The sequence below is a fragment of the Ruditapes philippinarum genome, unplaced genomic scaffold (assembly GCF_026571515.1).
Source record: "Ruditapes philippinarum isolate M1 unplaced genomic scaffold, ASM2657151v2 ctg9863_1_1_1_1, whole genome shotgun sequence".
In the NCBI taxonomy this organism is placed as follows: Eukaryota; Metazoa; Mollusca; class Bivalvia; order Venerida; family Veneridae; genus Ruditapes; species Ruditapes philippinarum.
In genome coordinates, this window is record NW_026856580.1 from 1 (window position 1) to 68,417 (window position 68,417).

Here is a 68,417-nt window from a genome sequence, read left to right on the forward strand (position 1 = left end):
CTGGTTTCTATGCATTAGTTACACTGACCGTTATAGCGCATTAGGGTAAACTATGGGTATATAATTTCTAAATGTCCTACGTGTTGTAAGACCGAGACAGCGTATGTCCGGGCATTTTTTCTTATCCATAACTATTTTCAACATTTTTGAAGTTAAGGTTGTTCTTTCTGTTTTAATAGGTTTTGCACTTTTTTGTTAATACTATACTTTTGAATATAACATTCTTAAAGAATTAATATTCAAAATTCATTCGGATTAAGATCAATAAGTGTCATTTTAGTGCCGTAAAATACAATACAAAATGTGACAATTCAGTGTTTCTTAGTTGTTTCATATCTGTGTAGAAAATTCTGAAAGCGCTTGACCATTTACATTATAATATACATAAAAATAAAGAAAAAATAAGTCTTAAAATAAGTGACGTTTAAAAAATGTCAAAAGAAGGGATCGAACCTCGGACCTCTCATACATTAGGTAATCACTTAACCGACTTTGCTATTGCGGATGTTGCGAGAATCTACATTAAGCTAGTGGGAGTTTTCCAAACGTTAGCTATATACTCCATATTAATTCTCGTAAAATAAACGGACAAAACCGAAGTAGGATCGAATATTTAAATGAGGGCTATAATGTATTTATAATTGACAGGTCAATAAAATCAGACTATAACTATAACTTATTTATGTAAACAGATAAGGAATGGGTTATTTTTTTCTGTATAGCATGTAAATCGACTGGGCAGTTTGATATTTCATTATATTAATCTATTTCCTATATCAAATTTAACACGCGATTTTTTTTATCCGATTTGTAAGTAGTGCGAGATATTTTGTTTTAAAACACTTGACTGTGCTTTTATTTTGGTTAAATTTGGTTACCGGTCTGACACCTTTAATGTCTTAGCAAGCGGCTATTAAAGTGGTCAGCCAGACAGAAGCGTTATCCCAATCATGTAAAAAGAAAGAAAAAATACAGTACTGTAGAATCTCTATGTAAGACCACCCAGAGTTAAGACCACCTAACTCTTTAAACATTTTTTTAAAGACCGGAATTTTTAGTTCTTTTTGTCAATGGTTACATGATCCACTCACTTATCCACTTTCAAGACCACCAGATTCAGTCCCTATTCTTTGTTTTATACTTTATTTGACCCCACTATTGAGACCACTGAGATTAAAGGTAACACCTGCCCAAATCTTAAATCTGCTATTATCTGCTTGAATGCTCATCTACTACAAAACTCCTTATTTAATTAATCTCTTCAAAAAGAATTTGTGTTCTAGTTTCTTAAGGTGATAGTTGATATATGATTCAGATATGTTATGACAATGGAATGCAACAGCTCTTTAGATGAAGATAAGGATTTATTTCTCAGGATTTAATTTTAGCATTGTTCCAAGGTAAACTACCCACATGACACGAAATCAGACATCAATACATTGGTAGAGTCTATTATTTCTATACGGAGAACAGAAAAATATCTTCTTGCATGTCAGAAGCGTGTTTCCGTTAGTTTTAATTGTTTTTATTAAGATAAAGAATTTAAAATATGATGGGATATGGTCCCCTTGAGATGGATATTCCGATTCTGAAACCGCAACATATAAGTCTTTCCATTTGACGAAATAAATCTTGTCATTCAGCTGCAGCTGCAGTAAATCATGCTTCGCAGCCGATTAATACCATGCGTTATAAAACAATTACCAGTCAATTTAAAAAGAAAAAACAATATCACACTCGCACTTAACGTCAGATCAATATAAATTATTTTACGATATATTCAAATCTTTAATCGTTAAACGGCGTGTTCTAACTTAATTGTCTACAAACCTCCCGGGATATATAACAGATAAACAAGGCCTTCGTGTTGTTTATTTATAGATAAAACAAGAAAATTTGCGAAAAGAACGAAAAGAACAACTCAAGCATTGTGGTTCATAGATGTATCAACTATATTCTTGAAAACAAGCAGTCAAATGTCTCCTCCTGCTCTGTAAACGTGAAATTTATCAAAATATAATAATGTTTATATACTTTGCAAATCCCCGAAATTGTCTCTGGGTTTTCTTTTATATTTCTACGATATTTGTTTTTTTTAAATCGTTGACTTCAAATAGTATTTCCATTCGTATATATTTGTATATCTATTTTATAGACATCCGGGTATTGTTGACTATTAACGTGTGGAAAATATTCCTCATAACTTTTGTTTTCTTACTTTATATGCTTTATTAATAGATTTATTGCTTTGAATATCATGCATCTTGACTTATCCTGAATTCTCAAATTATAAAAATAATAAAAGTATTGTAGTAAGTGAATAAATCCTTAGCACCAATCATTCATGACATCTTCACCAAGACGACCTCGTTTATTCTATTTCAATTCTTCTTTAATCATTTTTTCTTTATTATTTGCTCATATTTACTCATTTTGCTTGCTTTTTTCCCATTATGCTTGCTCATATTTACTCATTGTGCTTGTTTTTATTTAATTATTGTGTTTGCTCAATTTCCCCCCTCATCTTTTTTGCTGATATTTACTCACTGTGCTTGCTCATTTTTCCCTCATTTTGCTTGCTCATGTTTACTCATTGTGCTTGCTCAATTTCCCCCTCATTTTGCTTGCTCATATTTACTCATTTTGCTTGCTCAATTTTTCCCTCATTTTGCTTGCTCATATTTACACATTGTGCTTGCATATATTCACACGTTGTGCTTGCTCATTTCCCCCTCATTTTGCTTGCTCAATTTTCCCCTCATTTTGCTTGCTTATATTTATTCCTTGCACTTGCCCATATTTTACTGTTTGTGCTTGCTGATTTTCCCCCTCCTTTTGCTTGCTTATAGTTATTCAGTGTGTTTGCTCATATTCAATCATTGTGCTTGCTCATTTGAAATAAAAGTTAAAGACCAAATTAAATACTTCTTGTCAACAAAATTGTCAGTGCTGTGGTTTTGTAAAAGCTGTTAAGTGTTTCTTTATCATAGATTTAACACGTAAATATAAGTGTAAAGAAATCTTTTGTTTCACTGAAACAAATATGTTCCAGTAGAAACAGTTGTGAATCTCCTTACTCACTCACAAAGATACAAAAAATAATTAAAACACATTTGTTTATGTCAAATAATCGTCATTGTGGCACATGTGTTTCACATGTGTGTCACATGTGTCCCTTTTTTATTCTTTTGTCATTACACCTGTGTAACTCTTTCTATTGTACACAACTATTACGTCATCTTTAAAATAAATTGTCTGTGGATCCCCTACATTCAATAGCCGTCCGTTAGCTCAATAGGGAGCGTTAGACTGTGTATCAGGCGACTAGGTTTCGATTTCCGGACTGCGCAGGTAACTTTGTTGTTATTGATCATGGATCCTTTCTGCGATCTTTCGCACGGTACCTCTGCTTTTGCATGGACAGAAGTTATCAGTTCCTTGCGAAAGTGAAGACAACTAGTACCGGTAAACCCCTTTACATCATGCGCAGGATGGCAATGAAACAGCTAATATTCGTTTACAGTGTTAGTATTGCATCAGTTTTCTCGATTTAATAAATATGTATAGACAAGAAAGGGCTTAATGTAAATAAAACCAAAATCTAATATTTTGTAGAATTGTTATCATAAGATTTTAACATGCCTCCACTCTGTCATGATTAATGTGGTGTTGAATTGTCTGAACACTTCTTAATTTGGCAAACACTGGTGTCATCTTGTCTGAATCTGAGCCCGGGTTGTTGAAACATTATTGTATTATGTAATACTGTCATTTGCCGTGTTCAAATGTGGTATTCACTTGTCTAAACACTTTCAAATTTTGTCAGACTGCCACATCATTGTGTTCTAATTCGGCTTTATCTTGCCATAAGACTGTCTTTTTTGTCAAAATAGCATGCTGTCTTGTCCAAATGTGGTGTTACATTGTCTTGAAATTGTCTTAATATGTGAAACAATAGTGTTATCTTGTCTGAACTCGGTGCCAACGCATGTCTTATTATTTCAACATGTAGTCATACATGTATTTGTTCATGTCTTATATTGACATTTTTATATATATTGTCTTGTTTTGTCAAACTGTTATGTGACTTTTTATGATTGTTATTCTGTCTTATTGTGCCAAAAACATCATGCTATCTTGTTGTTATCGTGTTGACATGGTAATAATTTTGCGAGCGTGCGTATGTGTGTGTGCGTGAATATGTGTGTGTGCGCGTGTGTAGGGGTGTATTTACATGTCTAAACACTGCCTTAATTTCTCAGTTCGCCATGCTATATTGTCCGAATCTTATGTTAACCTGTCTAAACGCTGTCTTATTGTGTTAAATATTGGTGGTATCTTTAAAAATTATGGTAATGAAATATTAAAACGAAGATTTCACATGTCTAGATTCGACCTATCATGTCAAACAATAATTTATAATGTCGAAACGTGGTGCTGACTTGTCTAAATTTACTGAAAGTGTCATTTTATTTTGTCAAGGTTCGGAATTAATAAGACTAAACATTTTCGATAAAATATCACGGTTATTTCATATAATAAGAAAGTCAACACAAAAAGTTTACACAAAATAACACGGAAGTTTTACATAATAAAACATGAGTTGCCCAATTTAAGACCGCTTTTAAGGAAGATAACGGGAGAGTTTAACAAAATCAGACAGCGCTTTCTCAAGTTTGAAAATAAGACAATTATTAGACAGGCAAACACCAAATGTTGAGAAGATAGCACTTCTCTTTTACATTATAAAAATAGTTTAGACAGGTCATTACCACATTTCGAAAATATTCTGCGATTATTTGACATCATAAAATATGATTAACAAGATCAACAAGGAAAGGCGGCGTTCAATGAACGCAACCCCCATATGACCCAGCAACAAGAACCAACGGCAAGGAGCCCAGGCGGACCCCGAACAAAAACAGGACAGGCCAAAGACAGAGCACGGACAGGTTAATCATTAAATGATAAATAATTATAAGACTGAGTTTTAACAGGTCAAAAAACCGCATTTTTACACTATAGCATACAGTTTATCATTAAAAGACATGGTTTAGTCCAGTCAACCACCAATATCGGCAAGCTAATGCCCTCTTTCAAATGACGATAATTCCCGATTAAAGGTCAGTGAATGTTCAAACGGCTCAGGTTTAAATTTAAAAAAAAAGAAGTTGGTTGTATGAGCAAAGGAATTGCAAGATGGATTGAACGAAGAAAAGTGACCCAACGAGTCAATTGACCCGAGTCAATATTCTATAGAAAAAGTGACCCCTTTTCTATAATATACTGACCTCCTCTGAAGAAAAATGACCTCATTCCCTGAAACCTGTAGATCAACCTGAAGATCAATAAATGAGCCGCGTCACGACAAAACCAACATAAACCGCGCAGTCTGATCAGGATCCTTGCTGTTCGCTGACAAACCCTATAGCAGGTAGAGAAACTGATAGCGAACAGCATGGATCCTGATCAAACTGCGCGGATGCGCAGACTGGTCTGAATCCATGCTGGTCGCAAACGCATTACGTTGGTTGTGTCGTGACGCGGCTCAACTAGGTCCCTCTCGCCTTTATAATATCAAATCCTAATTATATCAGTTTTATTATACAAAAAGTATACTAGTAACTTGTACTTGCTTTTGTTGCTATTGTTCTATTGTTTCTAATGTTAAAAACATTAACAACACAGAATAAATTTATTTTAATGTTTTTCTAGTCAAATCAACAAACACGTTCCAAACCAAATGAGAGAAAAATGTCATCAGAAAATATCATTCTATTTACAGCTGTTGCATTATGAAATACAAAGTAATCAGACTTTGACATTAAGTCATGATTAAACTTGAAAAGGAAACACGTTTTTATGTTGCTATTTTCTTAATTTCCTTTTAGCAACTCTTATTTAACTTCCCGTGTATTATAAAAAAGAGGTTATTCTAAATGACAATAACTGACATAGGATCAAACAATTAATTTGAAATGTCACAAACGTTTTTCAGACAGTTAATCAAATTTTAAAGCTGATAAAGATAGATTTCGAAAAAGAAGTTATGATAAGAACATATGTCTTAGCGTAAAGCTAATGACAGAAATCGAAACAAATGAACACTCCCTCAGCAACAAAAAAATCACGAAGAACAAATACGAATAGCAAAACCATATAAGAATTAACAAACGGGATCGTTTCATTCGAATAAATATGACATAGTCCTTAATATCCCCAAAATATTTTTGTATTGTTACAAAGGCGACATTCATTCACACTACTTTCGAGTTATTGGTCTTGGACAGTGACATTTGATGATTGTAATAATGAGAACTTTAATAACTGTGTTAGGAGAATACCGTCAAACGTATTTTGAAACGTAAATGCTACACTAGAAAGCCAAATATTTTACGGTCAACAACCATGCCAAACTATTTTACCCGTGATTAGATCAATGATGGGTGTGAAGTTGCAATCAAAAGTTGATGAGATTTGATTTCATTTTGTACACGAAGTTGCATGTATAACTTTAACCAAAAAGCAAGACTGACGCTGACACAGACGCCGACGCTTAGGTGATAGTAGTGCAGGCAAGTTGTTCTTTTAACTATCGAGCTAAAATATTATCAAATCAACTTAAAACACTCTAATGTGATAGACATTTGATTATCCAGAACATAGGTTCAATTCCGTGCATTATGTCAGGCGCAGACTACCACCTGAGTCACTGACGTTCTTTAAACTAGCTGGATAGCTTCTTAACATAAAAATATTTAAAGTCACTGGCGAAAGTTGTACCCAAAGCGTTGAGGGGCAGGCGATTTCGTGTTAACGACTTTAACCACTTGGCTACGGACGAAACTATCAATAGTTTGTGAAATTGATGAACTTCAATTAGGGAACATATTAGAAAAAATAACTTTTATTTTACTTTCACTTTTATGAGCAAAACACGATTTGAAACTACAGCAGATCTTTAGCATATAAAAGAAAAGTGTTATAAGAAAGTTGTAGAAAATATAAATATTGTTAAATTATAACAAACAAGGGAATATTTTGTGAATTATTTAACATCAAATATATAAAATGAAAGTTTTTTGTTTGACTGTATGGATTATAAGTCATATAGTGACTTTTCAGCATTACTTGTGAAGAAAGACTTTCTGTACATTATTTCATGCACAAACGGGCACCTGACAAGAACCACCGAATGGATTAGATACAATGTTATGTTTATATTCTAAAATCGGCTTAATTATGAATAAATGTTAATGTCAATATTCATTTAAACCTGCATTTAGGTTCTGACTGACAATTGGTCTTTTTTATCTACTTGGTCACAAATGGACTTTTTGAGCTAATGACTCACTAATGGCTAACTGGTGGTTGTCACATTGTACGTCTAGTGCTGCAAGATTGTAAGTGTTTTTCACTCAAAATGTTTAATTAGGTCTTATGTGTCATGGAATAATTTAACCCTGTGACAAAATTAAAGCAAAACGAACACTTTGTATAAGATATAAGAATAAGATTGTTCAAAATTTTATTAACCTTAAGGAAATCTGACTTCTTAGTGTTATGTTTAATATACATGTACATACAAATTTATTATATTACTGCAATACATGGAAGACATTTAAATATACCGCCCAATTTCTGATCAGTTTTCATTTAGTTGAATATGACTTGCTAAAATCTTGCAAAGGTAATGATAATGTAAAGTAAATGAATATCTGATTTAGTATGTTAATGTAGCACTCACAACTGTCCTTTTTTAATAGTAAATTATGTTTTTATTTTGAAATTGTTGATTATCAATTGTTATGGTAAGGCAAAGGTAATTGTCATTAAAATGTAAAAATAATCGTCATTTCAGTGCACAAGTAACCGTATTTATACGTGCTAGTAAGCATCACCGTTTAATGTCAAGTCTGAACAACAAAACGACCCACAATATAATTCCAACGATCACACTAATAATCATTAACTTCTTGGCCTTGTCAGACATTCTCTTTGCACTGGCATAGAAACCAGCTCTTGCCAAATTGTTTGCCTATAAAATACAATAAAAGAACTCCTTTAACAGATTTGTAACGCTAGCATTGCATTTTATGACATCTGGAATTTATGGTCTTTACGCTTCACGTACTGACGAGCTCTAATACACCTAAAGTTACACTTGAGAAATGCTCACATCTTATACATATAGACATAAAATGAAAACTTAAAGAAAGATGTATGTAAAACCTTTTCACTTCACCTAAAGGCAGTAGCAGACCAAATGCCGTAACAACTGATCTAATGCTTACCCTTTATAGATTAACACCAAAAGCTAATGTACACTTAAAAATTTTGTTAACGATCTATGAAGAAAAGGCACACATAAATCTAAAGAATATGTATATAATTTACCTTTCAGGTAGTAAGCATTCAATAATGCTATTTATATTAAACTTACCTCGCTTGCGTAGTAGATGGCCAATGTTCCAGTAGGACAAAAACAACAGAGGCAAGCAAACATAGATGAAACCATATAATCCGTGGGTCTATGCTGGACAATTAATTCGCTAGTTTGTGGCTGATTTATAACCTAGGGAAAAAACAACTACACAACTTTTTGTTTCTTTTTTGTAAAATATTAAATACTTTTCTGTTATATAACTGTATAGGTTAATTAACATTTGTTTCTAAAATTGCTACATTTAAACCTTGAACAACAGCACTGCATATGGTGTCAACTTTCGTCTGTATAGGGCAATCACTATCAAGTTGATAGTTTTGATATCAAATCATACTGCAAATGATTTGTAATTTTGACAAACAGTTAGTTTAAAAGTTGAAAAGTGGCTAAACTACAGAAGTATAGTCTTCAGAATCATGCCCCTCCTCTAACGAGTACGTCCTGCAATGACAAAATGACGAAATATTCCAAGATGCATGTTGATATCTTTATTTTGAAATAATTCTACTAAATAGGCAAATTTGATAACACGGGGCATAACTCTGATGCCAGTTGAGTGCCCCTTGCTTTACAACTGACATTTGCCATGATCGCCAGGTGTTCCAATTCCATAATGACATTTTTCATAATTTTGAAATCATTCAACTTAATAAATAATCTTGACAAGTTTGTAATGATTAAAAGATGTATAACTCCACATATATATCTGTCAGAATAATGCCCCTTGTCTTGCAACTGTGCTTTGTCAAAAATTCCGATTGTCATGTTGGTATCGTTCATTATTGTCTTAGTAAGCAATTTCGACAAATAATTTTAACTTAAAAACAAAACTCTTAAAGAACAAAGCTACAGTTATGATAAACATGCATCCTAAAAATCTAGAAACAACGTGATTCCTCGTAAGCATTAATCACAACAAAATTACACGAGAATTGCAGACTCGGTTTGATTGAGTCTGTACATGAGGGATAATGAATATGTGCAACATCCCTCACGTCCCCTACCACCGGATTGAGTGGTACTCAATTATCAACATTCAATAGCACTGGCATCAATGATCCCGATGTACCAGAAAAATATAACGACACTGAAGTGAAGTACGGGGTAACTTTTTACAGCTTTCACATAGCAATTGACACCTGCTTTTGTGAAGTATAAAAATCTAGAAACAAAGTGATCCCTCAGAAACATTAATTACAACAATATTACTAGAGAATTGCAAACTCGGTTTGATTGAGTCTGTACATACATGCAACATCCCTCAGTTATTATATCCTAAGTTATTTATAATTGAAACCTTTCAAATTTTCACCTATCATACCCATCTCAATTTAATTCAGTATATTTTTTCAATACAATGTCTTGTCGATTAAAAGCGGCCTTGGACATTTCTTTTTTATATTAAAGGTATGTTTCGCTCATATACTTGTACAAATTTGGATTTTTTTTAAATTTCACAGCTGGTATGAAATATCATTTAAAAAACGTTTTCTTCCCCTAGAGGTAGCATTGCTGCAATTTCAAAAACATTACCACTGTTGTAGTATATTTGTCGTGTCCATCGGGTGGTTGCATACGAGTAATTCCTGGCTGATCAGGGTGTTGAGCCTCCACTCCATACTTAGCATGATCATCAGTGTAACCGTCTGCGGATCAAGAAAATCACAAACAAATAAACTACACAACGCAAATATAAAAGACCAATGCAAGACAAAAGTATAATATTTATTGTATACTTGTTCATACTTTTCCTAGATTAAATGCATTATATCTCATGTAAAGTTACGAAAACACAGAGAGAAATTGTAGTACATACACTAAAGACAGCCTTCAGCTTTTCTAACGGTTAAATTTTTAGATAAATCGTTTCAAATAATTGTCATATCACAAAAGTTAAGGTAGTAAACTAAATTTGCCAATGGCTAAATAATAAACAACAAAGAGACCCCTCGATATCTCTATATTCTACGGGTCTATACTAAACGATGTATAATGTAATCTAGTAAAGCGGTAGATTCGTTTCCCGATCTTTTATTGTTAGAAACTAACGCCACAGATGCGTTATAAATTGTTCTTTGGAAGCTCGTTGAAGAATGCTTGAAAATGATATGATGTACCTTTACGAGATAAAATTACTGAAACACTAAGATTTTGTTTTTCCAACAGGAAATTAAGTGCGATGCGGAATAACGTTGCTGACGTTATGTCAATTACTTATGCTTGAATATGTAGCTTCAATTTTATATTGCACATGGTTAAAGGATTATTTAAGAGCAATATTGATCCTTACTTGCATTTGACAACCTGTCAGTATAAGAATTATATTATCTTATGTTTGAACTGTTTTTCAAAGATATAGTAAAATATTAAACATTAAAGGAAAATAAAAAAAGAAAGCTTTTCTAAATATACCAGTGCTATATAATGATGTGTGTAATTATATGACGTATGTTTGCAAAAATACAGTTTATCCCTCATTTAATAAAGGTTAATTGTTAATAATATTTTATTTGTTGAAAAACTTTAATCAGAAATATTTAATCAGAAATCTTTAATCAGAAATCTTGGTGGGAGCTAAAGCAGACGCCGTGTTCTCTATTCACGTAAAGTGCAGCTAAAATGATTAAATCATAAAAACCAAAATATGATAAACAAGATCAACAAGGAAAGGCGGCGTTCAATGAACGCAAGTCGGCCAAACCGTTAATATTCGACGAAACAATGTTTAATTACTCCATGTGACCTTTCTATATTGATGACAAAAAATTGAGTGCATTTCCCGACTAGCAGTTGATCACCAACAAACACACTTTTTCCCCTCTTCCGCTCCTGATCGGCTTCATTATATATTTGTTTACGTGCATCACGCCATTCCTTTGAAATTTGAACCTTAACCCCAACGCTGGTTTGCTTTTAGCTCGTCTCTTTTTTAATTAAATGCAGCAGTACAAACATATTCACGCTCCGCGTAGCTATTTGATTTAACCATATTTTCGGCCAGTACGGATTTCCAAGACATTGAGCTCTATCGAAAACATTTTACTGGAATGAACAGATCAATTGTCCTGTATGAACGTTTTCACATCCAGCTTACAGTTCTCTACTTTCGGTTCCGGTTGTGCAATGTCCATGCTATAAACATACAAACATTTGTGGATACACAATTCGAAAGTCCTTCTAGGATACCATATAAAATGAGATTTTTTGCATACTCTTACTATCAGCATCACAAATTTTATACTTCATCCTCTTCAGTTTTTCATCAAATACTTTGATATCAGTCTCTAATTCTCGCAAATTTCTTTAAATTGCCAATTTGACCTTGAACATTTTTATATAGCTTCGCTTTGTTCATCATAATGGTTGCTTACGAACATAATTATGTGATATTTCAACATCCACCATCCTTTCATCAATATTTTTCACTTTAATTTCCAAATCAGTTTGATACTAATTGAATTCACTGTGTTTTCGACATTATCAATTTCAGCCACAGATACATTAAGCAGGTTATTCATGCTTTTGATGTCCTCCATCATGATGTCCTCCATCATAGTGGTTGCCAACGTGGAATATGTTTTTTCTATTGGTTCCGACAGTAAAAATTGTGTCGATGGTGGCGATGAATAAGGTGACTACAAAGCCTAAATGAAAGAACAAGGTCCTGGGGTCTGCTAGTATCAATGACCATAATTCATCATTGCAGGCTTACATAATAAACTGTGTGCGAACTTTCAAATATAAAGTATTCAGACCAGTAGGTCTCATCTATCCGTCAGACCGGTTTGCAGTGTACCTATCAACGTGGCTACTAGTAACAGTTGTATTTACACATTGGTGTGTACATGTATTCGATAAGGGCGAAATATACTTGCGTTTCTTATTTCAACTAGTTGTTTTTGTTTCTTTTTTGCTTTGTTCTTTCGGTGGTATGAGATTAACTATAAGTAAGTCCAAATATCCAAAGAATAGAATTTAAATTCCTTTTATTTTACACTTAATGACGAAAAATAATGGTAGCTGAAAATCCATGCCTCTAACCGGCAAGGGCAGTAAATAGTAATAATATTTATTTCAATATTCAACGTATTGCATTATGAGTGGCCAAGTATCGGTATGTTTCGAAAGAACGACATCAGTTGATATGATGTGTTTGGTGTTATACTAAATAAACTCATGCCCTTATCTAGTTAACATTTATTAAAAACGACAAAACACAGAAGTTGTTTTCTAGACATAATTATTAATCTCTTATCGAAAGTGTCAATTTTCAATTTATGAAAGGCATGGACTTTTGCAGTAGCGTAAAAGTTCAATAAATGACTTATTTTTTAAAAATATTTACCCTACATAAATCAGACAGATTTCGTCGCTTTAAACAGATCTGATGTTTACTCACGTTAAGCATACACAATAATATAACGACATTGGTCATTTTAATGCTACTGATAACAACAGTTGAGTCATTCATTTCCGTTCATACTCATTGTGTAAATACGAGTCAGAAAAGAGCGATTGCCATAGTATTTTTATCCAAAGGTGAACGTCGCGTGGCCATGACTTACACTATTCCCCCGTTCCCCCTCTACAACCCAAAACCCTTAAAACATCACACAAACATCATAAGTATTGACAAAAATAAATTTTATGAAAAAAAAAATTATGACTCTAAAAAATTATAAAGACATTTACTCTACTTTCATTTTGCATAGAAATATCACTTGCATCTCAATTATCAACGCATATATTCATCAATTTTTCACCAATCTTAACAATCCTGGTGTCAAATCTTAGATAAATAAATACTCTTTAAGAAAACAACACCTGCACATTCGCTGATTATACGTAGCAAGAAATATTCAAGCCCAAACTGTCAACAAATGAAACTCGAAAATTCTCAATCCAAAAATGAAAGTAAATTGGCACAGCAGAGTTGTACATGTTTCCCTTTGGTCCGAGGTTTTCATGTGAACTATAAAATACTCCATTTGAAAACAATCTGCTGCGCCATTTTACTTTCATTTTTGGATTGAGAATTTGACATATAGGAAAAAAGGTACGTTATAGTTTCATATGATGCCTTGATTGAACAATAATTAAAAATAATAATTTAATTTTATCATATTTAAATACGCAATACAAAGAAACATTCATTCACTGTAAATTTAGCGTGTTTTACTCGTGAGAGTTTTACCGAAACAGTGCAATCAGATCTCTTCCGAGTTTCATTTGTTGCCAGTTTGGGCTTAAATATTACTTGCTACGTATAATCAGCGAAGGTGTCAGTGTTGTTTTCTTAATAAGTATTCATTTATCTAAGATTTGACACCAGGATTGTTAAGATCGGTGAAAAATTGATGAATATATGCGCTGATAATTGAGATGCAAGTGATATTTCTATGCAAAATGAAAGTAGAGTAAAATACCTTTATAATATTTTAGAGTCATAAAAAAAAAAATTCAGAAAATTTATTTTTGTCAATACATATGATGTTTGGATGATGTTTAAGGGTTTTGGGTTGTAGAGGGGGAACGGGGGTATAGTGTAAGTCATGGCCACGCGACGTTTACCTGTGGTTTTATCAGCCTGAGGTAAATATGGTAAATAGATAAAGTCCGCCTAAATAGTTCGTCTAATTCAACGAACTCAGATGTTATATATTTTATATAGAGATGGGGTTTTTGACAGGAAATAAAAGATTTTTGAAAATTATAGATAACATTTCAAGTTTCTGCTACCACAAAGGAAAAGGAACTGTTTTAAGTTAAGTAAACACCATATCGTCGGACATGAAGATGAAAAAAAAAAAAGTTTGGGTGATAAAGTGAACTATGTGAACCGATAAATATAATAGTAAATAGCCTTATGATTGATTATAAAACAAATATGATGACCAGCATGAATCTAACCAGCCTGCGCATCCGCGCAGTCTGATCAGGATCCTTGGTGTTCGCTTACAAACCCTATACCAAGTAGAGAAACTGATAGCGAACAGCATGGATCCTGCGGAAGCGCAGGCTGGTCTGGATCCGTGCTGGTCGTTGGTTTTGTCATGACGCGCTCATATAAATTGATAAAGATAAACTGTCACGAAAATCACGTTTGTATAGTGATCAGGTAAATGGACAGGTAAAGCAGTATATGATATACAAATATTTATGAATAAAATAAATAATATTTACATAGATTTTATCAAAATTTACGTGTACATTTTACAACATCAAGGTGTATAATGGATATCTAATTAATGTAATTTGATAAAATTCCTAAACTACTTTAAAATAACATCTTAAAGCAATTAAATAATTTTGCCGTGCATTTGTAGCAATTGTACGTTTAAAACAAGCTTGAGTTCTTAACTGATTTCTTTTATGTTTTATAATGTACATAATAGTTTGATAACACATTATTGTCAGGAATGAAATCTTTAAATGGCTGTAGAAAATAGAACAAAATCATGAAATTCACAGCACCTGCTTTCTCCGCCATTTTGGTTCACGCTTTTATCTTTTTATAGATCAACTGAAATCGCCTTAAAAACGCTGCGCACGTGTTTATAAAATACTGAATGCAAGTTTGTAGAAAAATAAAGATAAAAAGTATAAATTTGCTAAAGTTTTATTGGAGGCATACAAATATCTGGGTTGTGTTTCTCATGATCCGCTGAATTACATGGAAATAAACCAGTGCTTTGTTATATCTTTATATTATTTTTTTTCTTTAATCCATTTAAAAACACGATTTATTTATTAGTGATGTAAAGCGAGGTCACACATGTGCCTCCTCTCATTACAAGATACTGATAAATATACAACCGAAGTTTGGTTAGTTGTAATGACTGCTTCCTTACATGTAATAATCAAAGATTATTGTGGTAATAATCAAAGATTATTGGACGCCACAACGGGTATGAAAACGTCAACGACATTAAAACAACTCGACCACAGACACCCCTATAAATACTTGGAGAAAAAGATTGCAGTAGGAAAGAAAATAAATAACTCAAACAATTTTTTTAAAGACGATATAATTTTCACTTTTATTAGACATATTCATTCTAAAACTATAGCAGATTTTTAGCGTATGGAGGAAAGTTACAGTAATGCAGAAAATATGAACATTGCACAATTTTAACAATTTAAAAAACAATGAGTTTTCATGCATATTCAATATCAAAGATCAAGAATGAATTAAATAATGTTTACTATTGTTAAGGAACAGCTTAAATATAAATAATTGTATTTGTTAATATTCATTATAAGACGTAATTATGTTCTAGCTGACAAATAGTCTATTTTTTTGCTACATGCTCACAAATGGAAAAAACTCGCATATACCTTAGCTAACAAATGGCTAACTCTTTGTAAATGGTTCGGAAATGAAATGTGTCTCACAAAAAGTTAAAAAAAGCCCTTTGTGTCATCCAGTAGTATTATTTGTTATAGTTCCCTTATAAACCAGACGCTCATTATTGAGAAAAAGAAACGTTTTGTCTGAAAATTATAAACCTTAAATATCATAATTAGATGTGTTTAATATGCATATTATTATGCTGCAATACATGGATATTAATGATTGGAAGTCATTTAAATATAAAGCGTCATTTCTGATTAAGTATTTCATTTATTTGAATATAAAAAGGCAATGATATTGTTAAATAAATAATGAACTGATCTGATAAATTAACGTACCGATCGCCACCTGACCTTCTCTGACGAACCCAGCTTTCTTGAAATTTGATGTTATTTGAAACAAATTCGACATGCAAAATCTGTAAGAATATGTGTTTACATCCATATATGTGCAAATGTATTATTATCCAATGATAGTTTATGGAAGGTGGTATATTTAGTCATTTTTGGTACATTTACTGAATCTATATGAACATATGATGGAAAAACAGTCAATTATAAGTTTAATGTGTATTTCCATTGAAATGTTTGATTTCGTATTTATATTTATAAGGGCTAAAGTTATTGCTATTTTTATGTACAAGTTTTTTGTCATTTCATTGCGCAAGTTACCGTTATTACAAGTTCACTAGTAACTGTTGCTGCTTCTGTAAGATTCGTTAATCACTACCACTTGCAAGGCAACATAAACGGCCAGCCCAATAATTCCAATAACCACACTGGTTATGATCAGCTTCTTGGCGTTGTTAGACATCCTTCTTGCCCCGGCATAGTCGCCAGCACTTGCCAAATTGTTTGCCTTTAAATAATATATATAGTTCATATAATACTTTAAGGGTTTTATAAAAACTTGCATTACAATTCCATAACATTTGGCATTCTAGGAACAAACACGTCACCTATTGAGCTTACTTAAAGGGCACATTTTTACATGAAAGGTGCTCATATATCTAATGCTACACATAGTTACTTTAATTATAATCCTCTAGAAAACATCTTAGTTGACATGAAGACACTAGAAGGCAAAAAAGCCGTACCAAATGATGTTAGCCAACAATAAAAATGCACCTCTAGACCAAAGGTTGAACATTAAAAACTTAACATTAAAATTTTTAGTAGCCCTAAAATATTATTAACGCACTATTAACGCACTAACATGAGCGGCACAAGCCGTTCTTACAATATACCTAGTGAATTGGCGTCTTAGTCAGTAAGCATTCTTATAGAGCTGATATAACGCAGCAGCCGAGTCTTAAATAATTTTGAATAAGACGCATGCTTTACTGCGGAATAACACAACTATTTTGCGAGTCGTAAAATTACAAGTAAATAAAAACATACTTCAGTTTTTCACTTATGGACCCATTTTATAGTTCTTGATTTTTAAAATGGAAAGACAATGTTTTCTTATGGCAGTATACAAGTATTTCACTGTACAACTGTATGATCTTATAGAATTAGGCTAATTTACCGAGACAATATGGCTAGAATTAAATTATTCGTGAACACATTATCTTTCCTAAAGTGAAACTGTTTTGCATGAGAGTGCAAAGGCTGTTGCATTTCATTGCCACAAAACATCTGAATTGTTCAATATATCCATTTGATGGTCTTTATACATCTTTTAAAGTTTTGCATGTCTCTCTTGATATGATCGGTATCGCTGATCTTTTGTTTATAAACAGTTAACATATCGTTAAATTCGGATATAATTAATTTATTAATTTCCAGGACATTACGATAAACGTTTACGAGCGTGTATATAATTGTGATGTCCTGTTCCTTGTTCAATTATTTGTTAGCTTTCTCTGGTATTGACATAAGCGTACCAGTCCTGTCACAGAAGTAAACTAGTTCTATAATTGTTATAAACGTAATGTAATTTCCGAGTCGTAAACTTTTACCCTTTAATGCGCAGATCTAAAGATAGCATTTTATTCGGCTTTTCACTGCCACACAGTGCACAGCTGACTATTCACAGCGACTTTACTCGTACGTGAAACCACGCGTGTAAACTTATTGTTATTCATAATAATAGATTGTTAAAATTACCTCGTTTGCATAGTAAATGGCGCATATACCAGTAGGCCAGAAGCAACACAGACAAGCTAAAACAGATACAAGCATATAATCTGGGGGTCTCTGCTGGTAAATGACGGTGCCAGTTTGTGGCTGAGTAACAACCTAGAAAAAAACATGCATTGGCCAATTTATGACAGACCTATCGTTTGCGATTTTAATAAGTAATTGACATTTTTTTTCCATTCATTATTGAACCATGAACATGTATTTCTTCAAAATTAATAATGATATAAAGGCCTCGAAAAGATGCATGGAGCTTTAATATGAAAGGTTGTAAAGTATAAACACTGGCACAGATCAAGAAAAGATTCTTTTTATAATAAAATATCCTGCTATATGATTTACTTGACAACGACAAAGATTGATTGAACACATTGAATAAAATAAAACATTTAAAGTTTTTTGTAAAATAAATGATTCATGTCAAATTCAGCATTTTTTAATATTTCCCAGCTGGTAAATCTTTTAAAAATATAAAAATGGTATGATACACAAATTTGTACCACTGTAGTATTTGTGTCGTCTCGATATAATTGTTGAAATGGGTTTGGCTGCAGGCCATATCCCTGTTGCAGTGGGGGAATTCCTGGCTGGTAAGGGGATGAAACATCCACCCCGAATTTCGCATGCTTATTTGTGTATTCGTCTCCGGGTTGGTCGTATCCTACAAAGAGAGAAAAAAACAATTTAATACACAGCACAATGGCAAACTACCTATCAGAACAGTGCAAGTCCTTATAACAGTCAGTCTCAACAGTACATAACAGGTTCCATCCAGTCAACTTGTACCAAACTGCACCTTTGAAACATCGTTTTTATTTGGAATACATAGACATAGACGGCTGATGGCAATGTATGATATTTATAATAATTTCTATTTGTCTCAAATAAAGACAAAAATAAACTGTATTTCAAATTCGTTTTGAAAATTCTTGACAATTTAACAATTTAAACAGCATTTATTCAAAAAGACTGAACTTACTGTGAACTGTATTGAAACTAAGGGCGTGGGTTCAAACCTCTGAAGTGTCAACTTTCTTTTTTTCTTTTAATATTATTTAGCTATGTATCCAATCCCTCTCGGAGAAAGTGTTTGTTTTAGTTATATAACTGTTATAGGTATTAATTGGTGAATAACAAACAATGAACATGCTTTTCAAAAGTCTAATGAAGTCAAAATAACACTGTAAAAGTATTTAATATTTGACAAGATCAACCAATATACTTTTAAAAAATTCAAGCAAACTTTGAAAACAGTCGATCATTTTCTTAATATACGACATGTAAGATATATTTTGAATAAGGCTCCCTAAGTAAGAAAAATGGTCAAACAATCGTTCAAAATAGGTTGGGATAAATTGGGAAGGGTAACATTTTTAAACAATTTCAAACATTTTGAGTAGAAGAAATCATTTTCCTTACATGTATTTATTATCTGAATGTTTCTTAACAATGATTAATAAATCATTGTTTTTCATGATTATGAGGTTGCTCTTTTCTGAAAAGGGGCTCTTCTTATACTCAAACTAAGGGCTCTTGTATTATCCAAAGGTCGGAAAAAATGTCCGTAGCTCGTAAACCGTACGGTAAATTTGGTTTCATTTGAAATAGAAGTGTCTTCTAAAGCATATAAGTAACATATGTTGTATTCGTCCAGTTCTTTATTGTGCTCATTATGGAGGTCATCTCTTCAGAATTGATGTTTAATTGTTTTCTTATAAACGTCTTACTTTGTTTTTGACTAAAATTTCGTTGGCACGTGACTTGCTTATCCAGAAAGACGTGACGTTTAAATGAACGGTAAAGAAAACGGTACTGGTGACGGTTTGTGCCGAAAAAACAGTCCGAAAGTTTCAAATTAGAAAAAAAGAGTAGTAGAAAAAAAATGTTCCTGTCATAATTCGTTTTTTCTATCAAGAAGACATGATAAAATATGCCTATAGTTTGACCCTTTCACTCACAAAGGAGCTGTCAAATAAATTTTGAAATATAGATGCCAGAATTGCGTGGAAATGTTTATCGAATATTATCGATAATTTTATTTACATAAGAAGCCATACATATACTAAAAATAAGTTTCTTAAAGTTGTATGCCTCCAGATTCATGTTAATTTTCATGTAATTTTGAAAACAAATTCAAAAGTAAAATATTGGCAATTGGACAAAGAAAATAATTTACACATTTTAAATATCACTTTCATTCCGCAAAAAAAATACCAGATAAAGGTAAAAAAGCAAAAATACCCTGTGTATTATTCGTTACTTGAACTGTCATTATTTTTGCTTTTCTCAAAATCTTATTCCACTGACATGATTACCTCCACTTATTTTTACTCATCTGGTTGAAACCGGATATTGGCGAAGTTTACCGAGTCCGTGTCATTCACATAATTATTTACATACAGGAAAACATATGCAGCTGTCATGATCGACCGTCTTAAATCGTTACTTTACATCATCTGCGCACGCAATAACGTATAAATGTTAAGAAGTAAACACACATTTTTGTTTCCGTTTACAAGTTGACACATAGTAAATATTCATGTATACAATTTTATTTTAAAAGCCAAACCTTAATAAATTATGTTTTGAATTTTTTTCATTTAATAACCTTAAAGATAACATGCCTCGAGAAAGTGTCGGGATCTTTTTTATAATTATATAATGAGCCATACCATGACAAAACCAACATAGTGCGTTTGTGACCAGCATGAATCCAGATCAGCCTGCGCATCCACGCAGTCAGATCACGATCCATGCTGTTCACTTACAAACCATATTGCAAGTAGAGAAACTGATAGCAAACATGATGGATCCTGACCAGTATGCACAAATGCGCAGTCTGGTCTGGATCCATGATAATCGAAAACGCACTTTGTTGGCTTTGTCATGACACGGCTCATATGTAATCGTTAGACGATTTATCCATATCAACTCTGTTATTTTATATTGACTTTTTAAGATCAATAACTTCACAATATATGTAACATAAGATATATATGATTTTTTTACTAAACACTTTTGTAAATAAATGTACATGAAATTCGAACCGAGAGAAGGGGTAAACGGTGCGGACCTTCCGTAACCGTTCCTAGGTGTCTGCACCGTTGTTGAGACGAAACAGAAAATAGACCAATTTCGACATTACAAATTGACAGAATAAATGTTGAAATTACACAGATGATTTTATACATTTATATATATATAAGTTTTAAAACTTCCTTGTATTCTGGGTGTTTCTTATGCAAAGCGCATTCATGTATGACCAATAATCAAGGCCGCAATCTTGTTATTATATTAACCGAATGTTATATTAACCGAAGCTTAACACAAAATATGCGAACATAACTATCCAACAATTGCAACGTTTAACTGAGTGTACTTATTACACAATTTACCAAGAAAAAAATCACAAAATTGTCTCATTAGTTCTATGAAACGGGATTCAAGAAATTGATCTATATGTGTATATATAATTTAAAAGAAGATTTACTTAAATAGCATCGGCCTACTTTGTTAATGAATATGTATGAACGTGTACGAACGGATATTTTAATTGCAATTGACAATTATGGCATACAAATGCGATAATGCCTCTACAAACTGAATAAGATGAGGGTGCTACTTAAATACAGACTTCCATGCCAGCATACTTTCAAAGCTTATTTGAGCAGCGTCACGACAAAACCAACATAATGCGTTTGCGACCAGCATGGATCCAGACCAGCCTGCGCATCCGTGCAGTCTGATCAGGATCCATGCTGTTTGCTTACCAACCCTATTACAAGTAGCAAAACTGATAGCGAACAGCAAGGATCCTGATCAAACTGCGCGGATGCTCAGTCTGGTCTGGATCCATGCTTGTCGCAAACGCACTATGTTGGTTATGTAGTGACGCGGCTCATTTCAATTTAATAACATGTAGGACTGAAAACCTGATACAATTTTATTGAAAATGTGATATTGGCCTTTGAGATAAACACATGGAACTTCCATCAAATTGTTGACTTTGCCATTTTTTATCATTCCGTAAGGTTTGGCCAATCTTATAAGTAATAGATTGAGTTCATTTGATAATGAATTTTTTTAGGCCTGAAAATACGTAAATATATTTAGATGCAGATGTACAGGATCGAAAATACCCGCCGCAATACGCGGTCCCGTACGCGAGTGATTATGGTGCCAAAGTGAATGTATAAGTATAAGTTAGAACAGTGACGATGGCATTCAAAATGATCGTCTTCAGACGCTGTACACAGAGGTGCGTAAAATGAATAACAATGTTATCATGAAAACTTTCTATACATTAATTATTCCAGTTAGGTCACAAATGTTGGTGCTAATTCATTGTGTGCTTCCTTTATACGCGATATTAAAAACATATTTAAGATAAGACTTTCACGAGACACGTCGAATTCACGTACTAAACATTTTCTCCAAGTTGTTTAAAAATAACTTATTTTATATTATACATGTATACCTATAAATGTTCTCCCTAAAATACACGCAAATCTTGAAGCGCAAACACACTTCAAAGGATAGAAATTTCCGTATTATGTTAGTGATAAATACGGTACCATATATGGCAGTGTCGGACTATTTTGAAGTCGGTTTCGATCTAGATTTGTATAACGTTGCATTTGAAAACGGGAACCAAAATTAAACAAGAGGGCCATGATGGCCCTGAGGTCGCTCACCTGTATATAGGCCGCCCCAACCCCCCCCCCCCAAACATTGCAGGGCCAATTTAACCAAAGGGCTTTTATTTGCACAAACTTGGTAGACACCCATAAGAAAATGTTTCATGCTAAACATCTAAGCTCTAGCTCATTGGGCTATTTAAAAGAAGATTTTTTTAAAGTTTTTACTATACACATATAGTTAAAAACAATGACACGCCTGGGGCCGGGCCAGTTATGACCCCAGGGTTTTTATTTGAACAAACTTTGTAGACACTTACTAGAATATGTTTCATGCTTAATATCTAAACTCTAGCTATTTGGGTTTTTTCAAAAGAAGATTTTAAGTTTTTGCTATACACATATAAGGAAAATCAATGACCCCGGGGCAGGGCCAATTTTGACCCCAGGTCTTTTATTTGAACAAACTTTGTAGACACTCACTAAAAGATGTTTCATGCTTAATATCTTAACTCTAGCTATTTGGGTTTTTTCAAAAAAAGATTTTTTAAGTTTTTGCTATACACATATAAGGAAAATCAATGACCCCCGGGGCGGGGCCAATTTTGACCCCAGGGCTTTTATTTGAACAAACTTGGTAGACACCTATGAGAACATGTTTGTTGCTAAATATCTTAACCATAGCTCTTTGAGTTCTTTAAAAGAAGATTTTTAAGTTTTTACTATATGCATATATAGGGAAAAATCAATGACCCCCCCGGGCGGGGTCAATTTTGACCCCAGGGCTTTTATTTGAACAAACTTGGTAGACACTTATTAGAACATGTTTCATGCTAAATATCTTAGCTCTAACTCTTTTGGTTCTTTAAAAGAAGATTTTTTAAGTTTTTACTATATGCATATAGGGAAAATCAATGACCCCCTGGGGCGGGGCCAATTTTGACCCCAGGGCTTTTCTTTGAACAAACTTGATAGACACCTATTAGAACATGTTTGATGCTCAATATCTTAGCCATAGCTCTTTGAGTTCTTTAAAAGAAGATTTTTTAAGTTTTCACTATATGCATATAGGGAAAATCAATGACCCCCCGGGGCGGGGCCAATTTTGACCCCAGGGCTTTTATTTGAACAAACTTGGTAGACACTTACTAGAAGATGTTTCATGCCAAATATCTAAGCTCTAGCTCTTATGGTTTTTTAAAAGAAGATATTTAAAGTTTTTTCTTTCGGTTGCCATGGCAACCAGAGTTCTGCATGGAATTAAATTCTTTGAACAATTTTTAAAGGTGACCACCAAAGGAACATTCCTGTGAAGTTTGGATGAAATTGGCCTTGTGGTTTATGAGGAGATGTCATTTAAAGTAAAAGTTTACGGACGACGGACGACGGACGACGGACGGACGACGGACGGACGCCGGACGCCGGACGAAAAGCGATCACAAAAGCTCACCCTGTCACTTTGTGACAGGTGAGCTAAAAAGGCGTGACCGGTTTTGCAAGAATTACGTATTCATCCGTCAGTCATGAATTTATTTCTTGACAACTGCATTTCATTTTCTGAATAAAACGAAGAGGTATATTTTAAAAGGAAAATATGTTGTATAAGCTATCTGAGACTATGTATTTTTCTACTCGCAACGTTGGTAAATTGATATTTCGTTCGATCGTCGGTCTCGCGAGATATCAATTTCCACCCTGCTCGTAGAAAAATACAAAGCCTCAGAAAACTGCTACAACATAATATTCCGTATGTATCAAGATCTTTAGAATCTTGATATTCAAACACACCGTTTATCAATTGTATACATTTCGTTAATTTTACGATGAGTTAATAAAACAACACACCGTTTATCAATTGTATACATTTCGTTAATTTCACGATAAGTTAATAAAACAACACATCGTTTATCAATCATTCAGGACATAATTTTACATAACTATATTGCACAATTTTCAGAAGAATAAAACATGTAGTAGCAATCGATTTCTATGAACTGGTTAACGTAATATTGCCCTCTCTCACCAACACCAAACTATTTATAATAATTTCTAGTTTGAGTCGCCGTTAGAGAATATGCTTTCGTAAACATTGTGATTATCATAAAATGCAGCTTAACAGTATTCAGATGAGTGTTTTCTATTGAAATGTATTGATTTACAGTCATGATATCCAAAATAAGCTTTGCCTATTATTTAACAGTAAATCAAGGAAGAGACAACTGCGATATCATTTTGGCGCTATGCCAACCCCGCAGTTTACCCTTTTGCGCTACAACGCTCAGTATGATTAATACAAAAAACACATTAAAATTAAATCATATCTTACTGCGTACATCTCACGGAACTTACCGAAAATTTATCGAAGATTTATATATTGTGTGCACGTAACGTATAATCAGTATGCAATCGACAGGTTAATAAAATCAAACTATATCTTCAACAAACCAACATAAAAAACGAAAATCATTTTATGCACTATATAACCACCGGCATTTGAATCAAGTTATTTACGTTTACATTGCAAAACAAATGTTCAAATTATTAGTTTATACTAATTTATTTTAGTTCGGTTGTTTTGGAAGCTAGAAGCTTATTGAAACAATCTCGAATCCGTTCCTGGAACTAACTAGTACTAAGCATCGAATGTAAAGTTTCTTGCTTTAGGAAACAACGGCTTGCCTTTGACAGGGTTTGAACCCACGCGGTCAGCAGTCCTTAGATTAATAGTGTGACGCGTTAACCACTCTGTCACGCCGCCACTTATTATGAAAGGCACAGACTGCTGAAATAATATAATTACAAAAAAAAAACGAGCTCTGGCTCTCTTAAAAATCATATTCCCATGAATGCATTCCGCTACGATTCATAGACAACTAAATTAATTTCTTTTATACCCAAACTCAAAGAGACACTCGACACCTAAACAGATATGTCGTATTGTAATACATGTTAAGTGAATCACCTATAAGATGGCAGCCATGTCCAGATTTCGGTAACTCTTTTATACTGCACTGTAACGACCACTGGTAACAAATGTAAAACGGAAATTAAAAAATATAACTTGTTTCCTGCAAAATCATTTTAGCCTTTATGTAAAGACTATAGAACGACTGTCGATAAATCATATACTTTTCAAGCAGGAACTGAATGAATCGTTCTTATGGTGCAGTAAAAATAAAACAAATATAAATCTATACACATGAAAAACAAAACCAGTCACGAAAAGTATGTGTTTGGAAAGTTATTGGACATATAAATCGTTGCCAGTATGTATAGATTCTATACACATTAATTCTTAAATACGAATTTAAATTTCAAATAATTCTCACCTTTTTTTTATCAAAATCTAGATTTTTTTCTTCGATTGTTTTTCGTTCAAGCCCAGCCACAAAGAACTACATGTACTAAATTACACCATGTTACAATCAGAAAATCAATTATGTCGTGCATAGAAGAACTACATTAACATTTAATAACTCATTTAATGAGCATGTATTACAATTTTATGGCAAATTCTTGAGAGCTCTGAAATCTAATCTTTCAACCACTTTAAAAAATAATAGAAATTGATATAATTAACAGTACCTGCCCTCTCCGCCATTTTTTGTATCCCAATGTTTCTTTTTCTATGTAGATCAGTAAAATTGTTTACATCGGTATACATGCGTTTGTAAATAACCGGATGTCTATTTTTAGAACAATTTGTTAACGTTTGTAATTCGGGTTGATCGAATCTGCTGTATGGTTAAACTGCTGCATTGCACAAAAGGCAGGAATAAAGGTGACATTTTGGATATTTCTTACCTCGTGGCCACAACTTATTATATTGAGTCCTCAAAATATATTCTCGAAGCCACGACTTGTTATATTGTGGCTACAACTTATAATCTTGAGGCCTCAATATATAATCTCGTAGCTACGACGTATTATTTTGTGGCTACAACTTAATATCTTGAGGCCTCAGTATATAATCTCGTTGTCACGACATATTATCTTGTGGCCACGACTTATTCTCTTTAGGCCTCAAGATATTATCTCGTGGTCAGGACTTATTTTATATAACATCGTAATATATCTTCAATACTAATTATCTAGAAACAAGTCTCTTACGGGAATCGAGTTAACGGGGGTAGGTTGAAAGGGTGAGAAGATGAAATGGAAGCAATATCTGTCCACAGCTTCTGTGGCGAATACACCACTGCCCCACTGCCGAAGTGTTTGACCCCTCATTGCCCAGTGTGTTTAAACCTTCGTTTAAGATGGCACGACTATTTGCATTCACTGTTAAGGTTAAAGTAAAGTTGGTTCTTTTTTAAAAAGGAATTCTGAAGGACAGCTAAATCTCCTTCTGCAATGAACATGAATGTGTACTTCATGACATTTTGCCAACCATGACCTTGATGTTGTGCCACGCATATCATAAGCACATAGTCTCACGATGGTGTTTATTTGGTGTTTATTTGTCAAAAAAAAAAAATATGGATAATATATATCATTGACCTTGGGGTAGCACCCTGGATGTTGAGCTCTGCAGATTGTGTCATGGTGGGATCATTTTTGCCAAGTGCTTTTAAATCCTTTGAATTGTCAATAAGTTATAAAGCGGACATGAAAAATAGGTGTTTTTACATTGGACCTTGGAGTGTGACCCTGACCTTCAGGGTTTGACTTGATTATTATTCTCTGCCAAAAGTGTCATAATGGTGATTATTTCTGCAAAGAAAACATTGCAGCGGTTTTAATGTTATAAACACACACGAAATGTATACGTTCTAACATTTGACCTATAAGAATCACCTTTGCCTTTGGGGTAGCAATTTAATTATTGCCCTCTGCAATGGTTAAAATGTTATGGAGAAGACACGAAATGTAGACTTTTAACACTTGACCTTTAAGTGTGACCATGACCTTGAGCTAGTAACCCAAATTATTTTGCTATGGTGATCAATTCTGCCAAGTTATTTTTTAAATAGGTCAGCAATTAAAACTTACGGAGCGACACGAAATGTAGACTTTTTAACATTTGACCTTAAAGTGAGACCTTGACCTTTCGGGTAACACCCAAAGTATAGCGCTCTGCACGTCATCTGATAATGGTTATTAGTTGTGCAAAGTAATTTCAAAATATGTCAAGCAGTTAAAAAGTAATGAAGCGGACACGAAATGTAGATATTTTATTATGCAATGAAAACCTTTGGTGACCTAAGTGACCTTGAAATGGGGTAAATTAATCAATATTTAGCTGTTAGAAATTTTACCCCCTCATTGTGGTAATCACTTGTGCGATGTTATTAAAAAAATGTTTAGTGGTTTAAAAGTTTTGGATTGGACACGAAATGTACACTTTTTATAATTATAAAATGAAGACTTTTAACATATGACCTTTAGATGTGACCTTTACCTTGGGGTAAGCAACCCAATTATTGCGCTCTGCACATCGTCTCATTATGGTTATCACTTGTGCCAAGTTATTTTAAAAAAGTGTTCAGTTGTTTAAAAAGCTAAGGATCGGACACGAAATGAAGACTTTTTATTATGAAATGAAGACTTTTTAATATTTGACCTTTAAGTGTGACCTTATCCAATGACTCAAAATACTGAACTATTTAGCTAATGCCTTACAGATTATCTGTTTTAAGCTTAACTGCAGTGCAATGCAGTGTACAGATGGGTTAGCGTTTTGTTAACTAATGTTTCCTTCGGCATATAATGCAACGTAAAGATGTTTTTTAACAGTCTGATAGTCATAGACAATTATACAATTTTCACTTGTTTTTTGTCCATAAACGTATTTTTATATCGAAAATACATTGTTACTTGCCATCAAAAGCAAACTGTTTCGTCGTTATTTTCCTTCGGCTCGTACTTTGATACGGACAATTGGTAATGATCTCTAACGGTTATTATGTAAGGTGACACCCGAAACAAGAGCATGTGGGACGTTATACCAACTTGCACATTCATTGGCATATAACTGTACTCGTTCATCACAATATCTTTGGGTTACATTTTCGTATTTCACGTTATTCATCTACCATAGATATGTGTAGATGCTGCAAGATAAAAAGGAATGTGGGTAGATACAGAGTGAACATAAAATAATGCTTGACAAATTGTTTTGTTAAAGCAAAAATGTTGCAATACATTAAATCTTAACAAATAAAAAATAGAGTAATTGTTAGGCTAAGGGGTAAGTTTGGAACATGAACAATATAATAAACCTTTAAGTTAATGAAATATGATCAAGAAACAATTACACTTTATTTAGTTCTTATTCATATGAATATGAATGGCTGGAATACCTTTGCAGATTTGGCACCATGACGGATCAGGCTTGTCATTTAGTTGTATATAACTAGGTTAAAAGGTAAAAGGTAATGCTTTGTAAATTAAAGTATCAATCCCAAATGCTATGTCAATAATCCAACTTCTTTTTAATTAGATTTTTTATGAAATTAGATATTTTAATTAATAACCATGTAAGTAAGATTGCATGTTCACATTCCATGATTGTATGTGTAAGTATATTTCGTATCCAATAATAGCTTGATACGTGGTAAATTTCATCATGTTTAGAACAGTTTCCGAATTGAACCATATGATGAAACAAATAGTCAACTATGTTTAACAAACTTGATTGGTCACTGTTATTGCATGGGCAAAAGTAATTGTCATTAAACGTAAATTTGTTATCGTTATTCCTGTACACAAGTTATTACATGGGCATTATTATCTGTAGTTAAAGTCGAGATATTGCAGCTCCAGGAGCACCATAACGAGCAACAGACTAATTCCAATTGTCACGCTGAGCATAGTCAGCATTCTTGCGTATTCAGACATCCTTTTTGTCCCGGCATAGTCACCAGAGTTCGCCAGATCGTTTGCCTTAGAAAAAATATATCAGATAAACGTAACTGATTAAAAAGGTTTTTAACACCTTATAATACATGTTTATGACACCTAGCATTAGGACACATAATGTTCAAGTACTGAGCTAACTTAAAGGGCACCTGCAAGTCGATTATATACCTTACTCTCTATATAAAGACCGAAACTAAAATCATATAGTAGATATAAAGTTAGATCTTTTCACTTGACCGTAAGACCCTATCAGATCAAAGGCCACATCAACCACCCTAAAGTAACACATTCTTGTAGTAAACTACTTATCCCTTATAATAGCTAAACCTTAAAGTTATTTAAGACCTTAAGCTATTATTAACGAGTAATCCTGAAAGGCAGTTGTAGATCTTAAGATATACTTATGATTTAATCGACTTGGGAGGAAGTAATTATTTTATAACATAAAACTATATATTAAACCTACCTTGCATGCAAAGAAGATGGCGAATATTCCAGTAGGGCAAAAACAAAACAGGCAAGCTAAAACTGATTCCATCAAACAATCTGGAGGTAGCTGCTGGATTATTATGTTGGCTGTTTGTGGCTGATTAACATCCTAAAACAAAACGACCAAAAATATGCATTTGCCTATTTTTAACCGTTATTTTTATAATAAATGATATTTATTTGATTTTAATTTTCCCATTGAGAAACACGTTGATAACAAATTTTCTAAAATTTAAGACTTTAGCATGTTTTTAAAAGTATATAACAAGCTTAATTCAGAAATAGAAAATAGAAATTGTAAATAGCTGGTATTCAAAATGCATGCCTATTAAGTTAGAAATCTGAAAAAAATCTAATGCTATGGTGAATAAAATAAAATAAAATAAATTTTCTTTGTTTGTTTGTTTTTTTTTTTTTTTTGGCGGGAGTGGGGGGGGGGGGTACGTCACATCGACACAGTATAGGTCATATCGCGACGTTCCAGCTTTACTGGTGGAGGAAGTCCTCAGGTGCCTTTTCGTGCATTAGTTCAGGCACGAACGGGCACCTGAGTAGAACCACCGACGTTCCGTAAGCTAGCTGGATAGCTTCCTAACATGAAAGAATCCAAAGTCCCTGTCGGGATTCGAAACTACAGCGGTGAGGGGCAAAATAGAATAAATTAAACAAACTAAATCAATAAATTACAAAAAAACACTAAAACAATAACAACAACCATATCGTCCATAATATTATGATGAACAATTCCAGTCATTCATAACGCTGTCTGTTTACGATGTTAAATCTCTTCTGTTTTTGCCATTTGGTAAAAAATGCTTCTGAAAAAGGCTGAACGACCAAAATCTAGTTAAAAATTAGTATTATTAATACCACCACTGAAAGATGTGACATACTGTGATGGCGTGGGTCTCTAGGTACGATAACTTTTCCATGTCCCATCATTAACTTAAGAAGGAATAAGCTTAGGTTAATGTTACTTGTTAGGTACATTACCGATTGGCAGAAGATGTCCCCTAAAGATTTTGGGTAAGTAGGATTAACTCCCGTGGCCCTGACGACACAATGGACAGTATAATTAAGCAATCAATACACCAGAGCTTGCAGTGTTTTGAATTATTGGTTATTAAAGATTTCGAAATAAAATGTTTCCATGCAGTATAGCAAGATGTGTCGTTTAGGGGGATATGAATTTGTCACGTAAAATGGCACAATACAGTTTTAAAGAAGAATCCAAGATGACTTGTTAACAACAAGTTTGAATTACTCAAATAAGAGTAAAGAGCATATTTGCTCTAGAAAGGATAAAGATTCACACAACGCGCCCGAAAAATTGTAATGCTTTGTAAATCGAAACTATTCGCGCGAAAGACGAAATAGAATAATAGCATTCATATGATGCATTTTCAAATGAAACTGGCCGGTATCTTTCATCTATAAAACATACAATCTTTTACTTAAGACAATTATTTTTTAAAGGACTGTATGATAAACCCACTATTGTTTCTGTGTTATGTCCGTAGGCTGGCTGCACCGGGCATGTCTGCTGGCCATAACCTCGTTGCGACAGAGGGATAACTGGCTGATAAAGGGGTACATCATTCGCCTCAAATGTAACATGTTTATCTGTGTAGTAGTCTTCGGGTAGGTCGCTTCCTATAAAGATAAACACCTCAAAATAGATTTACTACGCAATGAATAATAACAAGTAAATCCCTATAACAATAGGTCACTACACACTTTCAACCAGACAATGCAACATATGCCTACAGTATGTCCCGTTTGTTCATACAGGAGCTCTAATTCTGTATGTTACAATGAAGTGTCTCTTGTAAAAAGGAACCAAAATCTGTTATAAAACGGGTTGTCCGTGCCAGAGAAGAAAATGCCGTTGACTTCAATCCACTTTTCCCTGATAGCAAGAGTTCGAATCTCGACAGGGACTTTAAATTATTTTATGTGAAGAAACTGTCCAGTTAACTTACGGAACCTTCGTGCCTGAAGTAATGCAGGGAAGTGCACACGAGATCTCCCTTCACCAGTAAATCATAAAAAACGCATATGATTTGTTTCGTTCCGATGATTACATTAATAATTGCCCGTAAGCATATTGTAATTGTTGGGCATATACAATTGGAAACGATGGCATACGAATGCGATAACAACTTTCAAAAACTAAACAAGAGCTGTCACTTAAATACCTTCTGAAATGTGTCAATTCATTGTCATGAAAAGTGAATATGTACTTATTAATATGTGGTTTAGGCCTTTGAGATAAGCAGAACTAGTTTACTTTCACTACTGACAAGTTTTATGCGAGTAAAAAGCACTCCGGACATCTATGAACCTTGTGCAAACGTTTACGACTAGGTATTAACAAACCTAAATTCTATTGAGATGTGGTTTACAAACTGCCGTCTTCACTAAAATTATCAAACGGTTTATTAAAAGCCAAGTTATCTAAGAATCATTTGAATACCGATGAATGTATGTATTAGATAACAAATGTTTGTTCTAATACATCGCAGCTATTCCCTGTAAACACGGAATTCTACCTTTGAAATAAGACAGCATTCGCAACATCTTCTTTATGATGGTATATGCACGCTGATTGATAAATGGCATTACTCTGTATAACGGTAACTAAGAGGTATGGGACCTGAGTCATTCATGTTTGTTTGTTTGTTTGTTTGGATTTTTACGGCACGTCAACACATAACTGGCCATATCGTGCCGAATGCTATAATAGGCTTAAAATGTTATGTAAAACTTTGTAAATGACAATAGAAATGAACCAATTAGATCCTAGAACACAAGTTTATCTCTTTCAAATAATCAATTATGTTTTTTGATGGAATTGTATTAAAAAGTTCTTTGAGTGAATTTACAGAATAAAATCTATTACGGGCCTGTGAATAATCATGACATTCAAGAAGAAAATGCTTGACAGTAAAATTTTCATTACAACCTACACAGAAAGGGGCATTGTCATTTGTAAGGAGATAAGAATGGGTAATTTTAGTGTGTCCAATTCGGCATCGAAGAAGAACTGTTTGATCACGGCGGTTTGACAGAGATAGAGATGGTGACACATCAAGAGATGGGTCATTCATGTAAGAGACACCACAGCGAACAAGTTTGTGACGGTTCAACCTTTTAATTTCAGCAGATTTTAAGATACTACCTTTTATGCAAAAACATAACTAGTGTGTGACGACGACAATGGAGCCGGCGCTAGTGGAAACAATAGATTTTCCTATTCGCTGAATGCAGTTGATACATCAATATATAATTATTTCAATATTCAACACATTGTATTACGAGTGGCAAAATATGTGAAATTATTCTCGTATCGGAAAAAGTTTGAATGTGCTTTTACGGGCTCTGGAGTGACACAAGTTTTTACATTGTCAATGTTACAAACATTTTTATCCGTCAGCGTTGGTGAGATGTACAGGACTTGTATAGTTGTTTGCTTAACAGCCATGAGCTTTTCTCAAAGGTGAAAAACGATGTTATGTCTGGCAAAATAAAATAAAGAAAAAATAAACAATTTCAATATTCATTTCCACCCGCCTCATCTGCAACTGTAAGAACGTATTCAGTGTCTTTAAACTGTTTGAGAATGAGTTTGTGGAAATGCAGCGTTTGTGCGAGTAACTGTTGTCATGAGTTAGTATCTTTAGAAAATCCATGTAAAACAATGGGTTAATGTTGGAAGTCTGGAAGTACGGAAGTTTGTGTTAGGACTGTGTCTTAATTAAACGATTATCATATATATATTTGCTTTTAAGAATGGATTGGGAAATTTGAGAATAATTACCTTTTTTATTTTATTGTTTGCTTTTTGAAACAAATAAGTTAAACTTTAGATTTAAAATATTCTGGTATAATAAAGGTTAAAATTTCAATCTTTGTTTTGTGCACAGAAAAGTAAACTACTTATGGGTGGAATGTACTCATTGCCAAAACGGGAAATAGTTTTTAACAAGCAGCGAGGAAATCAGACGAATCTAATGACGCAATTAAATGGCAATTAATCAAATGTGATGTTCAACCAAGGTTTATCATATACTTAAACTAGAGACGTTTAAAAGCACTTGAACTGGCCTAGGCTTTAACTCCTCTATATGTGGTTTACATTAATTTCGATCAAGTACAGCAACTATGAGTGCTTACTTTAAATCTTTATCCAAAAACAGCTTTGTGAAAGATACTTGGAAAGACCGATCTTTTGAGGTATTACATGTACATTTATAAATATGTTTTCTTTGACAGTGTTATTAAAATAATTTTGTTAATAATGTAATTTTAAACAATAACATAATATATCAGTGTTTCTTGTTGAGATCTAGTATGAATCATTTTGTAATAGTAAGGAAGATTACATTCGTTTCTTTATACATTTTGGTTTTTTCTTGCATTATATTGTTGCCTCTAATCGAATGGAAGTGTTGTCGAATTGTTTGATGGAAGTGTTCCCTTTTGTTTGGCGGAAGAATTGCCCCTTAGTAGCCGGAAGTGTTATCATACTAAAGAGATGGCAATATCCTGAATGGAAAAGGTTCTGATACATACCTATTTTGGTAATAATTTGATGATTTGTTTAATAGTAATACTCTGTTAGTATTTTACTCGGTCTGTAGAACAAAAAATATTATAATAAGCGTTATTGCAATGTATTTGCTACTGTCTTTTACTTTAGTTTAGTATATGTATAGGGGGCGTCCGTGGCCGAGTGGTTAAGGTCGTTGACTTCAAACCACTTGCCCCTCACCACTGTGGGTTCGAATCCCGACAGGGACTTTGGATTCTTTCATGTGAGGAAGCTATCCAGCTAGCTTACGGAACGTCGGTGGTTCTACTCAGGTGCCCGTTCGTGTCTGAAATAATGCACGGAAGGGCACCTGAGGTCTTCCTCCACCAGTAAAGCTGGAACGTCGTGATATGACTTATACTGTGTCGATGTGACGTAAAACCCAAAAACAAACAAATTAGTATATGTATAGTGAATATTTGATTTTCTGTCGGCTTAAATATTTCGGACAACTTAAAAAATAAATGCAAATATAGACTCATGCTATTAGTTAATAATGATTTTACAGAGTGACAGAAACAACAACAACTAAAAATAAAAATTTAAGGCACATAAACGACCAATCTATGATCACCGGTAACCGCCATTTAACAAAAGGGTGTGCCGTAAGTTTATCCTAAAAACGCATTTTTTCAATTTTTCAATTACTATGCAAATCCTGGACTGTTATGATAACGTTAAATAATCACATGGTAATAAAACAAATATTATTCGTTAAAAATGTTATGATTCAAAGTAATATATACAGGATAAATAACAACAAGAACAACAACAGCAAAAGATCAACAACAACGAAAACAGCTCAATGTTATGTATTTGAAATCCCTCAAAAACAATATTCTCATATTTTGTTTAATCGTCGGCATTTCCCTTTGTTTCTATGATATCATAAAATGAAATAATCAATGAATTGCAATTGTAGCCTGACTCAAATCAAACACTTGACACTGGTCTGATGTATTTTAATACATGTTGAATCAAATTAAACATAAACCATCAGTTGGTGGCCTTGACCTGTTTTTTTTTCAAAATGTATTGTAATAATTTATGTTGAGCGGAAATTTATTTGCTGTTTTTTATTACTAATATAGCTCATTGTGTAAAATTATAATTGTCCATCTACTCATGTTTTAGTTTTTAAAACTATATTGTAAACATGCAAAAGTGTCAGTGTTTAAAGATAAAACGTGTAGTTCCAAACCACTACCACTACCACTACCACCACTACTACTACTACTACTACTACTACATACTACTACTACTACTACTACTTCTTATACTACATTTATTTTGGGACAGCAGCAGAAGTAGTAGTATGTAGTAGTATTAATTTATTATTATTATTATTATTATTATAACTATTATTATTATTATTATTATTTCTAAAGAAACCTACCGCTGTAGCTTTATTTCAATTTTTATCTTCAAAATGAGTTTTTACTGGAAAATGTAAACTGTTAAGTGTAAAGTTTTGATCTGTATAGTTTCAAGTAAGATTTTATGATTGAAAACTAGTCAATCAACTTATGTTGCTTTAAGGCATGACCGCTGAGACACCTTTTCGATTTTTCTTTATACAAAAAAAAGAGATAATGAAATAATTTGATGAATTCCTTTGCTTGTTAAACCAAGTCCCTAAAATAATAATAATCAAATAGTTGTGTCATATATTTGCGATTTTGTGTTGTTAACTGATTAATTTTGTTATAAACAACGTGTCATATAATGTACAAATATCAGTTTGATAGCAAATTTATGTCAGCTTTGGGAAAAATCAATCGCTTTAGAAAACAAAATAAAAATCATGAAATTCACAGTACCTGTTCCCTCCGCCATTTTTGTTTACGATGCTATTTTTTGTAGTTCAGCTGAAATCGTTCAAATCGTTGCGCATATGTTTGTAAAACACCATATGCCTTCTTGCCTACTTTTACAACAAGGAAGATTAAAGTTTTTCTATTGTTTTATTGACCCGAGGCTGATTAATCTTCATGTTGTTTTTCAATAGCTTTTCTATGGCTAGTATCTACGATGTACATGTATATATTTATAATCTAAGTAGTATTGTGACAGGTCCGAGTTTCAGGGTTATTCTGTGTTTGGTTAATATATTAGTTTTTAACCTCGTTCTGAATGGTTCTATTTTTAATTCTTGATTTTAATTGGTCGAGGCATCTTTTCCGCCAAGCTGAGTTTAGTTTTAGTGTTTGGAGGGTAGATGTGTTGCATCTTCTGGCTGTTTTATTTTCGTTTATATGTTGAATAGGTTAAGTGTATTGTAAAATGGATTAATTGTATAGAGGTATGTTTTGACCTACTGTTGTTTACATCCATTTTTGGTAATGAGTGTTAATTTAATCGTGAGCTTTTGTGAGAAGATTAATGATTTCTTTCAGAGATTGTAATGTATTATATTGCAAGTTATATATGTATTACTTGAAGTAAGGATTTGTAATGTATCTTACAGGTCACCTTGTAATTCAACTTGTAACTTACCTTGTAACTTATATGTTTGGAGATTGGAGAAAGTAGTTTACCAAGTGGAATGGACTTTTGTGTAAAATATATGTGATGTACTCATATCACGTGTTTTTATAAATGGAATGCTTTTTAGCTCACCTGAGCTTGCTCAGGGTGAGCTTTTAGGATCGGTGAATGTCCGTCGTCCGTCGTCCGTCCGGCCGTCCACAATTGCTTGTGAACACTCTAGCGGTCGCATTTTTGCCTCAATCATCATCAAACTTGGTCAGGATGCTTATCTAGTTGAAAGCTCGGATGAGTTCGAACATGGGTCATCTCGGATGAAAAACTAGGTCACAAGAGCTAAAAATAGAAAAACCTTGTGAACACTCTAGAGGTCACATTTTTGTCTAGGTGATAGCTCGGATGAGTTCGAACATGGGTCATCTCGGATGAAAAAAGTAGGTCACAGGAGCTATAAATAGAAAAACCTTGTGAACACTCTAGTTGTCACATTTTTGAATCAATCATCATCAAACTTGATCAAGATGCTTGTCTAGGTAATAGCTCGGATGAGTTCGAACATGGGTCATCTCGGATGAAAAACTAGGTCACAGGAGCTAAAAATAGAAAAACCTTGTTAACACTCTAGTGGTCACAATTTTGACTCAATTGTCATCAAACTTGGTCAGGAAACTTGTCTAGGTCATTGCTGGGAATAAATCGAACATGGGACATCTCGGATGAAAAACTAGGTCACAGGAGCTAAAAATAGAAAAATCTTGTTAACACTCTAGTGGCTACTGTTGTGATCCAAATATTCTGTTAATTGGTCTGAAAGTTTGTTTTGATGATTTCTAAGTCAAGATCGAACATGGGTCATCTTGGATGAAAAACTAGGTCACACCGCCCAAATATGGAAAAACCTTGTTAACATTCTAGTGGTCACATTTTCGACTCAATTATCATCAAACTTGGTCAGGATGCTTGTCAAGGTAATTGCTTGGATGAGTTCGAAATCGCATGTGAAACTAGGAGCTAAAAATAGAAAAATCTTGTTAACACTCTAGTTGCTACTGTTTTGATCCAAGTATCCTGGAAATTGGTCTGAAAGTTTGTTTTGATGATTTCTAGGTCAAGTTTGAATATATGTCACCTGGGTAAAAAACTAGGTCACACTGCTCAAATATGGATAATCCCTGTGAACACTGTAGTGGTCACATTTTTGACTCACCTGTCATGAGACTTGGTCAGAATGCTTGTCTAGGTTATTGTTTGGATGAGTTTGATAATTCAGGTGAGCGATCTAGGGCCATCATGGCCCTCTTGTTTATGTTTTGGACCATCATTTAAATGTAACCAGAACCTAACCAAGACAACATTATGTTCGATAAGTTCACCCGATGGCTTTGCTGAAAGAATGGCGGATATGCTTTTTTTTGAATTTCTGGCTTTGAATCCTAGATATTCCTATAACTAGTAAATGATTTTAATTCAAATGCCGGTAATTCTCATTTTAATTATCACTGACAGTGTCCTTATGTCTCATGTCAATATTGTCAAACTCTTTTAAGAATAAATTACTTGTATGTGCAAGGAATCGCAGAATGAACGGAACTAAAACCAAGCTGATGACCCCATAGAATAATTACTCTATATTCTATAGAATAATGACCCTATTTCTATATAATTCTGACTTCATCTGAAGAAAATGACCCTATTCCCTCAGAAACCTGCATAACATTGGCTTCAATAGAAATGATCTTGAACAGAATGAAAACTACTGGAAGCTGCTGTGGTCCAACATAAGTTGTACATTCTCTTTATTTCAGATGTGAAAATGACATTATCATTGACCAGTTTTGGGGTTCAAGTCTATATGCAGACTTAAATCTTTCCAAATGCTGACTAACTTCTCTACATAGTGTGCTTGAGGCTGTTCTTGAGAGATGATGAAAAGAGGCAACATTTCCCTTGTACTCCTCTACCCTGTTTACCCACATCAGGGCTTGTTTGAACGGTATTCAATCATTTACAAGTAAATTGGTGGAAGCAAGGATCAGCATTTTACAGCGTTAAAGCTTTAATACAGACACTTACCGACACTGTCATTTAATGTTTACTTTTTTATCACTATAAGAAATAAGGTTTGGTACATTGTCAATGAAAAAAAGCAATAGAAAATTTTAAAACTTTCAGGATAACCGATTTCAACATCTAAATATGTATAATTATTTTGCATATACTTGGAAGTAAATTTTTTAGTTTGAGAGATATTATGTTCTATCGCCAATACGTGTTTGTCACAGGTTCATATACGTAGTACGGTACATGTTTATATGTGTTATTGTTTGTCCTATTAAATGTCCTATAGCTTTAATTTTCATCATACTTTTCATTCATCCCCATATTGAACATATACTAACCACCATTACGGGCCTCTCTATCTAACTTTCTACTTCATTGATTCACTACACTACGCATGCGCACTATTTTGAAAGATTTTGATGGCGAGAGCCGCGATTCTTTACTGCTAATAAAATTATTGTAAAGCGCATAATTTGTGTATTTACAGGTAAATTGGTAGATTGTTTTGATGCTCTAATTCATTCTTTCCATTTTGTCATTCATCATTTTCATTGATATTTTGTATTTGGCACTATTTTGAAAGATTTTGATGGCGAGAGCCGCGATTCTTTACTGCTAATAAAATTATTGTAAAGCGCATAATTTGTGTATTTACAGACCCTCTGTCCAGGTCCCAAGTACTTTAACCCACAGCGTCCATCAGAAACCCCCTTATCTTTTGGACTGCGACAATTGGCGCCCAACGTGGGACTTGGGCTGCCACAACGCTGGAGTAACTTTTGGGTCGATAGTTCCGGGGACGAACGTTGAGCAAAGATCAGTCAGCCATATTTGTTTGTACATGTATACGCATATTGGAATGCAGGATGTAAACAATGGTGGAATGTATAAGTTTGATGTTATTTCAACGTCAGTTAACCATCGGCAGTGATTTATTGTGATATTCTGAAATGAATTAGACCAGATATTTGTGTGCACAATTGTTTTATTGTAAATTATTAGCTAGCAACTTGATCGATTTCTACTTTCGTTTTCTAATTGGTACCATATTTCGCGAATGACAACACGGATGACATTTTCTATTGGAACATTTAATTATTCATAGAAGAGTGATACATTTTAGGATTTGGAACTGTTTTAGTCTGCTTCAGTGAATTTGAGTGTTATTGATATATAAAACAGGACTTATAATTTAAATAGATTTTATTGACTATATTGTATATTGTACATGTCATGTTATTTTTCTATTTTTGTGATTCTCAATATTTTATTTAAATTTCAGATTTGTCATTGAACTGTTGTGAAATTGTGTCAGTGGTCACCTTGCAGAATCACAGTTGAAGGGTTGTTCATCTTGGGCAGAAGGATCTTAGCATGTTTTCTGTAACAGTACTTTTCTGGTGATTGGTGAGAATCTTACTAACATTTCCCACCATAAGCCTTAATATTATAGCTTTTCCTTACATAAAGACCTCTCCCATTTCCAATATGCATATATTTGCCCTTCCTTGATGTACCTGTCTCTATTTGGATAATATAGCAAATATATTTATGTTATATTATGGTGATGTGTTTGGAAGCCAGCTTGGAACAGATATTTATTAGAAACCTTGAACATGTATAGTTTGTCAGTGGTACTGGTAAGTTATGGTAGTTTAAAGTGTAGTCTTCAACTGATCATGTTGTGAGTACATTTAGTAAGAGTGCCTTTGATGGTAAAGGAACTATATTGCTTCTCTTGACATCAAGACAGATTGTTGATATTTCTCTTTTGTTACATTGAATGTGACTCAAGTGAAATTTTATGCCTTGAAGAATGTGACTTCTATATATTTGTTTACAGGTCAATAGATGTATACACTTTTGATATATGCACTGCTGTAACTGTATGCTGTTAGTGTATATTGGAGAAAAAAATTGTCTGTTGCTGTATATTTTAGAGAAATACAATTTTGTTGTTTGTTTTATTCAAAATCTGACATCACGTTCAGATATTAGTATCTAAAGTAACATCCCTGTGGTAAATTACTTTAGTAACTATATACAAACAATTTATTCCAACTGTGCTGACTGGCATTTGATGAAAGATAGTGTACTGTGTACTTCACAAGATAAGAGTGTTTTTGAATGAATTGCAACATGTACATTTACCATTGATCTTTTAAATAAAAGTATGGTGTCCAATTGGTGACATATTTCATAAATTTGGAATTATTTCGCAGAATAGAATTAATTCAGAGTTTGCCATATTGAAGTACATTTAAGCTAACTAAAGTTGAGTGTATTTTGATAAGTGCATATATTTACATTTTATACGGTGCAGTGAAAGGAACATAATTGTAATATTTTATTTTGAGTGTAGAAATTACATAAATATAGACATGCTATGACTATGTGATCAATAAAAAAGTACTTATAGTACAAACCATATTTGATCTACTTGATTTTACTAGTTTGAAGTGATTTGTTTGGTGTTTAATTTGTGTATGCAGAGATGGATTCTACTCATACTCTTACACACATTAGGGAAGAGGAGTTAGAGTATTATATTGAACAGATTGAGCGTTCTGGTAGATATGCTGTAAATCCTATTACTTCTTGTACTGTTAACCCTGTCTCTACTAGCACTCCTGTTCCCCCTCCATTAGATTTTACAAGGGATGCTACTCATACACCAATTAGAGAGTACAACAACAGACATTCAGGAGCAGGCATACATCCTCAAATGGATAATAATTGTCCACCTGCACGCCCTCCCCCACCTAATCCTTATACTTTGTATCCACCTTCTTACTTGGATACTTCTTTGTCTGTAAGTCATTCTCGTATTCCTAAACTACCTCAGTTTTCAGGTGAGAGTAGGCCTGGTGATTGTGAGTTCGAGGTCTGGAAATATGACTTGCATTGTTTGTTAAGAGGTAGATTGTATCCAGACCATATTCTTCATGAAGCTATTCGTACTAGTTTGAAAGGGAAAGCACGAACTGTTCTCTTGCATTTGGGCGAATGGGCTACTATTTCAGATGTTATAGCTGAATTGGAAGCTATTTATGGTAATGTGTCCACTTCTGAACACCTGAAAGAACAATTTTATTGTGCCAGACAGGAACCTAACGAGTCGTTGCTGAATATAGTCTTCGGTTAGAGCAGATTCTTACCAATGCCAATTTACATTTAGATAGATATGCCAAGAATGACATGCTTCGCAATCGTCTTTGGTCAGGGCTTCGAATGATGAACTTCGTAATGTTTCACGTTACAAGTTTGAGTCCATCCAAGATTTTAATGTTCTTCGTAGAGAACTTAGGCAGATTGAACAGGATATTACAGCCCGTAAATCTGTTCACTTTTCTTCACCAGCTGCCACTAGTGCACCTAAAGCCATCATCTTCTTCACGTAATTCTTTTCTGGTATATCTTGTTCGTAAGGAATGCCCGTGGTTAAAGTAAGACCCTTCAGCATTTAGAAGAAATATCCACACAGATGAAGAAACAAAATACCAGAGTTGAAACTTGAAAAAGATTTTCCCAGTTTTTAAGGGGAAAGGGCTGAAAACACTAAAGTACCAGGGGAGCAAATTTCCGTGGCTGGTAGGGGTGATATAGTAATAAACCCCTTTACACCCTTCAGTCGTGAAAAACCCAAGGACCCCGACCCCAAGTTTTTAAAGGGCGAAAACCTTTCACGAAGGGCCAAGAAGGTTTTTAATAAACCCCTACACTTGTATTTATTGGTAATATATTAAGTTTCTATCAAGGGTAAATTTTTACACAGTCTTTTTGTTTTCAGGTTCATGTTAAACCCGGGAATGAGTCATTTTCAAGAATTTGGATTTTTTTTTAAATTTGCTCTTTAGAAGACTTTGCTCTTGATTTTCTGGTGCTAATGACTGTAAAGTTCCTTATATTGGTTATATTATATTGGATCTTTCTGTACCTTCACTAGACTCATCTTCTATTTCAGTTCCAGTGTTATATTGTTCCAGACACTACTTATTCTGCCTCTGTTCCTCTTGTTGTTGGTACCAATGTCATACGACATCTTTACTCATCCAGTAGTCAGAAGGATATTCCTGATTGTTGGCAACAAGCTTTCTCTGCTGTTTCTTTTCATCAAGCAGTACGTGTAAAATCTTTTAATCGTAGATCTTTCACAATTCGCGCGTATCAGACGATTACAGTGACTGGCAAGGTTCGTGATACTGGAGAGATGACTGTGGGTGTAACTGAAAGTCTTGACTCTTCTCATTATCTAAGTGTTTGTCCTAGGGTTGTGAATGTTAGACCAGGGAATGCTTTATCAAAGATTCCAGTTAGAATTTGAATCTTTCAGCAAGACCTGTAAAGATTGGTCCGAAGACGGTTTTATGTAATTGAAGCCAGCTGAAGTTGTGCGTAACCTTGATCCGTCAGAGGGTTCTATTCCTAAAGATCACAACCAAGATAAATCTTCTTGAAGATTTAGGTTATCAAACATCCCTGCTGATAATCTTTTCTTTTGAAGAGCAATCCAAGTCACTGATGTTTCTGAACAAGTGGAAGTAATCTTTTTCATCTGGTTTTAACAGAATCTAGGGTGTTCAAATGGTTGAACATAAAGAATCGAGTTGTCTGATCCTATATTCAAGGATCCATATCGAGGATACACCAGGGATGTATGAAAAGAAGTGCGTGAGGCATATTCAAATATGTTGAAAGCTGTGCGTAAGGCCATCACATATCCATTCTCCTCTAACGTAGTATTGGTCAGAAGAAAAGTGGGTTCCTCTTCGTTTCTGCATTGACTTCCGTCGTCTTAACAATCGTACAGTCAAAGATGCCTATGCACTTCCTCGCATAGATGAGACAATTGACACTCTTTCAGGGTTCAAAATATTTCACCAAGCTCGATCTACGTTCAGGTTCTGGCAAGTGCCTTTAAGGGAATCTGATAAAGCTAAGACGCCTTTACAGTAGGGCCTCTTGGTTTTTACGAGTGTGAGCGGATGGCCTTTGGACTTACAAATGCTCCCGCAACGTTTTCAACGCCTTTATGGAGCGTTGCATGGGGTGAGTTGCACTTGAAAGAATGCCTCATCTATTTAGATGACGTCATTATTTTTCAGTGACACTGTCCAAAGTCATTTTCAGAGACTTGAAGCTGTTTTCAAAAAGGCTTGATGAATTTGGTTTTGAAATTGAAAGGTTCAAAGTGTGAGTTCTTTTTGAGAGAGGTGAAGTATTTAGGTCATGTTGTCAGTTCAGATGGCGTGAAGACTGATCCAGATAAGATTTTCAGCACTCAATAATTGGCCTGTTCCAACGTCTGTTAAAGATCTTCGCTCTTTCCTCGGCTTCTCTGGTTATTACAGACGCTTTGTTCCAGGATTCTCCCATTAGCCAAACCATTGAATGATTTGCTTGTAGGTCACCCTACAAACAAGAAAGGCAAATGCATTAAAAAACGCTGCGCCTTGGATCTGGGGTCAAGATCAGCAACAGGCATTCGAGGCTATAATTGAAAAATTAACCTCTGCACCTGTTCTTACTTATGCTGATTTTTCCCAGCCATTTATTGTCAATATAGACGCCAGTGGTCTTGGTTTAGGAGCTATCATATACCAGAAAGTAGATGGCATGGAACGAGTTGTGGCCTATGCTAGCAGAGGTTTACGTCCAAATGAGCGAAACTACCCAGCTCACAAACTCGAATTTCTTTCTTTGAAATGGGCTGTGGTAGATAAGTTCCACGATTATCTGTATATGGTAACCAATTTCTGGTGCGTACAGATAATAACCCTTTAACATACGTTTTCACAACTGCCAAGCTCGATGCTCAATCTCATCGTTGGTTAGCTGCTCTTTCTGCTTATAATTTAGCCGTTCAATATCGCTCTGGTAAACACAATATTGATGCTGATATCTTGTCCAGATTACCAGGTGTTACGAATGTGATGATGAAAAAAGAATTTTCTCTATCCTGACATTCTAAAAGCTTTATTTCAAGCTGCTCTTGCTGATGTTAGGGAGCTTCCTGTCATTGAGTGTGTTTCTGTTTCTCAACAAGTACTGAACAAAAATCCAAGTGATAATTTTGATTCAGGTACCTATCTTAGTGACATTGATTGGCATGTTGAGCAGTCAAAGGATAGTTCTATTTCTAGAGTCCTTGATATTGTAAAGGCCGGTCATAAGTTGACAAGTCGCCAGAACGCCTTGGAACCTGAACTTGTAAGACAGTACTTACGGAATGGCCTTCTTTTGTTTGTCAAAGATGACATTTTGTATAGAAATGGTCTTGTTTATGGACACCCTGTTATACAGCTTGTTGTTCCAAGTGTTTTTTCATGACATCGTATTCTCTGGACTTCATGATGAAGCAGGCCACCAGGGCCGGGATCGAACCACATCTTTGATAAAATCTAGGTTCTTTTGGCCAGGGCTAGATAAGTTTGTTGATCAGCGTGTGCGTGGATGTCCAAGGTGTATTCGTCGCAAGTCATCTGCTGGTTTTTCTGCTCCTCTTGTGTCTGTAGAGTCCTCATATCCCCTTGAACTTGTATGCATGGACTATCTCTCTCTAGAAATGTCATCAGGTGGATATGAGAATATCCTTGTAATAACAGACCACTTCACGAGGTTTGCACAGGCAATTCCCACACGTAATCAGACCGCACATACAACTGCTAAAGTCCTATTTGAGCAGTTTGTATGTCATTACGGTTTTTCCCAGCCGCTTGCACAGCGACCAGGGCCGTAACTTTGAAAGTGCCGTCATACAGGAACTGTGCAAGTTGGCCAATGTGGAGAAAAGCAGAACCACGCCGTACCATCCGCAAGGAAACGGAATGCCCGAGCGATTTAACCAGACGCTTTTAAACATGCTCGGCACCTTGGAAGATGACCAAAAGGTAAATTGGAAGGCCCATGTATCTGCCCTCGTCCACGCGTACAATTCAACGCGTCACGAGAGTACAGGGTTCACACCCCATTACCTTATGTTTGGACGACATCCTCGTTTAGCTATTGATGCCTTTTTGGGGATCGAACCGGATGCTGTTGGAAGATCTTCTAGCCACTCCAATTATATCCGAGACTTACAAAAAAGGCTTGACTTCGCCTACAAGGTCGCTTCTCGAGAATCTAAGAAACAAGCCCGTCGTCACAAAGACGTTACGATCTTAAGGTTCGTGAGGCAACACTTAAGTCAGGTGATCGTGTCCTTGTAAGGACTGTTGTCTTAAAGGGTAAAAATAAACTTGCTGATAAGTGGGGAAAGGATATTTATCTTGTTATAGACCAAGTAAATGAAGATATCCCAGTCTTTACTGTTAAGAAGGAAACACGGTCGAGGTCCTCCAAGAACGGTCCATAGAAATTTACTCCTTCCATTTCTAGGACTTCCCACTTAACAGTCCAAAAGAGAATATTTCCTCCATGAGTCTTGCAATCCCCTTAACAGGTCTGTGAGTTCATCAAATATTCCAAAATCAGATTTGCCCCTCTTTGAGTTCTTCCACTGAGAAGTATGTAATTCCACAGCGAAGGAAGTCTTCTTTAAATCCCTGTGCAGAACCATTTTATCCAAATCGTCCTACCGTTCCAAGAGAAAACCGAATGGCTGTCATCCACTGATTGGATAACTTAATTTTTATTACTGAAATTAAGTTATAAAACTGTTTGATATATGTTTTGTGTTGATGTTTATACAGTTTTATTATCTGTTTATTTTATTTTTACAGGTAATTCTTTCTGCTGATAAAATATGAACATATTTGATGAATTTATGTTTTCTATTATTTCCAGGTACGCATGAGGACAGGTGTGACTGTATATTATAGTTATCCTTATATAGATGTACTTTGAAATAATCAACAGTGTCTGTGTGATTTTTTTTTAGATGAGCAGTTCTCGGATACACTAGAAGAATTTTTGAATTCTTATGCGCAGATAATTGCTGATGTTGCTTTCAAACATTTTGTGCCACTATAATTCGTTATAGTTTAATGTTTGTCGTAATGGAACATTAAGAAATAATCAAAAGATTGGATTATAATAAGCAATTATGATCTAATCTCAATGATTTCATGAGTATTTTAGGCCTAATACTCAAACTGAATTTGTCTTGATGTCGAGAGAGCAAGGTGATTCATTTACTATTCGTTACTGTAGTATTATTACCAGTTACATAGTAATGTAGTAATTTAAGTAGTTTTTACGACAGATATAGTACTTCTGAAGTAGTGCCATGGATACAGCTGCTTAGTACGCAGTTGTGTGTTTTGAAATGTCGGGACGACATTTTTCCTGTGAGGGGAAGGATGTCAAAAGGTTCATATACGTAGTACGGTACAATGTTTATATGTGTTATTGTTTGTCCCTATTAAATGTCCTATAGCTTTAAATTTTCATCAATCTTTTCATTCATCCCCATATTGAACATATACTAACCACCATTAAGGGCCTCTTATCTAACTTTCCTACTTCATTGATTCACTACACTACGGGAATGCGCACTATTAGTTGAAAAGATTTTGATGGCGAGAGCCGCGGATTCTTTTACTGCTAATAAAAATTATTGTAAAGCGCATAATTTGTGTATTTACAGGTAAAGAAGATTGTTTTGATGCTCTAATTCATTTCTTTCCATTTTTGTCATTCATCAGTTTTTCATTGATATTTTTGTATTTGGCACTAAATTTTTGAAAGATTTTGATGGGAGAGCGCGCGATTTCTTTACTGCTAATAAAATTATTGTAAAGCGCATAATTTGTGTATTTACAGACCCTCTGTCCAGGTCCCAAGTACTTTTAACCACAGCGTCCATCAGAAACCCCCTTATCTTTTGGACTGCGACATGTTGTTTATTAAGAGTGATATTTTTCTTGGATGGGCGAGGAGGAGACGTTAAGATTTCTAGAGTGGGTTACTTCGTGTACAGGGGTCATAATATTATACTAAGATAATCAATTTACTTTTAGATAAACTTCCGAGGGTCGTTTTCATTGACTATAGGTTAGAGTAAGCATTTATAAAATTGAATTGGTCAAGAACGGCGCAGCTGTATATAGTTGACCCTAGTAATAAAAAGCTGACTTCATTGAAACTTATTTATGTCATGAAAGCTTAAAGCTTGCTTGTTTAAATCACTCTTGAGTCCATTTTGAACTAACCTGTTTGTAGTTTGAAGAAACATAGTCGTGACCTCTGTAAGGCTCGAGCCCATGAACCCTGGTTCGAGATATATACTTTTTACAACTTGTCCAGCGCTTTCATTAAACTACTTACTTTGATCAAATTATATGTCCATTTCTCCTGTGTAAAAGTTAACCCTTATCTGATCTATTTAATTGTTCTAAAATGTAACTCGTACTTGATTTTGTTGCTATTACTCCAATTATGTTAAACAAATTAACGACACATACTTAATTTGATTTTATGTTTCTTTCTATTCAAAGCAACAAAAACAATCTAAACCAAATGTGAAGGCATTTTATCTGTAAAGATCATTCCATTTACAGCGTCTTCCAAATACAATATAATGAACGGGGGAAAAAGTAAAAATATAAAAGTATATATGATATTTATGATACATGGTGACAAAGAACACTTCATATTTGTAATTAACATTTGACCATGCCTAATTATGAAACCTACATATGAACAATAGAGGATACTACGCATTCAAACGCGAAACTAAACAAACTGAACAAATAATACATTTATTTTCCGTAAATAATTCAGACATTGCAGTAAACAATGTCTACTACTTTAGAATTGTTAATAATTTCAGAATGAAACTGCACGGTCCAAGGCTTTTTAAGCAACTACATGCATTTATAAGAAAATCAAAGTGAGTACAGATGTAGTGACTATCTGTTACTCAATGTTTTACTGTGCACATTAAGGAACGTAAATATGTATTTTTGTTTTATATACAGAATTTATTTTAATCCGATTGTGTAAGAAACTTTAAGCTCATAGACACACTTTCGAATCCCTTCCTGAAATCAACAAGTACTGCGCAATGAGCGTTAAGTTTCTTGCTCAAAGAAACAACGACTATCCCCTAACGTGGTTTGAACCCATGTGGCTAGCGATCTTAGATAAATAGTTTGATGCGTTAACCATTCGGCCATGTCGCCACAAAAGATGTATCTTTTATCTGCGTAATAATCATAAATTGTTTCAAAGTTTGCAGTTCTGTAAGATGAAAGAGGATGTACGAAAATATTGTGGAATTAGCATCAATTCGACCATTAAAATAACCTCGCCTTGATCACCATACTATTATTTGTTAAGGTGTAACGTTTTATTTAATAACTAGACAGGCACACATTCCTGTTGAATATAAAGTGTAATAAATTAGTAAGAAAAAAAATCTAGACAAAACATTATTAATTTAGTTCAACAATTTCGTTAAAAAAGTACATGACTTGAAAAGACTGAGACGTAGACAATCTGCTAGCCAGCCTATCAGCGTTGATTTTTCTAAAGTAAAGTCATCACTGCGTATTGATATCGTCGCAATCGACATAATTTGAGCCGCGTAACGACAAAACCAACATAATGGGTTTGCGACCAGCATGGATCCAGACCAGCCTGCGCATCAGCGCAGTCTGATTAGGATCCATGCTGTTCGCTTACCAACCCTATTACAAGTGGAGAAACTGATAGCGAACAGCATAGATCTTGATCAGATTGCGCGGATGCGCAGGCTGGTCTGGATCCATGCTGGTCGCAAGCCAATTATGTTGGTTTTGTCGTGACGCGGCTCATTTCATTTGTCATAAGCTCAAAAAGTTTTTTACTGCGATAGTAAAAACTCTTTGTTTGGGGGGTTTGAAGAGGGGCGGCAGTCCCCCTAATCGACAAGAAAATTTTGGACTTGTGAGAGGCTAAAAATGACCCCAGATCGATCATAAGGTAACGTGTAACCAACACTGAAAAAAACTTTGACTCTATCTCAATCCCTTGAAAAGTTGCAGCACTTTGAAATAGATTTTTATGGAAAAAATTGAGGCAAAATAGTGATTTTTGGCAATTTTGAGACGTACCCTCGTTGCCATGGTAACAGGAAATTTAAGACTGAGCATGTCGTTAGAAAGGCAATGGTCCGCCAAGTTTGATTAGTATTCAAGCATTTTCATAGTTTCAAAGCAGTTTAAACTTGTAACAGGAGGCTTTTCAATGAAAATGGCCATTTTTTTTCGCAATATGCTCATGAGGAAAAGGGTTAAACAGACACAAACGTTTTCCAGACCGGTAATTAATTTGATTTAATGAGACAGATCGATAATGATATAGCAAAATAGTAGTGACGTTTCAACACCGCCGTCATTAAAAGTCTTGCAGAAGCGTATGATTCGTTTCTCTTATCAATGAAACCACACAAAAAATAGTGTCGCAGTCGACGGATGCTTACTACAAAATGACTCCTAAAAGTGTGAGAACACATTCATGCAAAACGATAATATTCTGCCATTTATTCGCTGTTTAACGTCATTTTTAATGAGCTCGAGGTTGCCACAATGCCGTTAGCCAATTATTATATGCTTACCCAGATAGTACTTGCTGGTAAAGATTATTTTCGTGTTATATTTTACCTTTTGCTTTCCTGTAAGGAATTTATATTACACACTATTAATGTGCTGGAAATAGCTTAGATCCATGATTATCACAAATAGAACAGATGAAATTGGCAAAAATGTTTGATGAATAATTCTTTTACAAACCAAAAATCAATAATCTTGTGTAGTATATGTTCACTTCCAATGAGTGTAATAATATTCGTCAGTAATATTCAACATGGAATTTTAGCCATAAAACCGTAAAGAGAGATAAAGCAATGAAAAGTAGCCCCAAAGTCACACTGGCTATCAACAATCTATGGGCTATAACTGACGCCTTCTTCGCTCCTTCATCATCACCGTGTCTTGCCAAAATATTTGCCTTGAAAAAATAAAATGAATATCGTTTCAGTAGTCAATTATAAATATGATATAAATTAGTTATAAAGAGACTTAATTGTTTTGTAATTGTTTTTTAAATTATTTATTTATTATAATACATATGTATTTTAATTCGTCATTTTATGCACCCCATAATTGCATGGAATTGGTGAGACTGGATTAAGTACAGTTGCCCTTGTGTGAACTTCCCGCCTCAATAAACCAATTTGTACCACGTGATAATCCGAACGTTTAACAGATGGAGTCATAACACTTTCCAGGAAAAGTAGCATGTGAAGTTTTAGATTTTGATATTTTGACACAAATTTAAATTGAAAACCAGTGTATTTTAAATTACTGTTAGACTCGATATGGCCGAACAAATTGCGCCTTGTTCGTGAAACGCTCGAGCGTTTCCTTGATAACTTATCCATTTTTTTTTCTGTTGAGCTTAGCGGTCGGGTCGATTCATAACAGACATCCATCGATATATCTTCTAAAAAAAACCTTTCAGTCATTCTTCCTCCCTATACAACAATCTTTGGAAGTAACTGTTTTATATATACTAATTTTTGATTTACCTTGTTTGCAAAATAGATGGCAAATATTCCAAGCAGCCAGCAGCAACAGAAGGTTATTAAAGTGTATGCTATAATATTCTCTGGAGGTTCGCTTAGCTGGGCATCTCTGTCCGCCGTGTCAGTTTGAGTCTGAATAAAACATGGTTAAAACAAAGATTTTGATACACTATATTTTTGTTACTTAACATTACTTAATAATTTTAATTTTCGAAGATCTTTAATAATGCAACATTTTTATTGTCACATAAGAGCAATATACCGTATGTAAATGTAAGTAACAAATATGTAAACAGCAATTGAACAGATTGTAAGGCAACAATTTCTGTAATGTCAGTAAACTGGTTATATTGAAGAACATACAAGGTAATTGTAAGGACGGACAGCGTCACAATAACAGTAGGTAACATATGGGCAGCGGGTCGGACTGTCATTAGCATAAATGAAATTAATACATCTTTCCCTGAAGCATATTACTCAAATAGAACAGACGATTAAATGTGATAAGTATCGCTTAGTATCATCACAAACACAAAACAAAACAACTCTAAAAGTGTCTTAAGGCTAGTCCTATTGTCCAGACAGCGTCTATTTCAAGAGAAAAATATCAAATATTCTTGTTAAACCATGCAATTTCTGAAGCTTTTACACATTCAATGGTAAAAGAGCTATTACGTGACCACTGCAACTAGCCTATATTTGTACCATGAACGTACAGGCTAGACAAATGTTCCCTTCTTTGCTACTAAAGGAGTCACTGCTTTGCCATACATAGCGAAATGTTACTTTCTCATATGAATTACAGTCAACTAGTAATTCAATGTTTTGCTTTTCAAGTGAAAAACAAAACTGATATTATGCAAACAGGCAAGTTATAAAACTCTAATGCTTTGATATGTTTGGATAAATATAGTTACCATTGATGTGCTCGTACTAACTACAGTGACCGTTTGGTTTTGGTATGATTGTTGACCATAACTTTGGTAAAGTGGTTGAGCTATTGACTGGTATGAGGGTGGGGAATCCGCTCCAAATGTTGAATGTCTATCTGTGTAACCGTCTCCGAGTTGTTCATATCCTTAAAAGAAACTAATTCTACATTAATCAACGTGCTACACCTGTTTTCGGGATTTTTGTCATAAAACAAGGATGCCTTTGTAAAATGCAATACCACACCATTTTAGAAAAAAAAGGAAAAAGATACTGGGCATTATTTTAAAAAAAAAGGTAAATCAATACAATGAACGACTTTTATGCATGTTTTTCCTAAACAAAATTATCTTTAAAAAAGATTCTCAGTCACAATAAAACTGATTGTTGATACATATAGAAATATTGGGAATGCTTTCAAAACATTAACATATTAATTCCATTTAGCTAAGCTATTGAAAAACCACACATTCTGTAAACATATAAATTTAATAATTAGCTTATTGATATTGAAATCTTTTTAAACTACGGCAACTTTTATTTTGCAGTTAGGTGTCTCTAATATATAACTTGTTATCTCGTTTGACTCTATAAATTTTGTCATCGTATTGGATAGCGACAGTTTTATCTAAAACATTTCGTATGAAGAACAATTTATTTATACTCGGTAGTTTTGCTTCTCCCAATGTAAATTATTTTCTTATATAATGAATGTCTTGCATATTATAAATATTACATCAATTGATAACACATCAATGATCTTATAAAATGCTGGACACTTATTAAACTGAGGGTACCTGATGATTTCGGAATTTTGATTTATTTTTCGATATTTTTACGCTTTATAATTTTTTCAAGTTATTTAAAAATCCAACAAATTAAGAAAAAAAATAAGACCACCACTGCATGAAGTGACCCTCCATTCCTTCGTTGTAGAGTTTACTGTTGATGTTTTGTGCGATGCGTATAGTGGAGCACTTTTAACATCATAAAAGGCATTATCTTATAATAATGCTTACACAATGGTAGTACTCACAGCTAAATAACGATGCCGTGTAACTTTGAAAAAGATAACTTGTCACCGCTCTGTCCAATACAATAGAACAATAATAAAAGATTACCTATACCTGCTCTGTCCCCCATTTTGTTTTACGGAATTCCTTGATAGTGCATGTATCAATCATCTAAATCAATACATAACAACCGAATACCTGATTTACCACAAGGAAGTGTTTAAACGTGCCTTTGAGATAACAACTTAATTTATTGAGGAATAAAGAGGAAAAGCTTATTTATGTAAGATAACGAGTGTTTATCCTTCTCGTCATTTGCTGTCTGATTCAAAAATTACTAAAAAAAAAAAAAAACTTACATTTTGAAATCTACTCATTGTGCGATCTTAGTCATACATATATGTAACTATATTGAATATTTACAAGAGTAAATAGTGAGTGTTCATGTAAAATTACAGGCATTATTGTGCGAAAAGTTCCGGTTTCGTTGCTATTGGCATATCAGAAGACTCCTTACAAAATACCGAATAGCTGATTTACAATGGCGTAGAAACCAGTCTTAAAGCCGTTTAGTGGTTTGAAACTCGCATTCCGCGTGCATCAGATGGTACTGAAGGTTGTCAGTTGTCACATTTTATGTATTTAGGAGTATTATCAAATTTTATTCAATGTGAATGTTGTTGACGCGTACTCGGATGACAAACATGTATTAGCCGATGTTTACGAACGGAATCGTTGTGCCGCAATTTTGTCTACCAAGGATTTTAAGCACGAATGCGCTCATTTTGATAGATATTCCATGAACGAGGAAGGAGTAAAGACGTGGGGTTGGTCTCATTTGGAAGCTTAATAACACGTGAAATAGTGATAAAAGTTTTTTGTTTGTCTTGTCAATTATTTTCACAACGACCTAGAAAATGAACACCTCGCACGTAGACTCGACTTTGGAGTTTCCAGCCTTATCTTAACTTCTATCATATTTTAAAGGGGGCTCATGTTTCACATTTGTTTTTAGTTTTTGACACATTTAAGATGAACACAGGGATTTTTTATCAATCTTGTCATATTTTGACTTCCAATGTCCGATAGTCGTGCCTGTTACTAGTATTTTAGCGACAAACATCGCACAGGGTTCCACGTCCTTGTCGCACGCATGTCGCACGCGTGTGCTGCGAAACATCTTACACAGTTATTAAATATGTCGCGAGAATATAGTACGACGATTGCACGATACCTTCTTGTCATCTATTTTGTATGATTTTGAAATTTTTGCACTTTCGAAATACGCGCGGAATTCATGGGAATGTCGCACGAAAGTTAGGGAATGCAATAAAGAAATTAGAAAAACCAACAAAAATTATATAAACTTAAATTTCAGCAGTCAGACATCATTTGAGACGACAAAAGCCAGAGAACGAAGTAAAGTATCAAGAGATTGGGGAGTGAATGACTTTTAATGCATCGCAAATATGGGAAGAAGCTAATTTAGGTCAAAATTATCAAACAGTTTATTAGAGATAACCCGGGGTTATTTAACACACTGGTGCAAGATTCAGGCCGTAGAAAAAATGTGAATCAAACTTCAAATGTTCACCCGATTAAAGCTTGCCATTACGCCAAGGGCCTGCTACCTTCCCCAGAGCTGTGGCAGCATCGATTATAAGGATACAAGCTCCACCGAGGTCAGGTAGTGTCTACTACGACAACAAAGCTTCTACTCGATTATCATGCTGGCGGCATGAGGTCTTCATCCATCAGTAAAGCTCAGACATCGCCAAATGACCTATACTGCGTCGGTGTAAAACCTAACACAAACAGGAAGTTAATTTATGTAATTGTTGATATCAGTGGTGCTGACAATGATGCTTGAGTGTTTTGTAAGTTCGGCATGCTCTGAGACTGGCTCCGATACTAGTATTTCTGTGGGGACGTGGTGCAGGTAGAGTTTTACCTTTACCTGCATATTGAAAATGCAACTATCGCTCGGACGGATATCAGTGTAAAGCGCAAGTACCTGTAGTTTGTATTTTACGAGGGTTCATGTGGCCGTTCTGTCACAAAAAGCAATTTTAACTCTCGGACATGCCTTCTTAAAGGGTTATTTATATAATACAGAGCGGTGATTATTTTTCCCGGAGTATATGCCAAAGAGATGAATTCTGAGCCAAAAGAAGGTCACTTTACAGTGTTAAATGAACACCTAAACGGGATAATTTGAAAGGTTGAGGTAGCACTGGTAAGGATGAATGGACGGATGGATGAATGGATGTATGCGTTTATGTAGGGAGGGAGGCAGGGATCGATGGATGTGTGTGTGTGTGCGCGCGCGTGCGTGCGTGTATGTATTTATGTGATAAATATACCATTATATGCATCATGAAGCAACATAGTGTGTTGATGGATAGATGGATGAATGTGTGTGTGTTAGTATTGGTGTGTGTGTGCGTGCGCGCGCGCGCGTGTGCGTTTGTTTGGTAAACATAACCGATATGCTAGAGCATTCTTTACAATTTTCTTTACAGTCTTTCGCAAACGACTTTTAATGAAATTCTAGCCCTTTAACAATTTCGTATATTAATGAAAAAAAAGTTAGTTCATATGACTGTATTTATCAAAATTAGGGCCAAGTTCAGTCGATATTCTAAAGAATATGTCTCATATGGGTTGTGAAGAAAAAAAGGTTTTATTTTAATGGCTTTAATGCCTCAATTTGGCTCATATAGAACATGGCTTTATTTAACGCTGTCTTTGAGAATTCTTAAGGGCCTTAAATTGTCCATTTTCATATAATCTGCTAGCCTTATTTGTGGAAACCATAAGAGAACGGTTTCAGATGTGTTCAGATGTGATGATTTTGTGAGTACACTGAGAGAATTTCGTCGAACGAATTTGTTCAATATGTTGAAAATTCAAGCGACAAGAAAACGAAGATGTGCGACTCGTGCAATGAAATTGTGAGTTTTCGAGACATTTTCGAAACTATCACTCCAATGCCGTTCGCAAGTGTGTCGCTAAAATTCGCAGCATAGTGTGACAATTATTTAAGCTTTTGACATTGCAGTTTCATAAGTTAAAGACGACTTTCATGTAAATTCCGATTCAAGTATATATAAACTTAGTGACCCCCGGAGAGGAGCTTATTTGAACCTAGGGGCATGATTTAAAAGAATTTTATAGAGGACCACAAAGTGATGTTACATGCCAAAATCTAAATCTAATTGAAGTTTCTTAGACTGAAGGCGATGTTTTAAGATTTCACTTTCCATGTCAATTTTTACCTCATATGGCAGAGAGATATTGTTTAAAGATCTTGTTGAATACGACGGTAAGTGAACAAGAAACATGCAGTCATTACAAAAGCTCATCTAATCTCTTAGCATATTGTGCTTCGCTGAACTAAAAAAGGGCGTCCATGGCCGAGTGCTTAAGGTCGTTGAATTCAAACCACTTGCCCCTCACCGATGTGGGTTCGAATCTCGGCAGGGACTTTTGATTCTTTCCTGTAAGGAAGGTATCCAGCTAGCTTACGGAACGTCAATGGTTCTACTCAGGTGTCCGTTCGTGCCTGAAATCATTCACAGAAAGGCACCTGAGCTCTTTCTCCACCAGTAGAGCTGGAATGTCTCCGTATGACCTATACTGTGTCGGACTGACTTAAAACCTTAAGAAACACACAAACAAACAAACAAACAAACAAACTAAACTAAAAAGTCACCATATTCGTTAATGAAGATATTAACCTATATTGAACTCAGCGCGAGGGGAAACATGATAAGAACTCCACTTTATATGTACGAGCGCATTGCTTATAAAAGATTTCAAAATAAAATGGATAATCCTTCAACTACGGCAAACAACAACAACAACAACTATAACAACAACACAAACACAAACCCCCTTAAAATCAATTGATTAATGCACAAATGTATGAAGCACGGATACGAGTCTTACAGTAAGACATCGCGCTTGGCTATAAGTCTATGAACCTGGATAATAAAAGAATTAAGAAAAGAAGGATTTCCTTTGAAAAAATGACATTGTCACGACTCTTGGCCATCGACCAAATAATTTATTTCATTCAAAGTTATTCTAAAGTCTTAGAAAGTTGCATTTAATTGAAATCCAAAATAACGTGGATAAGGTTTTAAGTGAATATAAAAAGAAATTCCTCAAAGGTAAATGCCACACGTAATAGAAAACAATTTTTTTTACCCACTGTATTACCCTGGCACTGAAACAGACCATTGGTAAGAAGGGTAGATCAGTTATTCCTTTCATATGCGATATCCAGCTTTACTAGTTTCTAGTGGAGGAAGGCCTCAGATACTTCTTCAAACAAGAAGCAGATTATATGAGTAGAACCGCGTTCGGTAAGCTGCACTTAAAGGAATGTTATGTGCCTTGTTGGATTTGAAACCACAGCGAGGTGGGACATGTGGTTTGAAGTCAGCGAGCTTATCCACTCAACTGCGGACGCACAAAAATGTGTGAAATAGGTAACATGAACAATTGTAAGCTTTATAAAACACTCAAACAATTTATAAATATTGATTTTTCTTTTAATATCATAAAAAACATAATTTTAACTTATGTGGGTTCCGCCTGAAAAATGGTTGGTTTTCGCAACTTTATCACACATGTTTTGTTTTTGGTAATAAGTTCACCGATGGTTAACATATGCTTCTTTCTTTGTAAAGTGCTCCAAGATTGAATGTTGTTCTCAAAATAAGAAGGCCTTATTATGCAGTAGGAAAATTAAATTAATCATGTGACAAAATAAATCATATATCACATAAAACAAGCGCTTAGTATTTAAGAATAGTGAAAAAAGAATAGTTTTGTCCACTAAATTTATAAACCTTAAATATGAACAATTAGATGTGTTTGATATCCATATGATATTGCTGCATTATGTGGATATTAATGGATAGACAACATATTCATATAAACGTAATTAATGATCAGGTATGTCATCTCGTTGAATACATAATGGGCAATAATATTGAAAAGTTAATGATTATCTGATCTTTTACATTAATTTGCAATCATCAATAGTCCTTTTTAAATCTCATCCAGCTGTCTGTTGATGAAACCTAACATTTGAATATATGTGTATGTAATTAAGTAAGAATATATATTTACATCATATATGTTTAATTGTTTTATTAAGTAAAAACAAAGTTTTATTTTTATTTGAAATGTTTGATTTACTTTAGTAAAATATTTATAAAGGCAAAATGAATTGTCATAAAAGGTGCATGGTTTTGTTATTTGTCAGTAGTGGTTGTAAACATTGTCGTTATATAATATCAATTTCAAGGACACAAAAATGACCAACAAAATAATTCCAATAAACACACTGGTTATCATTAGCTTTTTGGCGTTGTCAGACATTCTTCTTGCCCCGGCATAGTCACCAGCATTTGCAAAATAATTTGCCTGAAAATAACATAGATTGAACATATAACTTAAAGGGATTTGTAAAGTATGCATTGCATTTTACTTACTATCTAGCTTACTTAAAGGATGGAAAGAGAGCTAAGGATACAAATGAAAGGGGCTCATAGATGTAATGCTACAAATAGTAACCAAATTGATATCTTGTAGTATACATAATGTAATATCATTTTGTTGACCTGAGGACACTAGCCAGTAAAAAGCTGTGCTTAGCCAACAAATTCTGTGAACCAAAATGCTTTACCTTTATCATTTATACAATAACTATAAAAGTTATAATAGAAGACCTTAAATATTATTAAATTAACTAATTTATAAAAGTTGATTTGTCAGGCCCAATTGACTGCAAGTTATTTGGAATAAAACATCGCAAATATTTCCAAGTCGCGAAATTAACCATTTATACAGTACTTAGTAAGTAGATTTCTACGTCAGTAAGCGTTGTTAAAAAGCTATTAAAACGAAACATTCGAGTCTAATATGAGTCTGAATAAAACGCATGGTTTACTGCGGATGGCACGATTTATGACAAGTCGTCATTTTAATTACACGTGCACAAAAACAATAACTAAAAACATTCACATGCATAAGCTTTATACTTCGGCACAAAATCCAAATTTTTTGATTGATTTCTAGCAAAACGTTATTTTTTTTTTCATTTTCTTCAAATAGAAAAATGATGTTTGCCAGATTCCTGGCACGGTGTTTCGGTAGTTTTCCCTTGGCATTGACATAAGCGTGTCCATCCTGTCACAGTAGAAAACGAAAACTTTACTAATTATAAATGTAACGCTACCCCTTTAATACGCATATCTTAATAGGCGTTCGGACGTAAAGGTAGCATTGTATTCGGCTCTTCTCCAGGTGTACAGCGCAGCAATTTTACTTGTGCGTAAAACCTCGTTTGTAAACTTATTTTTATTTATTGTTAAGATTACCTCGTTTGCATAGAAGATTGCGCATATTCCAGTAGGCCAGAAACAGCAGAAGCAAGCTAAAATAGATCCAATCATATAATCTGGAGGTCTCTTGTGGTAAAAGGCGATACCAGGTTCTGGCTGAGTAACAACCTAGAAACAATAACATGGCCAATTTAGAACAGACATATCTTTATTCATTTTTGAATAATTATTTGACAATATCTTTTTAGATTTTTTGAACGATGAAGTAACATACTGTTCCCCAAGTTATGATATAAATGCCTTAACAAAAACATGCTTTTATAATGAAATGTAAAACATCGGCTTAGATCATGAAAAGACTTTTTAATAAACTAACCTGCTATATGACTGGCTTGAGAAAAGACAAAGATTCACGGAATCAATTGAAAAAAGTCAAGTATATTATGAACATTTACTGGTGTTGCAAAAACTCAACAATTCAAGTCAAAATCTGCAAAATTTGGATTTATCATATTTCACAATTGGTATAATATATATTTTAATAGCACATTCTTCTACTTTAGGCAATATTTATTAAAATTGTATGATACGCCAATATTTACCACTTTTGTATTTGTGTCGTGTCGGTATGATTGTTGAAATGGATATGGCTGCTGGCCGTTACCTTGCTGCGATGTAAGAATATCTGGTTGGTAAGGGTGTAGAACATCCACCTTGATTTTCGCATACTTATCTGTGTATCCGTCGTCGGGTTGGTTGTAACCTTCAAAGAAAAATACAACCCAATAATTGCACTGCACAATAACAAATTATGTATCTAAATAATTTATGACCTTATAACATTCATTCGCAACTTTGTATAACAGGTTCCGTCCAGATGTTAATAACACATTCAACTTTTACATTAATGCACTTTTGTAAATGGAGTTCATGTACATAAACTGTTGTTAGATATGCATATGTCCGTATTCAATGGGGAAAATTGTAGAGTTGATTTTGTGCATTCTTTTTTTTAACAAAATATCATTGTTTTCAAGTTTTCCATTACAAATAGCTTTTCTGATATACAACATGTCATGGAGCTTTAAGGGATTAAAATAAACCTTAACTGAAGTGATTGTGTCATGTTTGAATATCATATTCTTTTTATAATTATCTAATTTTATCTACCTAATAAATAACGTGCCAATGAGCTAGTAAAAAAGGTCAAAATACGGTTAACTATCCCCAACAGCGTCAGTCACGTAATAGACAAATGTTGTTAAATGCTGCAAAATAAGCCATTCACTGCATAGATCATATATGTCTTTACTTGATTGTGATTATTTTTACTGGTCTCAAAACCAAAGTTTATTATTCTCAAAGTTCATTACCTTGAACTATTTAGCTCATCTGGAGGCAAACAGCACTTAAAACGCTTACTAAATACGGTAAATGACGAAGTTTACCGAAGGTTAATTGATATACGGAGTCTTCTGCTGAAATAGTTTCTTTCAATTGCATACAGGAAGTCATATTCAGAAATAGCTGTGACGATCGACCGTCTTAAATCGTTTCTTTATCTCATATAAGTTTGCAATAACCGTATATTATACATTGTTCATTTAACAAATTGATATACATACACCAGTTAAATGTTGATGCTGCACATCAAACGTTCGAATGATTTTGAGGACGAATTAACTGTCTGTTATTTTACAAATAGCGAAAATATGTCTCTAATATCAAATAATAGTTATGAATAAATTGATATATATATATATAATCAATTCTTTGTAACGTATTGTTTACTTATTTATAAAAGATTAAACTACTTGAATAAACAAAAGAGTGCATATTCGCCTAGGATCTAGGTATGGGAACACACAATGTAATAAAAAATGTAGGCAAAAGAGAACAATCGTCGGTCACAGAATCCTTCAAAATAACCTATTGCAAATATTTGCAAAATGTTTTAAAATAAACGTACTGTTTTCATTCAGTTAATCTGTTTTATAACTTAAATATTAACTATTTTAATGAATTACATGTCGCACACGTTTTGCCTGTTTTGCAAAAAATATTTCCGTTGCGACCGTAGCGCCAAAATAATCTCCGTTGCGTATTTTAGTGATATCTATTGTTCTCTGCCCGTCATTAGACTATAGACGGGTCTGTGTTGCGCTAATGGTTAAGGGAGAACCGCCCCTCTGATAGTGGGCGTGGTTTAGGCTTTGTAACTTGTAATTTATTAATTGGCATGTTATTTATTAGGTAGATTAAATAAGATAATTATGAAAAGAATATGATATTCAAACATGGCACTATCACTTCAGGTAAACGTTTATTTTAATCCCTTAAATCTATGTGAATTGTTGTACATCGGAAAAACTATTTTTATAAGAAAATTTGAAAACAATGTGATTTTGTTAAAACAAAACCAAATGCACAAAATCAAGTCTAAAATTTTCCCCATTGCTATACGGACAAATGCATATCGTGCACGGGCCGTATAATAAAATAACATTCATAAATTATGTCTTAAACATTTACCTTTAATATCTGTTAAAGATTGATTGCATGCCTCGACAAAGCGCCAGGAATGCTATAATAAAATCCATGAATTGAAATCGTAAATTCGTGAAGTTAAAATCGTGAATTTCGAAAATACGTATGTTGAAAAGGGAACTCACAAAGTTAAAAGTGTGAATTCATATAGATGAAATCAAGAATTCAAGTTGAAATGGCCCTACTGGTCTTTCGTATAATAATCATATTTGTATATACATTTTATAATTCATGAAATCGTTAGGCAATTTTACCACATTTTGAATATTTTAATATTTTGAATTGACTTGCCAACCTTTTCATCTTGATAAAAAAAAAAAAAAAAAAAAAAAAAAAAAACATTATTAATGCCAAGATAAAAAGTAAAAAATAGATACTTCATGAATAGCGAACAGTGTAGACCGTGGTTAGAAAGCGTGTATGTTTCGGTGTGTCTTTGTCTGCACTGACTTCAGTGACCGTCTGAAGGTAAATGGTTAAAAAACCTTAAAAGGGTTTAAGTAATAAAAGACCGCAGCTTTTGTAAACGTTAAAATGATTTGAAACTTCTAACAATTTAATATTAATTTTAACATGTCATTGTTGACAAGAAATTCCATACGTGAATCTTTTCGTATTTTGCTATAGTATATATTTTATTGTAGTGTTTAAATGTATAGTATAATACTGTGTTACGTACGTCCTGTCAATATATGTGTGTAATTATTTACCATCAAATATCCCAAAATAAACTTTAAAACATGATATATTCATTATTAACCGCAGTAAATGTTTTAAAACCACCTGTGTACAACATGTATCTAGTTACATAACTAGATGTTTATTATAGAAAAGGACATTTATGTATGACAAAATCAAGGCAGCCGTTATAAATATTAACCGAAGCATAGCAAAAATATGTGAAAATAACTATCCAACAATTGCAACACATGAATGTATTTTTTAACTTTTTACAAACTAGTATCGAATTGAAACTGTTTGAAGATGATAATCAATTGATGAAAACATGTTCATTGTTATGAGTTTTATTTGCATCCGAGCAATCATTTAAAGGGGGGGGGGGATGTCTAATATTGTCAGATATCACAACAAACAATGATGGAATTGTACATTTCTACTCGTGTTTTGCAAATGTGAGATACATAATGCGATATTATAAATATGTTAATGTCAAATAATGAAATGTTATAAAACAAAATATTATCATAAAGCCATTTTTGTGTCGCCTTGAAAAGGTGACATATAGGGGTTACTTTTGTCAGCGGTGTCGGCGGCGGCGTCTGTGTCGGCGTCGTTGTCGGCGTCGTTGTCGGCGTCGTCGTCGGCGTCCCCTAAAGCTTGTCCGGAGCATAACTCAGTCACTATAAGTCTGATTGACTTCAAACTTTGTATGCATGCTTCTTTCAATTACCCGAAGTGCAGTGCACAAGGACCGGTACTCTGCAGTTCTTATTTTTTGAGTTATTGCCCTTTGTTAATTTTCATACTTTAATTTTGTCCGAGCCATTTCTCTTCAACTAAAAAAGCTATTGACTTGAAACTTCATAGGATGATAGATCTCATTATTAAAAAGTGCAGTGCACAAGAATCAGTACTCTGTACTTCCTAATTTTTGAGTTATTGCCCTTTGTAAATTTTCATACTTTATTTTTGTCCGGGCCATTTCTCCTAATGTATAAAACCCATGGACTCGAAACTTCATAGGATGATAGGTCTCATTAAGAAGAAGTGCAGTGCACAAGAACTGGTACTCTGCATTTCTTATTTTTTGAGTTATTGTCCTTTGTTAATTTTCATACTTTAATTTTGTCCGGGCCATTTCTCCTTAAGTATAAAAGCTATGGACTTGAAACATCATAGGATGATAGATCTCATTATTAAGAAGTGCAGTGCACAAGAATCGGTACTCAGCTTTTCTTAATTTTTGAGTTATGGCCCTTTGTTAATTTTCATACTTAATTTTTGTCCAGGCCATTTCTCCGAAAGTATAAAAGTTATGGACTTGAAACTTCATAGGATGATAGATCTCATTAAAAAGAAGTGCAGTGCATAAGAACTGATACTCTGCATTTCTTATTTTTGAGTTATTGCCCTTTGTTGATTTTCTTACTTTATTTTTGTCCTGGTCATTTCTCCTCAAGTATGAAAGCTATGGACTTGAAACATCAAAGAATGATAGATCTTATTGATAAGAAGTGCAGTGTACATAAACTGCTGCTCTGCACTTATTATTTTTTTAGTTATTGCCCTTTGTTATTTTTCATATTTCATTTTTGTCCTGGCCATTTCCCCTAAACAACATTGTTCACAAGGCGACACATCCGACTCGCGGAGTTCTAGTTTAATCTAAATCTAGTATCTCATATTACAACATAATAATTATGTCAAGCAATTTATAGATCTTTCATGAGATTTTATCAAGCTAAGCCGCAAAAGGCTACATTATGCAACAATCAGAAAATCAATTATGTTGTGCATGGAAGAACGACGTTAACTTTATACAAAACATTTAATAAACATGCATAACAATTTCATTACAAAATCATGACAGCTTAAAAAACTTTAAATCGCTTTAGAAAATTGAAGAAAAGAAAAAAATCACAGTACCTGCCCTCTCCGCCATTTTGTGTTACGCCTTTTTTAATGTAGATCGTACAAATAAGCTAAGAACAAGGAAGAAAAAAGTGTAATTTGCTACACTTTATATAGGCTGATGGCGTAGCGGTGTAATATGAGGATAAGCACTAAGCTAGTTTTAGTTTAAATGTTTATTTATCTTTGGGTTCATTTTTTTGCTGTATTTCAACTCTGTAATTAACACAGTAATTTGCAAACTTATTACTTTAATAATTTCATAATCTTTATACTTTCTTTATGCATTAATACATACGATTTATTTATTGGTGAAGTAATGCGATATCACATTTGTGCCATTTTTATTTTGGTTATTTTTGGTAACGGGTCTTTTTAAAAGAATTGAAAAATGGCATTTAAACAGTTGGAAGTCAAAACTACGTCTGCATAAAACTTTTCCAAGTTTTCTATTGATAATGGACATATTCTATAGTTTCATTAGGTAAATAATTGAACAGATAGAAAAACTTAAGACTTCTCTATAGGGTAACAGCTATTAAACCGATGCTTTGTCCAACACAAAACAATACCCATTGAGACGGAGTCAATATTTTTACGCATTATTTAATTTAAGTCTTTCAATATATTATTTTCGGTAAACTACACTCACTCCATGAAGTCATCATATTGTTGTGTATGCAGATAAGAAAACATTTTGCCGTCGCGTCATTTTGACGGACAAAAAACTCATCATTTTAAACGTCATGACGTATATCTATCTATTCAACATAATCATAACCTTTATATTTTCGTTTAATTCACTGAAATTATATTTACATCTTTGATCATCAAAATCTTCCACCACTTATCATTATCAAAATATACCTCCATAACTATCATCACATCATCATCATCTTCACCATCATCATCAAAATCATTATAATCACCCATCCCATATCATATTTATCTTCATGTCCGTTGAAGTCAAACTTCTCTAATTCAACATCATTATCAATAGCATTATCATAAAGAAATCATCATCATTAATTTTTGAAAAATTATAAAATATCATCACCTGCATAATAACCTTCGCCAGAATCAACATTACAACCATCATCATCATTATCACCATCATCATTTTTAAATTGTTCTCAGTTTCATCATTATCAATATAATATTAGAACCACCTTTTTGATCTTTTTTCATCATCAGTTTTTCATCATCCAAATATGAGGCCCTTTTATAAATTATAATTCTTTTTTTATTTAAATTTCGAAGTGATCATGATGATCCTCGTGATGATGATGATGATGATGATGATGAACTGAAAATTATCAGGATGTACTTATGATGATTCTGATGGTAGCAATAATGATGACGATGATGATAACAGCAATGACGAATTAATGGCGATGATTTTGTTCTGTTGATGATATGACAATGATGTACTGGTGCTAAAGATAAATGTACTGGCGATCGTAATAATGATGCGTGGTGCTGATGAGGATGTCGATGATGATTTGAAGTGCAACAGTACTGATCAGGTTCTTCTGAAAGTAACCTGCCAAAGCTTGATAATCCAGCTGCCACAACGGACAACCAACTTAGCAGAATGATTTTGAACCAAATCTTTGACCCTTTGGGATTGAAAATGTACCCTCAGTTGTTATTTATCAAGGTGTTGTAAGAATGAACACTGAGCTAATATAATGTATATATAACAATGTAATATGGAGCAAAACAATTTTTTCTTAAAATTTTAAAACATGTCAACTATGATCTAATGATGATGGTTATTATGGTATTGTAATGATAATTCTTGTTAATTTATGATGATGATTACTATGATCATGATCGTGTTATGATGTACTCATAATGATGCTTATGATGTTGATTATGAAGATTTTTATAAACTTATGATAATTAGTATGATTATCATGACCATGCTATGATGTGCTGATAATGATGGTTATGATGTTGATGATATCGATTTTGCGAACTTGTGAATATGGTGATAATGATAATTTTGATAATTTTGATAATGATGCTGAACTTTTAATCTTTAATTTTTATGAAAGTACTATCCAGACGTTGTTTTGACATCAAATATTTTAATAGCCGCTTTTTACATTTCGTTGATGACGTACATTTACCTCAACCAACAAAAAATAAAAGCACGTTCTCTTTACTTCACTAATAAATAGGTCGTACGTATATAACATGGGGTCAAGAAAAAGTCTTAAAATTACTTAATTATAAAGCAAACTTCATTGTCTATCAACTATTCGCTAATACTGCATTAAATCAATAAAGCAGACAAAAAACCAACCTGAAGTTTAAAGTTTAACTTTCTTGTTTTAAAAATAGACATTTCGTAGTTTTGCAAACAAATGCGCAGCGATTGAAATTTCGTCTGATCTACATGAACATAAATAACAAATCGTGACACAAAAATGGCGGAGAGAGCAGGTACTGTGAATTATAACAATTTCTTTTATTTCTTAAATAAGATTTAAGTAATTTTTCGAATTTGTCATCAATTTGTTAGGAAATTTATATACATGTGCATTTAAAAAACGATGTTAACTGTTACAAATCAGTTTACAAAGACGGAAGTTTTGCTTTACAATAAGGAACAATACAATATACACAAAACTCGTCGATGTATACAATAAATGAATTGGCAGGCGAATATTGTGCTTTACAGTTGTTACTATTATATTATGTTTATTGCTGTTTGTACCCTCCAAGAAAGATTCTATCAAAACTGAAAGAAATTTAATCTAGATTTGAAACAAAACATTGAAAAAGACTGAAAAGTAATTTTTGCAATCACATCGAATTTCTTTTCAAGCATTCTACCATAGATTCACGAATTAAGAGATATTGAACAAAATGTTAGTTATAATAGAGATCAAATAAATGGTCCATAAGGCCGTACTTTTATGCACTTGATTATCTGATTGTCACTTGATGTTAATTAGTAGTTTTGTTTTTAGGGAACAAGGTTAAAAATAATATTGTTAAATGAAGAGATTGATATAAATAAACAATGCGTTTTTAAAATGTAAATCTAATCAAGTAAATCTTGAGCATAAAATGATTTCCTTGTTGAAAAAAGGACATTAGTTTATCTAGTATAACGCACGATAACTTACATTTCTTTCTAAACGTATCGATTTTCGGCCACTCATAATACATTCTTTTTTAAATATCAATAAACTTTCCTTTTTATGGCTTTATCATGTATGATCAATTGAATATATTTTGTTCTTATCATTTTGCTATTTTTTTATCTATTTTTTATTTGTATGCATATCAAACAAAACAAACAAAACTGCTCATTTAACAACAAGAGCACCGCATAGACGTAGCAATAAAGCCCCCAGCAAATTTGCTTTAAGTAAATAAAA

At 33.8% G+C, this 68,417-nt stretch overlaps 5 protein-coding genes and 1 long non-coding RNA gene across 7 annotated transcripts; 1 reads left to right on the forward strand and 5 right to left on the reverse strand.

Moving 5' to 3' along the window:
• Positions 1-7,571: 7,571 nt before the first annotated feature.
• Positions 7,572-15,004, reverse strand: LOC132747040 (trafficking regulator of GLUT4 1-like). The gene is made up of 4 exons (XM_060736351.1): positions 14,921-15,004; positions 9,980-10,092; positions 8,444-8,575; positions 7,572-8,038 (listed from the first exon to the last, which is right to left on the reverse strand). The coding sequence occupies exons 1-4, from the start codon at positions 14,934-14,936 to the stop codon at positions 7,898-7,900; spliced, it is 402 nt and encodes a 133-aa protein (XP_060592334.1). The 5' UTR covers positions 14,937-15,004; the 3' UTR covers positions 7,572-7,897.
• Positions 15,005-16,124: 1,120 nt separating this feature from the next.
• LOC132747043 (proline-rich transmembrane protein 1-like) lies at positions 16,125-26,323 on the reverse strand. Its single transcript, XM_060736354.1, has 4 exons — positions 26,167-26,323; positions 18,445-18,605; positions 17,912-18,043; positions 16,125-16,658 (listed from the first exon to the last, which is right to left on the reverse strand). The coding sequence occupies exons 1-4, from the start codon at positions 26,243-26,245 to the stop codon at positions 16,488-16,490; spliced, it is 543 nt and encodes a 180-aa protein (XP_060592337.1). The 5' UTR covers positions 26,246-26,323; the 3' UTR covers positions 16,125-16,487.
• Positions 26,324-28,669: 2,346 nt separating this feature from the next.
• LOC132747041 (proline-rich transmembrane protein 1-like) lies at positions 28,670-36,512 on the reverse strand. Its single transcript, XM_060736352.1, has 4 exons — positions 36,346-36,512; positions 31,427-31,584; positions 29,909-30,040; positions 28,670-29,466 (listed from the first exon to the last, which is right to left on the reverse strand). The coding sequence occupies exons 1-4, from the start codon at positions 36,359-36,361 to the stop codon at positions 29,311-29,313; spliced, it is 462 nt and encodes a 153-aa protein (XP_060592335.1). The 5' UTR covers positions 36,362-36,512; the 3' UTR covers positions 28,670-29,310.
• A 194-nt stretch (positions 36,513-36,706) lies between these two features.
• Positions 36,707-47,914, forward strand: LOC132747044 (uncharacterized). Its single transcript, XR_009628070.1, has 4 exons — positions 36,707-36,827; positions 38,818-39,005; positions 39,731-40,480; positions 47,837-47,914. It is a non-coding gene; the product is annotated as an uncharacterized LOC132747044 (long non-coding RNA).
• A 2,094-nt stretch (positions 47,915-50,008) lies between these two features.
• Positions 50,009-53,855, reverse strand: LOC132747045 (transmembrane protein 91-like). 2 transcript variants are annotated; one of them, XM_060736355.1, is made up of 4 exons: positions 53,633-53,855; positions 52,499-52,659; positions 51,585-51,713; positions 50,009-51,004 (listed from the first exon to the last, which is right to left on the reverse strand). In XM_060736355.1, the coding sequence occupies exons 1-4, from the start codon at positions 53,652-53,654 to the stop codon at positions 50,846-50,848; spliced, it is 471 nt and encodes a 156-aa protein (XP_060592338.1). In that variant the 5' UTR covers positions 53,655-53,855; the 3' UTR covers positions 50,009-50,845. The 2 variants fall into 2 exon arrangements, with proteins under 2 accessions (XP_060592338.1, XP_060592339.1); XM_060736356.1 differs by having other exon boundaries at positions 53,639-53,850.
• A 4,850-nt stretch (positions 53,856-58,705) lies between these two features.
• On the reverse strand, positions 58,706-65,160 carry LOC132747042 (proline-rich transmembrane protein 1-like). The gene is made up of 4 exons (XM_060736353.1): positions 65,038-65,160; positions 60,486-60,646; positions 59,920-60,051; positions 58,706-58,963 (listed from the first exon to the last, which is right to left on the reverse strand). Exons 1-4 carry the CDS (start codon positions 65,051-65,053, stop codon positions 58,799-58,801), a joined length of 474 nt encoding a protein of 157 aa, XP_060592336.1. The 5' UTR covers positions 65,054-65,160; the 3' UTR covers positions 58,706-58,798.
• Between the last annotated feature and the right edge of the window lie 3,257 nt (positions 65,161-68,417).

Excerpts from the sequence above, each read along its gene's own strand:
- LOC132747040 (XM_060736351.1), bottom strand. Across the intron at positions 8,576-9,979 it reads ACAAATATACTACAACAGTG|GTTATAAATCAGCCACAAAC; the intron begins GTAATGTTTTTG and ends TTTTTTCCCTAG. Across the intron at positions 8,039-8,443 it reads CCATCTACTACGCAAGCGAG|GCAAACAATTTGGCAAGAGC; the intron begins GTAAGTTTAATA and ends TGTATTTTATAG.
- LOC132747043 (XM_060736354.1), bottom strand. The coding sequence starts at position 26,245 with ATGTATACCGATGTAAACAATTTTACTGATCTACATAGAAAAAGAAAC. Across the intron at positions 18,606-26,166 it reads AAAAATGGCGGAGAGGGCAG|GATACGACCAACCCGGAGAC; the intron begins GTACTGTTAATT and ends CTCTCTTTGTAG. Across the intron at positions 16,659-17,911 it reads CCATTTACTATGCAAACGAG|GCAAACAATTTGGCAAGTGC; the intron begins GTAATTTTAACA and ends TATTATTTAAAG.
- LOC132747041 (XM_060736352.1), bottom strand. Across the intron at positions 30,041-31,426 it reads GACATAACACAGAAACAATA|GATGTTAATCAGCCACAAAC; the intron begins GTGGGTTTATCA and ends GTTTTGTTTTAG. Across the intron at positions 29,467-29,908 it reads CCATCTTCTTTGCATGCAAG|GCAAACGATCTGGCGAACTC; the intron begins GTAGGTTTAATA and ends ATTTTTTCTAAG.
- LOC132747045 (XM_060736355.1), bottom strand. The coding sequence starts at position 53,654 with ATGGGGGACAGAGCAGGTATAG. Across the intron at positions 52,660-53,632 it reads GGGGGACAGAGCAGGTATAG|GATATGAACAACTCGGAGAC; the intron begins GTAATCTTTTAT and ends GTTTCTTTTAAG. Across the intron at positions 51,714-52,498 it reads TTAGTACGAGCACATCAATG|ACTCAAACTGACACGGCGGA; the intron begins GTAACTATATTT and ends TGTTTTATTCAG.
- LOC132747042 (XM_060736353.1), bottom strand. Across the intron at positions 60,052-60,485 it reads ACGACACAAATACAAAAGTG|GTTGTTACTCAGCCAGAACC; the intron begins GTAAATATTGGC and ends TATTGTTTCTAG. Across the intron at positions 58,964-59,919 it reads CAATCTTCTATGCAAACGAG|GCAAATTATTTTGCAAATGC; the intron begins GTAATCTTAACA and ends TGTTATTTTCAG.